The following is a 72,089-nucleotide window of genomic DNA, read 5'->3' on the forward strand; positions in this document are numbered from 1 at the left end:
TTATCTGTAATTGGCCGCTGACCCCCATCTGAAAATATGTAGTTCCAGGGGGACCCCCCCCCCCCCCCCCCAGAAGCAAAGATATGAGTTAAAAACGTTCGCTCTGAAAGAATATATATTCAAAGATTTGTGCCACATTTTCACGATTTTTCCAAAAATAGCAGACCTACAAGCTTGTAGCGTGCCACTCGGTGTCGCGCTATGAGCTTGTAGATCTGCTATTTTTCAATAGCTAAATTATAACATAATGTTTTAAAACACCAAAAGGGGTTCCCGCCCAAAATGGGTTAAACCCTAGAAAATGAGAAATTACCAAAATATGCCGCCGTATAGCAGCCGTTTTTAGAAGGCGCTTTGTCCACCTGCCCAGAATGACAGAGTCCGTACCGGATACGGTATTGTCCTCAGAATCGATGTTACTCCAGACGTATCGACGTAGATTCTCCATCCATCCATCTTCAACCGCTTTTCCGTAGCCAGGTTGCGGGGGGCAACAGCTCCACCAGTAGAGCTCCAGCTCCTTCCCTCTCCAGAGCAACATTAGTGACTTCCTCCTGGGGGGATCCTGAGACGTTCCAAGGCCAGTGAGTCGATGTGTTTCGTCCAACTGCGCCTTGGTCTGCCCCCGGGGTCTCCTGGACGTGCCTCGAGGACCGCCCTAGGGAGACACTCCCGAGAGGCATCCTAGCCAGATGCCCCGAACCACCTAAGCTGGCTCCTTTCCAGGCGAAGGAGCAGCGACTCGACTCCGAGTCTCTCTCGTGTGACTGAACTTCTCACCCTATCTCTCCATAGTGATATTCGGTTGCCGTGTACATAAACTGACCACGAGCAGCCGTGGAAAAAAGTACTCAATTGTTTTACTTAAGTAAAAGTACCAATACTGTAGAACTTTACTTTAGAACTACTTCGTTACAAGTAAAAGTACGGAATTGAAAATGTACTTGAGTAAAAGTACAAAAGTATCGGCATCAAAATGTACTTAAAGTACTAAAAGTAAAAGTACTCATTAGTACTCATCTACTCAGTAGATCGGCTATTTTCAAATGGCCGAAATGTATAGGGTTGAAGTGGGTTATGTATGTTTTCTAATCAAAATTTAAATCTCCAAAGTAACTAGTAACTAAAGTTTTCAAATAAATGTAGTGAAGTAGAAGTAGAAGTAAAAGTAAGTAGAAGTAAAATAATTGGTAATGGGAAATACTCAAGTAAAGTACAAATACCTCAAAATTGTACTTAAGTACAGTACTTAAGTAAAAGTATTTGGTTACTTTCCACCACTGACCACGAGTGGCCTAACAATAGCTGGCATGACGCAGAGCAAAGCCCAACAACTTGCCAAGTACTGAGCTCTGTTTGGGCTGTTCTAGGCAGTGTGTCTGTGGAGGAGAAGGAGTCATGTGTATCCTTATAGGTGTGTGTGTGGAGGAGGAGTCATGTGTATCCTTATAGGTGTGTGTGTGTGGAGGAGGAGAAGGTGTCATGTGTATCCTTATAGGTATGTGTGTGGAGGAGGAGTCATGTGTATCCTTATAGGTATGTGTGTGGAGGAGGAGTCATGTGTATCCTTATAGGTGTGTGTGTGGAGGAGGAGAAGGAGTCATGTGTATCCTTATAGGTGTGTGTGTGGAGGAGGAGGAGTCATGTGTATCCTTATAGGTGTGTGTGTGGAGGAGGAGAAGGAGTCATGTGTATCCTTATAGGTGTGTGTGTGGAGGAGGAGAAGGAGTCATGTGTATCCTTATAGGTGTGTGTGTGTGTGGAGGAGGAGAAGGAGTCATGTGTATCCTTATAGGTGTGTGTGTGGAGGAGGAGAAGGTGTCATGTGTGTTCTTAGGTGCCCATGAACTGTCAACCCCGTTATATTTGTTCTCCCTGTACAAATGCATCGTAATTTTGCAGATTCAACTGAAGAACTAAAACGTGTTGTGTTTTCCAGGAGTCCAGGGTCTCAGAGGATGGACAACCTGAGGTGTCTCCATATGGGCGTCTGTCCTACTGAGGAGAGCAAGTCCTGTACCAGGTATCTGTCTGTCTGTCTGTCTGTCTGTCTGTCTGTCTGTCTGTCTGTCTGCCTGCCTGCCTGCCTGCCTGCCTGCCTGTCTGTCTGTCTGTCTGCCTGCCTACCTGCCTGCCTGCCTGTCTGTCTGTCTGTCTGCCTGCCTGCCTGCCTGCCTGCCTGCCTGCCTGCCTGCCTGTCTGTCTGTCTGCCTGTCTCTGTCTGCCTGTCTGTCTGTCTGTCCAAAATTAAACTTCCAACTGTTTTGTTATTGTATTTTGATGTATTATCGGCTACGCTATAAGCTCATTGTCTAAGCTCCGTAACTCTGTAACTCAACATACCCGGCTGGTCGTCCTAATACTTATGATACTGATAATAAAACGGTAAAATAAGATCAAAGAGCCCAGGCGGTGGCGTAACCGTCTGGGCACCCAACTGGTAATCCAGTCGCAGTGTGCCGCGGGTTCGACTCCCGAGCCCGACACGGCCTTTACTGCATGTCTTCCCCCATCTCTCTCCCGTTTCCTGTCAGCCTACTGTCTGTCCCTTCAAAAACCAATAAAAGGCGTAAGCCGCAAAAATAAATAAATAAGATCAAAGAAAGACAGAACATCAAAGAAAGAAAGAGTGCAAAAAAGATCACATTCCATTGCATTTTGTCTCTTTGTTGTGTTTGATCCTGGCGTGGTGTAAATCCATGTTTATGTGTATTTATTTGATATGGACATGACATAATTACATTGCTCATTGCACAGTTGTACAATGTGTAGATATATTGTTTACAGTGTGCTAGTTTTCACCACTTGTCCACAGGAGACTTTTCTAAAAAAAAATCTGTGACACTATAGTTTAACCCATTTTGTGCGGGAACCCCTTTTGGTGTTAGCATTATGTTATGCTTTATCTATTGAAAAATAGCAGATCTACGAGCTTGTAGGTCTGCTATTTTTGAAAAATCGAAGAACGACTGACATAGAAACATAGCTTTTTCAGAAAACTGTCAGGATGTAGAAGACTTTTAGAATCTGATCTCAGGTCAAAATGGGTTAAAAAAAAAAACACCCAATCAAATACAAAAAATTATACATTCTAATAATAATTTACAGCAAAATTACAATACCGATTACATAATCTCCAATACAAAAGTAAACGTATTCACTCTGGTAACCAGTCAGAAGCTAAGCTATGCATGAAGCTATACATGTGAACACAGTTGGTTTGATTCTAAGGCCTCACTCACACTGTTGCAACATGCATACAACATTTGTCTTGTGTCTTGTCCGTGTGTAATGGCCGCCCCCAATGCATTTCCAATGGAAGTCACATGGTTTGACAAAACATTTTTGTTTGATGGCTGTGTTGTGCCCCCCTCCCCCGCATCAAATAAAAATGTTTGCTAGTTTTTATTTAGTTTTTATTTTGGTGAAATGCTTAGTTTTAGTTTAGTTTTAGTTTAGTTTAGTTATAGTTTAGTTTTAGTTTTTTAAACTAAAAAACTAACTAAAACTATACAAACAATAACTATAACTAAGGGTATTTTTTCTATAATTTCAGTTAGTTTTGTGAACACACAATACAGTTTCAGTTTAGTTATCGTTTTTAATTTATTTTTATTTTTTATTTAGTTTCAGTTAACTAAAATGTTTTTTTAATTCTAGTTTTCGTTTTTTAGTTAGTTTTATTTAACTATTATAACCTTGATCGGCACAGTGTAACTGAGTGTGTGTGTGTGCGTGTACTTAGGTGTGGCTGTGTCACTATGCTCATATCTCCTAATAAAAGCAACGCCATGAATCAGTATCTCACTCTGTGTGCGTGTGCGTGTGTGTGTGTGTGTGTGTGTGTGTGTGTGTGTGTGTGTGCGCGCGTGTGCGTGCACATAGGTGTGGCTGCGTCACCATGCTCAGATCTCCTAATAAAAGCAACGCCATGAAGCAGTGGGAACAACGATGGATCAAGAACTGTCTGTGTGGAGGACTGTGGAGGAGGATCCCCCCCACCATGGCCTAGGGGTCACCCAGAGGTCATCCAGAGGTCACCTAGAGGTCATCCAGAGGTCACCTAGAGGTCATCCAGAGGTCACCTACTGCAGAGCGCTGGTTCCCAAACTTTTTCACGTCAAGGACCCCCCAAATTGACACTAATCAGCCTGCGGACCCCCATTTGAAGAGATATGCCAGGGACCCCCATAAGAGAAGATCTTTACGGCTCTAGCAGTGATTCTCAAATCTTAATTTCAACGACCCTCAGTTTGACATGCATTAGTCTACGGACCCCCCATTTAATGGCATTTCTATCTCTGGGACCCCCAAATTATATTGTAAAATCAATGTTAATTTAACTCTGAGAGTGTACAAATGGAACCAAACGGACCCTAAAACAGGTCAATTTGGTTCCATTTGGAGTTACAGCCCCATAAGGGTCCATTTGGTTCCTAACTATCATTTATCTGGGGACTCCCTCGATGGACCCCTGGGGGTCCCCGGACCCCACTTTGGGAACCACTGCAATAGAACACCGAAGTCTGACGTCATCCACACATCGTACCTGCGTCTCGTATACTTCCGCCGCCGGATTAAGTAAGCGGACACAGAGCCACCTCCCCGACATGGAGAAAAACCTCCGCGGTCGACCGAGGGGACGAGTGAGTGGTGTCAGGACTTCTGGACTCTCGATATAGAGTCTTACATCGGACACAAGCCCCCCCACCCCCATGCACACACAGTCTTCATCTTAAAGAAGTGGTTCACCCAAAGAAATGGGTGGCTGTCATCTCCCTTAGAGATGGGGTGAGAAGTTCAGTCACGCGAGAGAGACTCGGAGTAGAGCCGCTGCTTCTTCTTCGCCTGGAAAGGAGCCAGCTTATGTGGTTCGGGGCATCTGGTCAGGACGCCTCTCGAGAGTCTCTCGAGGGAGGGCACGTCCCACTGGGAGGAGACCCCCCCAGGGGGCAGACCAAAGGCAACACATGGACTCACTGGCCTTGGAACGCGCCTCTCGGGTCACTAATGTTGCTCTGGAGAGGGGAAGTCTGGAGGAGCTGTTGCTCCCGCGACCCGACTACGGATATGCGGTTGAAGATGGTCCACCCCAAACAAAATGACTTATTGTCTATCAACTCCATCAACACCATGGAGCCTTGAATTGACAGAGATGTTGTTGTTTTTGATTCCTGAGCCGAAGATATGAGACACTAGCATGCATGCATTACCTCCGGTCATCACATTGAATCAATTCAAGGCTCCATGAAGTGTAATAAGTAATGTTATGATTCTGGGAAGCATGTACACTTTTGTTCAACCCCGCACACACGCACACACACACCTCTTTTTCTTTTCTATGTTTTGTATTAAAATGAATGTCAACACAAGGAAATGGAGTTGTGATTATTACTGTGTGTGTGTGTGTGTGTGTGTGTGTGTGTGTGTGTGTGTGTGTGTGACACTGTGTGTGTGTGATTGTATGTGTTATCCAGGCTTGTGATGCCCCCCACACCCTGGGGCCCTAGTAAGTGTGTCCCGCTTTCCCTCCCATTCCGGGGAGAGCGAATGTTTTTAACTCCAATCTTTGCTTCTGAGGGGTTCCTGGAACAACATATTTTCAGACGGGGGTCGGTGGCCAGTTTAAATTTTGGGGTCCTTGACATGAAATATTGAGCACCATGCATTGATACAGAAACATGAGGTATTTCAGAAAACTGTCAGAATTTAGAAGACATTTTTTAAATTTCGACGTCAGGCCTTGACACTAATTAGACCGCGGACCCCCATTTTAAAAGATGTGCCAGGGACCCCCATAAGAGAATATTTTTACATCTCTAGCAAGTTTAATTTCAAGGACCCCCAGTTTGACATGCATTAGTCTACGGACCCCCATTTAATGGCATTTCTATCTCTGGTACCCCAATTTATATTGTAAAATCAATGTTAATTTAACTCTTGAGAGTGTACAAATGGAACCAAATGGACCCGTTATGGTCCATTTGTACACTCAGAGCTACAGACCCCATAAGGGTTCATTTCGTTCCAAACTATCATTTAGCTGGGGACCCCCTGGAACTTCCTCAAGGACCCCTGGGGGTCCCCGGACCCCACTTTGGGAACCACTGTCTCCTGTTTCGATGTTCTCTGTTCCAAGCAGTTGAGCAGTGGTCTCTCCAACTGACGTCCTGCATGATAAGCAGTGAGTTCTTAAAAATGGTTTCTCTGGCAACCAATTTCTGCCCCTATACGACTCACTCCAGTGACAGAATTCCCCTATGAGCCTTGGCTAGGAATCAATTTCCCATAACCCATTTAGACCTGAGATCGATTCTACAAATGCCTTCTAAATCCTGACAGTTTTCTGAAAAACCTATGTTTCCATATCGGTGGTTCTCAAACATTTTCATGTCAAGGACCCCCAAAAATGATATGTAATCGGCCACCCCCCCCCCCTCCCAGAAGCAAAGATCTGAGTTAAAAACGTTCGCTCTGAAAGATTTGGGCAACATTTTCATGATTTTTCAAAAATAGCAGATCTACAAGCTTGAGCAAGCTCACGCTATGAGCTTGTAGATCTGCTATTTTTCAACAGCTAAAGCATAACATAATGCTTAAAACACCAAAAGGGGTTCCCGTCCTGAATGGATTTTAATGTATGTCACACTGTCAGCCAAACTGACTAGAGATCAGTGTCATGGGACACGCCTGAACTAACCTGACTTGTCCCTGGTGTTGCTGCCACCACAGTAACACAACTGTATAACAGGCAGGGACTAATTTAAACTAATTTGTTTATGAAAGGGGGCTTCAGCCCCTGCCCTTTTACCCATCTGTAAAACAACTGCCCTCTCCAGACCACGAATGCATCATTTACTACATGGTGAAAGAAATGCAAAATGCCACTCCTCTCCTTTCCATGCCATGCCGGAAGGAAGGCAGCATTCAGGAGAATTGGGTTTTTATTCCTCCGAAGTCTCCTGAACTAATTTGTTTCGAAATCCATGTCGTTACACAGCATCTCCAGTAGATATAGTAGATGCAGGGTTGCGCCCGAAAATAGCTGAAAATAGCTGTCTACAAGCTCTCAACGCGTCGCAGCTTGTAGATCTGCTATTTTGGGCAAAAAGTGCCCATATGGGATTTCAGCCCCTGCCTCTCTCACACTCTCTGCACGTGCCTGGTAGTAACAGGTGTTGACACTAAGGGTTGCCCACCTGCCCCTGGCAGGTACATACAACGTTGCCTAACGCCTAGCCGCCAATGCCTAACCCCTAACCTCAGAATAAACCATTTACAAGATCACGCAGATTGTGATGTTTACATTAATTATATAGTCCTTTCCTCTTGGTTTAAAAACAAGGGGGGAAATGGTAACACCTCAGCCAAGTATGACATAAGAGCAAAATGTCTGTATTCACGTGATGTCATCCTTGCCTACAGATGACTATGCCCTCACATGACATTAGGTATATATTAGTCTTCCCTGCTAGGACTGCCGCACCTCGAAAAGGTGCCCATGGTGGACTATGCATGGCAGTGGCATCCTCTTCCCTGAGCCAGGCCAAAAACCATGATCACATAGCATACTGTGTGTGTGTGTGTGTGTGTGTAAATCTGATTAGGTTACTAATTAGGTGTCTGCCTGGCTGATTTCATTTCATGGTGTCACACTAAGTTGCTCAAGAATGAGATGCAAGTCTAAGTCTTTATTTTTCGTTGACTTAATATAAAAACGATATAGTTCAGAATTGAAGCTTTGCAGTAGCATGCCACAAACTTAACAATGCCACTGTCATTAATTAATGTATCACACTGAAATGCCAGGGCTACTCTCGAGTACAGGAATGCTGCCTTTCTGCCTGTCCTTACGTGTTCATTTTTACCATAGCCTATAAAACAGAGTATACTGCAAATGTTATGGAACAATTGTTTTACAACACAAATGTTTGACAATAAGTACCGTAGTACATTTGCCGTAAAAGAGGAATTCAGAAAACTGCATTGGAAATAACAAGCCCCGTGTGCTGTGTGAAAGCTGGATGTCCTTTAAAATATAATAGAACCACCGCCTCCCCACCCCAGGTATAACATTATGCTCCTAAACCTAAAATCTGTGAAAAGATATGTTGTTCCAGGAACCAAAGATTTGAGTTAAAAACGTTCGCTCTGAAAGAATATACATTCAAAGATTTGAATGTACCTCAATTTCTATGCCAAATACCTACATAGTAGCTATGAATGACTATGGGTTCACACTTTATAATGTTAAGTGTAGCAACGGTGAAAACAGTGATTATTTTCATTTCACAGACCAGAAGGCAGAGCGCGCTCTGACTCTAGCCTATGGCTAATAAGCCAGACCGAATCAGCCGTTGGCAAAAAAAAAATTGCCTGCCGGCGGATTACGGTCTGGAGAGGCTCAATTGTACACCCATTTCCTACACCAGAGAACGGGTGTGGCCAATCGGGACACGGTATGCAATATGGGCGGGCTTTGGTACAGTGTCGTTCAATGCTTGAGACCTTTGACTGACAGTAGCTCTGACCAATTGCGTCAAAGAGAACATGTTTGAACCCGCCCCCCGGGAAACAAGATCCATACACAGCATCTCCAGACTCAAATACCACACGACAGTGTGATTTGAGTCTGGCTTATTAGCCAGGCTACTCTGACTCCACCTGCCCCAACATATTTTCAGATGGGGGTCGGTGGCCAATTACATATCATTTTTGGGGTACTTGACATGAAAAAACACCACTGATACAGTAGCCTATTTCAGAAAACTGTCAGGATTTAGAAGACATTTTTTAAATTTCGACGTCAGGCCTAAATGGGCTAGGGATGCTGATATTGAAATGTTGGCCCATATCCCAACATAAACGGTGTGAGAATGTAGTATTTTTTTAATTAAAAAATATTCCAACTTGTTGACGCTTTTGAAAGCTTCCCCAGAGAACACTGATAGAATCTGCACCACAAAAACGTTTTCCAGGGAGAAAAGAATATATACATACAAAATATCGGCTAAAACAGATATTTTGATATCGGCTGATACTGATAGGCCTATGAAACAAGACAATTAGCAGACAACAGTGAACACTATACATTTTAAGGTGATGAATGTGTTCTCTTTCCTGATTGGATGAAATCGACAGCCCACCTGAAACAAGTTCCGAGCTATAGAGACAGGGATACCTCTGTTACTGAACAAACTCGTAAAGGGCCACTTCACCCCTTTTGCAACCAGCTTATTGTAATGATGTTTAGGACACAAGGAACACTTTCTTGGGGTTTTTATGTGTATAATTTTTTCTTTTAGATATTTTAGTTATGAAGCCATGTTCATGAGGTCATGAACTTCCTTCCTGGACTACAAAGTCACACCTCCATGCAGCCTCCTCCCTCTCCACAAGGAGGGGAAGTGCACTGAAGCATTATGGGCATTGTAGGAATTCAGCAATCCGGTCAAACACACAGACTTCATTGTTTTTCTGGCCATAGGGTGCAAATTTAAATGTGTGCTACTGTTATCTACTACAAATACTGTTAACATTGAGTGACTGCAGTTTCCTCCAGCGGTGAAATGTCCCTTTATATTTGTTCCTCACTAATGTTATCGTACAATTATTACAATAATTATTACTATACCATTTCTTTTTAATACTCGATCTGTGTCTCATAGGAAGCTTGTGGGCAGTTCAGTTTGTTAGGCAGATTTCTTTCTTTTTTTTAAACAAGAAAACATTAACACGATGATGTCACTGGTGGACAGGTTTCTGAACTGAGCCCTCCTATGAGACACAAGACTGCGTAGGGAAAAAAGGTGCCATTTTATCACAAAACAAATAAATAACTAGAAAAAGTTCCCCTCGGGGCACAGGTCTCCACCAGGGCAGGTCAGGTTGTGGCCTCCTGGTGGCGCTATAATAGGCCAATGTGAAAAGGGTGCCATTTCTTCATACTCCTTTGATGGCAATTGGATGATTTGAGGCATTTTGTTCCAAAAATGTGTTTTGCAAAAATCAACCTGTTGGTAGTGCTATAACAGGCCAATGTGAAAAGGGTGGGATATATTCCTCAGCCTAGTAAGAAAATGTGTGAAAGATTTCAGGTAAATTGCACGCTGCGTTCATGATTTGAGGCTTTTGTTCAAAACGGGGCAATCTTGCAAACTGTGAAAGCCAATTATAGCCAATTAGGATGGAATATGAAATATGGGACAGATCCGACTTGCGCACATGACCATAGAGATACTGTGTAACGATTTGTGAGATTTTTGGACAGAATCTGGAGGAGTAATACAAAAGTCTGCCTCCTGGTGGCGCTATAAAAGGCAGATGCGGAAAATGCAGGTCAAAGGTTTGTCCTTGGCCTCTAGGGAGTGTGCATGCAACGTTTCACGCAGATCGGTGCAGTTTTAGGTAAAACATGTGAAAAGCTGCCTCATGGTGGCGCTATAACAGGCCGTTCTGGAAAATGTGGGGCAGAGGTTCATCGTTGGCATCCAGGGAGTGTGTGTGTAAAGTTTGGCATCGACCGGGTTAACGGTGCCGGAGATTAGCTGGTAACGGACGGACGGAAGGACGGACACACACTGACACACACACACACACGGACGGAGTGCAAAACATACTCTCTCCCCATGCCTTTGGCCTGGTGGAGACAATAAAATGATCGGGGCTCGGCGATTGGCAGGCAGCCATGGCAGAGAGCCCTCCTCACACCCATGGCATGCCGAATGCCATGCCCCTCCCTGGTAGTGGAAGGTGGGTGCTGTGTGTGTGTGTGTGTGTGTGTGTGTGTGTGTGTGTGTGTGTGTGGGGGGGGGGGGGGGGGGGGGGTTCAAGAGAGCATAGGCCCCCTTGGGGGATGTGCAGGGCGGCGTTACTCAGCACCTTCAACAGATTTTACATAGATTTGTCACAACGGTGAATGAAAAAACACAGATTTAAATAAACCCAAAATATAGGCATTGTTGAATACAATTTTTTTTTTTTACAAACTTTGAACATGAGAACTCTCAACAACTCTCCTCAACAGCGTCTTTTCTGTGGTGATTCTTTCCCCGTGGCAGGACAACTGGGGCAGACGGGGCGTCTCGGTCTCGCTCGGCCGGGGTCGGCACGGAGGAGCCCGGAGAAAGGGAGCGGGTCAGCACTCAAAACTCCTCCACGCCGCGCCAGCTGGAGGTCTTTGGTCATCAGCGTGACTCTCTTGGCGTGGATGGTGCAGAGGTTGGCGTCGGCCATCAGTCGGACCAAGAAGGCCTCGGCCGCCTGGGACAAGAGGAGAGAGAACTCTGGGTTATAATAACCCATTTAGACCTGAGGACGATTCTACTAATGTCTTCTAAATCATGACGGTTTTCTGAAGAAAAAAAAACATGTTTCTGTATGTCGTTCTCAAACATTTTCATGTCAACGACCCCCAGAATTATATGTAATTGTAATTGTTCCAATATATGTAATTGGCCGCCGACCCCCCATCTGACAGTTAAAAACGTTGAATATATATATATATATATATTTTTTTTTCTTTAAAAAAAAAATATATATATATATATATATTATATCAAAGATTTGAGCCACATTTTCATGATTTTTTTTAAAATAGCAGACCTACAAGCTCGTCGCGCTATGAGCTTGTAGATCTGCTATTTTTCAATAGCTAAAGCATAACATAATGCTTAATCCTGCCCAGAAAAGTAAGAATTGTGAGTACTTTTAGCACCACTGATCATTGGAAAGGAGCTAAACATATACTGTAAATCCACCACAATGGGCCTCATGCGCCAACGGTTCTTAATCACAATGTTTTTCTTCATGTTTTTCCGCTCCTATGCCACCAAAATGTGGAACGCCCTACCAACAGTCATTAAGACATGTGAATCCCTTGACTCGCTCTCAAAGGGCACCTACGGACGGCTGCAATTCGAAACTGGCCCCGTAGAATCTGAATCCCCTCCCCCCACCACCCACCCCTTTATATGTATGTTTCTTTTCCCTTTTTTACCTCCTTTATGATGAATTCCTGTTCTGTTCTTTGGCTATATAGAAGTGTCTATTTGTACGTCTCTAAATGTTTTGATGATTTGAACATGGTGGACCCTCTTGTAAACAAGTGTAATGCTTTATTGGGTCGTCCACTCACAGTTAACAGTCTTTGTATTGAGTTGTGCTTGAAATGTACTGTAATTCTGCAGACTGTTAATAAATATTTCAATCAATCAATCACTCGTGGTTTGGCCTTATAGATGGAAATTTGGCGCTTGAAATGTACTGTAATTCTGCAAACTGTTAATAAATATTTCAATCAATCAATCAATCAATCAATCAATCGTGGTTTGGCCTTATAGATGGAAATTTGGCTTTTTACTGTTCCTTAGGCCTTAATTGTTAGATTAGTTGTGTAGTCTGTTACATAATAAATTAGTACATTTTCAAAAGTAATAGGCCTACTGACATTTTTTGCTTGCGGGACTTTGACTTTGGAATTTAGCTGAGTGGGCCCTGAGCCATGTGAAGTTGAGTAGCCCTGTGTGAATAGATGGGCCCATAGTATTACACTGTACCATGGCTCCCCCTATTGACCGTTTATGGTATGTGCACGCTCGAGCAGCAGCGCTAGTGCGCATGTGCACAACCGAGGCTGAGGCTGCCGCCATAGGAGGAAGCTGCTGCTGCTGCCTGCTATCCACAACAATAAGAAGATTATTGCGTCTGACTGTTGACACTTTAATATGCAGAGAAAACTAAAAGGTGTGGTTTGAAAACAGTGTGGTCGTTAAGCAGCAGGAGGACGTTTGTTTGTTAGCAGCTCAACCACTGAAAGAAGCAGCTACTGTACAGGTAAAAAGATGAACTGATTCACGTTGTGTTTTTACTCTATGTATCTTTTATATTATTAACTCATCTTTTGAGTGTTATGAGCTACTGTTATGAGGTTATTTTTGAAGGAGCTATATGTGTCTGTCTGTCCCTGGCTGGCTGGCTGGCTGTGTCCCTGGCTGGGTCTGTCCGAGCATAACAATTGCGTTTGGTTGGATTTCACCATAAGAAAGCTAGATGGCTCACCCGCGCTCTGGCCAGTGGAGAGCGACGTTGCTACGTGGCGGCCATCTTACTTCGGGGCAGAATAACATTGTCTCAGAATAACAAGTCACATGCCCCAAAGTATGGGGCATGTGCTTTTAAATAACCATAACTTGCTAATTCTCAGCCGATTTTCAAACGGTTTGGTTTGTTATAAATCCGTCAAGATTTGAGCGAGTTATGACTGTTTTTGTTTGAGCTCTAGAACCGTGAATTCCGTTTGTGTCCGAGCATAGGCATGGTAACGCCCCGCCTGCCTGTGATTGGCCTACCGACACTGCCCGTCTTGACTGTCCTCCGAGGTGGATATAATGCTGGATAGTCAGATGCGAGGTTACTCTCCGTGGTGGTAAATACGGTATGATACAAGAGAACTATAACTTTAACTTTTATTTTTGTAGAAGAGGCAAACTAATATTGTTTATACCGTTTGCTTTTATGGAATAATTGATTGAACTGATTTGGGTGTATTCTAAAATAAAGTGTTTGTGTTGATTGTGTAATTTGTTTGTATGTGTAAACTTGAAACATTATTGTACTATAAAAAAGTATATTTTCCCTTCATCTTTATCCTTTTTAGTGTAATAGTATTAGTTTACTACAATTAGATTAATACACGATAATCAACACTAACACTTTATTTAGAACACACCCAAATCATATTATGGAGTGCCTCTTCTACAAAAATAAAACGTACAAGTTAAAGTTACAAGGCTGCATTCTGTTGCGTGTGCCAAGCTGTCATTCTCTTTATTTCTCAATCTCACCACGGAGTAACCTCGCGTCTCGGAGGGCAGTCAAGACGGGCAGTGTCGGTAGGCCAATCACAGGCAGACGCTCCAAATTGTTGTGAAAGGAATGGGACAGCACTTTGAAGATGAGTCCGACACTTTGCATCACTTTATAAAAACTGTCCTTATTCACAGCCAGTGCCTACATGCTTGGCCTATTTATGTATGTCTATCATGTCTAATTTAGTATTTAAGCTGATCGTTTTATTATTAGTTTCATAAATACACTTTCCTGTGTGATAGGGGTTGTAATATTCATATATACCGGTAATAATATTCATTATACATTGCATTTCCATATTCTTTTACTTTTCTCATTAGTCATTTCTCATCATGTTTCCCTAATTGTTATTAAATATAGCCTATCCTTCCATTCAGTCTCCCTTTGAGAACAGTGAGAAAGCACTATTGTGTTTGTTGACATTCTAACCACGATACATAACTAATTTTCATACTTAAATAATTGACGTTCGGAGGATCCCCCTCATTCCCCTGGTAACGCTATGAACTGTGGGTAATTTCTTTGCCAAAGTCATAGGGCACATAAAGGGGAGGGGCTGAACCCTCACTGACTCACCGATTTCAAATGGGACATCCCTCAAGCCCTCGCAGACTTCACATGAACGCGCAGCTAAGGTGACATTCACACCAGAAAGCTTTGCTGCGATTAAAACGAATCCTGCTGCGCATTGTCAGAAAGTGCACTTCGTTTGGCAGGTGTGAAGGCTCATTCGAAATCTAATGCGTATCAAAGAACCGCATTCTACTCCGAGCAAAAACGGGGGTTTCGCTTCGCTTCCAATCGCACTAGATTACTATTATGTGCAGGTGTGAATGCAATCCGCAGTAAATAAAGGAAATGAAGCAAACAATGTGGCGGGTGAGGAGCTGAACACAGTTGGAGACGGAGAAGGCATATTTTACGCAGCGCAAAGATGTCCCGTTACCGTGGATATAGACGTGGTCGAATGAGCAGACTGAAGCCCTGATCGAAATGAGGACGAGTACATTAATCAATTGCTTAAGGAAACACATAAAAACACTGCAGTGTATTATAGCCTAGAGAATATTCTGTCTGTCTGTCTGTGCGTGCGGTAAACATGGAGTGCTGTCACTGTGTGGGACTTACATCGCGATAAACTTGTAAACATTTTGCGCTGCTGTCTGTTAACAGTGCGTGGCTGCAGAGAGAGAGAGAGAGAGAGAGAGAGAGAGAGAGAGAGAGAGAGAGAGAGAGAGAGAGAGAGAGAGAGAGAGAGAGAGAGAGAGAGAGAGAGAGAGAGAGAGAGAGAGAGAGAGAGAGAGAGAGAGAGAGAGAGAGAGAGAGAGAGAGAGAGAGAGAGAGAGAGAGAGAGAGAGAGAGAGAGAGGAGAGAGAGAGAGGAGAGAGAGAGAGAGAGAAGAGAGAGAGCGGGGGTCCAGTCCCAGACGGCACGAAACATGCACGTTATGAGTATAATTGTATCACCATAGATTTCACTGTGTAGGCTAGTTTATGAATGGAACACATTGATAAAGGTCCCCCCTGCTGCGTTTCCAATTGCTGCGGATGACAGTGTGAAGGCAAACCGCAGCAAATTAAATATGCAAGAAGTCCCAATTCTCCTCCCCATTCGCATCGAGTCTACCGAAGTATTAGGTGAGAATGTGACCTAAGTCAGTGAGGGCTCATTGAGTCAGCAAGGGAGTGGATTGGGATTGGGCCCAAGTGTCACTACACACACACACACACACACACACACACACACACACTGTAATTAGTGTTAAGCCAGTTCAGTTGTGGTCGATCAGCTCAATTGATGTCCATCATACATGAAACTCTGTTACTCTCTTGCCTGTTAACACTGTCCGTGCGGGGAATCGGTTTTCTCCGTGGTTCGAATCCCAACGGTTGATTACTTTCAATCGCCTTTTGGGCTTGTTTTCTTAGACCTGGCTGCTTATCTCACCCAAACTGGCAACATCCCAATCAAAGACCTTGTAAAAAAACCTTATAGGCCTATGTGTGTGTTTGTTTTAAACCCCTCCTCCTCCATATTTCGAGGATGCTGAATCTAATGGTCTAGGTCTCGATTTTCTACGACCTTTAGAAATGTGAAATGTGAGAAAGTAGACAAAGTAGGGGCGTTGCTTATATCGATTATGGGAATGAGGGTGTCCACGGGTTCGTATCGGCAGGTTGACTAACATATATGAGAATTGGAAAGCTTCGTCATAACGACAAAAAAGAACAACAGATTCATGATCAGCTCGTCGGTGCGCACTAGGGCTGGGTGCAATAACCGCAATATCGCCGCGGTATCGGGTTCGTTAGTTTTTTTTTGTCCGTGCTGTTCTGGCGCCCTAGGTTCTAACCCTAACCCTAACTCTAACCCTAACCCTGGGTTCTAGGCCTAAGTGCATATGGTTGATATGAAATAAAGTGTATCATAATAAACAGTGAGGCTCAGTCAGTCTAATCATATGCCAGCAACACCAGAGGGAGTTCAACAAACCATGTGCAACCCAGATTCGGCACAAACAAGTATTGATTGATTGATTGATTGAACTATTTATTAACAGTTTGCAGAATTACAGTAGCCTACATTTCAAGCACAACTCAATACAAAGACTGTTAACTGCGAGTGGACGACCCAATAAAGCATTACACTTTGTGACAAAATGCACATTATGCCAATATGTATCTGCTTGCCTATGCATGTTTTTGTATACGAGTGATATAAGTACATGTGAATCCCTGTGAAGTGACTTTGAAGTCGATATGAACATTTCTATTTCATGTGGGAGGTACTGGGTCTGATTGTGCAGGTTAATTGGGTGATTGATGCCACACTCTACTCTACAAATAGAGGGTGTGGTGCACGGGGGAGGGGCAGAACAAACACCCTGTGTACTAGTGAACAGGTGAAAGAAGAGATCTCCCTGGTGCCAGCGTTGCTTTAGTGACAAAGTGAAATACTAAAGAGTAGCTGCAGCCAGAAACAAGAACTATTTGACCCCTGTGGAAGAGGACTGCATCCTCTACTGCTGCAGGGTTTCAAGCGCTGGATGTTTTCATGAGTTGCCGGTTAAAGTGTGTGGAATCCATTGGAGTCGCTGCTGCCGGTGAGACACATCCAAGTGACCTGTTCTTGTGGATTACAATTAAGGGGTACCCCGAATGTTCTTTGGACCGTTGTCGTTTGGACCAAAGGAACTATGCTACAGACATTGGGACTGGGTTGGGTGAGAGGGGATTATTGAGATAACAGTTTGATTCGTTTTGTTTATATAGGGAAAGATAGGGACAGCCCGTTTGTGCATCAATTGTATTTTGTTTTCCATTTGCCTTAACAATAATTACCTTTGTGGGGCTTCAAAATAAAGTTTCACTAAGCTGAGCACCTGTCGATCCTGTTGATTTTCCTTTAGCTAATTATTTACCTTTGAAAGTAAAGGCTGATTGTTACAACTTGTTTACAAGAGGGTCCACCTAAATTAATTTCACTCCTATGCCACAAAAATGTGGAACGCCCTACCAACTGTCATTAAGACATGTAAATCCCTTGACTCCACCCACCCCCACCCACCCCTTTCCCCCCCACTGTATATGTTTTCCCCCCTTTTTACCTCCTTTATGATGATTTCCTGTTTTTGGCTTTATAGAAGTGTATAGTGTACAAAATGTTATGATGAATTGAACAAGGTGGACCCTCTTGTAAACAAGTGTAATGCTTTATGGTGTCGTCCACTCACAGAGTAACAGTTAACAGTTTTTGTATTGAGTTGTGCAAATGTACTGTAAACTGTTAATACAAACTTAAATCAATCAATCAAGCAATAATGTTAACTCATGGCTTGGGGACTGGGGAGGCGCGCAGTTGCTGCGTGGTGTGGAGCGGCTGGAAGTTGAACCTTTCAATTCATCATATATTAAATCTATCAGTTAAGTAATTATCGCCATACCGGCGGTATGGGGGCCGACAATAACCGCGGTAATAAAAATCCCATACCGCCCCAGCCCTAGTGCGCACGCGTGGATATTAGGCATTTGAATCTCAGCACTGAGGCCGATTCGATATGCATCTCGATGCACTGCCAGCGATACGATACTTTAGCGATACATGGAATCTCCTGGCGATACGATGCGATGCGATTCACCCCTCTTCCCGATACGATGCGATTTGATGGCGATTCAATTCTGGACATTGCGATACGATGCGATACCATGGCGATTCAACACAATAGAAAGGATTTATATTAAAGCTCTATTAATTTCCCAAAACATGAAAAAATGCATTACATTTAAATTCAAAGCAATTTATTGTTTTACTGTTAGGACAGCAGAGTTACTGCCCATATTTCGCCGCAGGTTGAAAACCCACCTCTTCAGGAAACACTACCCTTCCTCTCTGCCTGACCTACTTGTTGTTAACTAGTTGTACGAACGCTTGTTTTCTATTGTTGTATTGTTTATTGGATCTTGTTTAGTCGATACACTTAATTGTTTTAGCTCATGCTCATTTGATTTAGCTATTTTGTCTCATCTGTTTAAGGAAATAGGTAGCTGATATATTGCACTTTTACCTTTAGCGCTAGGTATACTCTTGGTTGCTTGTTTTTGCAGAAAATGCACTAAAGACTTCTGGTGATTAGTAGTTTTTGTTCCCTACCTATGTTGAATACACTTATTGTAAGTCGCTTTGGATAAAAGCGTCTGCTAAACGACTGTAATGTAATGTAATGTAATGTACTGTTGTAGTATAGTGTATTATAGCTCTGCATCTCAAACAACCCAACTTATAGAATTCTGTAAGTAAACAAAGGGTCTGCTCTCTGCTGGTTATTGTGGAATTGTTAGATTACTAATCATAGGCTATAGTATAATTATTGTCTCCACCAGGCCGAAGGCATGGGGAGAGAGTATGTTTTGCACTCCGTCCGTGTGTGTGTGTGTCCTTCCGTCCGTCCGTTATCAGCTAATCTCCGGCACCGTTGGCCGGATCCATGCCAAACTTTGCACACACACTCCCTGGATGCCAACGACGAACCTCTGCCCAAAATATTCCTCAACGGCCTGTTATAGCGCCACCATGAGGCCGATTTAGGCAAAACACATTTATGTAGATAACTCGTACACATTTTATCCATACATCACACAATTCGGTATAGACTATCTCCATAGTCATGTGATCAACACAGATCTGCACAATTTCCCATCTTCCATCCTGATTGGCTAAGATTGGCTTCCAAAGCTCACATTGGTCCATTTCGAACAAAATGCCACAAATCACAAACAGTGTCTAATTTCTATGAAATTATACACGCACATTTCCACTAGGCCGAGGACGACATGCCACTATTTTCTTTCTCCCAAATCAGCCTCACGGTGGCGTTTTAACAGGCCAATTCCTGTTTTTACCTATAACTGCATCGACAACTTATGTATGCGCACTCCCTAGAGGCCATGGAAAAACATTTTCCCTGCATCCCTCCACATCTGCCGGTTATAGCGCCACCATGAGGCCGATTTCTGCAAAACACATTGTTTATGTTAGTCGGACAGATTTCATCCAAATCTCACGCAAATCGGTACACATGATCTCTGTAGTCATGTGATCAAGACAAGCCTGTTGGATTTCTCAGATTCTACACTGATTAGCTAAGATTGCCTTCCAAAGATTTCAGGAGTAGCCCGTTTTGTACAAAATGCTGCACATGTCCTGCTCATCCAGAATTCTATCCTCAGAGATGCTATGAGTGATCTGGCTCTGCATTTCCTCAACAAAATGAAGAAAATTGTTGCAAGAAACAAACAAACAAAAAAACATGTTTATATTACTCCTAAACATTTTGCCAAACATCACACACACTCCTATCCTCCTGGTGGAGACCTGTGCCCAGAAGGGCACTTTTTCTAGTTATACCTCAAAAGTCAATTTGAGGTTTTGAGTATAGGGTTCAAGAGATTAAAATGTAATAGCCTATCGTTCATCAATTAATGTTACTAAAATATAAATAGAAAAATAAATAAAAGAATTACAGGTCACACTGGTAGTGCTGTCAAACAAGTCTGTCTAGTTTAATCTATGTATAGTGGGGGTCCCTGCTTGATCTCTCTCTCACTCTCAGCTAAGGGGCCCTTGGCTTGACCTGAAAAAGATTGAAGACCCTGGCCTGCATGTATTATTAACGTTTTAAATACATAGCAGATGTACAAGCTCACAACGCGTCGCATCCACGCCCCGCTGTGAGCTTGTGGATCTGCAATTGTAGGCGTGCGACACCGTCGTGCTGCAGTATGAGGCTTCTATCCCAGAGAACAGCAGGGGAAAGCTGGACAGTGGAAAGTTGTGAAACAGTTGTAAACAACTTTAAACGCAAGCAGTACACCCGGCTGTGGCGTTGTTGTTGTTGTTGTACACGTGTGTGCAGACTGCAGAAGCTTTCTTTAATTAAGAATTGATGATCGCGACTAAGGCTGAACGATTTTGAGAAAAAAATCTAATTGCGATTTTTCGGACCAATATTGCGATTTTGATTTGCCTCGCGATATATATTTGAGTTAATTGAGTAGTGGTTCGCCGGAACCGGGCCGGCACCCTGGCCGCATTCCTGTGGGTCTGGAACTTCCGGGGACCCCCCCAGGGACCCCCACACGGAGTTGCACCACTCACTTCACATGGGTGTGATTATTTAGGTCAACCTCCTTCAGTTTAGTATACACTGTCCATTTAAAAAGTAATGGAACATTACAAAATGGCATAACATTAATTTACTAATGAAAACAAAAAGATATGACTTGCTTCCAGTTCCAGCATGTATCATATTTATTGTTTCCAAGTACATTTTCTCCAGCACACCGGATATTGGAAATCAATTATACAGTGTGGACATGGACAATATTATCAAGAAATGTCACCATCAGATAGATGCTACACATTATGGTGCAACAAAAGAAAATCAGGGCTATGAAAGCTCTTCTATAAACCCAGTAAGACCTGAGGCCCATTCTACAAGGTGGGTGTCTGAACTCTGAACAGTCAAGTGCATGTCTGTCTGACTGACCTGGCCCTGTGCTGGACAGGCCTGTCTGTCCTGTGCTGGACAGGACTGTCTGTCCTGTGCTGGACAGGACTGTCTGTCCTGTGCTGCACAGGACTGTCTGCCCTGTGCTGGACAGGACTGTCTGTCCTGTGCTGGACAGGCCTGTCCTGTGCTGGACAGGACTGTCTGTCCTGTGCTGGACAGGACTGCCTGTCCTGTGCTGGACAGGACTGTCTGTCCTGTGCTGGACAAGCCTGTCCTGTGCTGGACAGGACTGCCTGTCCTGTGCTGGACAGGACTGTCTGTCCTGTGCTGGACAGGACTGTCTGTCCTGTGCTGGACAGGCCTGTCTGTCCTGTGCTGGACAGGCCTGTCCTGTGCTGGACAGGACTGTCTGTCCTGTGCTGGACAGGACTGTCTGTCCTGTGCTGGACAGGACTGTCTGCCCTGTGCTGGACAGGACTGTCTGTCCTGTGCTGGACAGGACTGTCTGTCCTGTGCTGGACAGGCCTGTCTGTCCTGTGCTGGACAGGACTGACAGACAGATGCAGGACAGTTGCTACTTGCTACAGTTACTACTGTAGATTAACATTGAACTAAATCCCTTTTTTTTTGCTCACACGGCAAAGTGCAAAATGTTCTTGGTAAACAGTTTTCTGAAAAGCCTATGCTGCTTCCAAGTAACATGTACTTAATGAAGTTTAAGTAATAGAAATAAAAGAAAAATAATGACCATTTTGTGTAAACAATTCACAACAGTGAAATAAGTAGGTCATTCACTTATGGCTCCAGAAGCACATTGCACATCAACAGAACATTTACCTTTAGGCTATAGCCAGTATTTAATTTGTAGTTTGGCATAAGACACATACTATACTATGAACATTGAACTAAAACACTTTCTGCGTACACCCATATTTTGGCGTACGCACGGTTGATAAATGAGGGCCACTGTGTCCATTTAAAAAGTAATGGAACATTAATTTACTAATGAAAACAAAAAGATATGACTTGCTTCCAGTTCCAGCATGTATCATATTTATTGTTTCCAAGTACATTTTCTCCAGCACACGGGATATTGGAAATCAATTATACAGTGTGGACATGGACAATATTATCAAGAAATGTCACCATCAGATAGATGCTACACATTATGGTGCAACAAAAGAAAATCAGGGCTATGAAAGCTCTTCTATAAACCCAGTAAGACCTGAGGCCCATTCTACAAGGTGGGTGTCTGAACTCTGAACAGTCAAGTGCATGTCTGTCTGACTGACCTGGCCCTGTGCTGGACAGGACTGTCTGTCCTGTGCTGGACAGGACTGTCTGTCCTGTGCTGGACAGGACTGTCTGTCCTGTGCTGGACAGGACTGTCTGTCCTGTGCTGGACAGGACTGTCTGCCCTGTGCTGGACAGGCCTGTCTGTCCTGTGCTGGACAGGCCTGTCCTGTGCTGGACAGGACTGTCTGTGCTGTGCTGGACAGGACTGTCTGTCCTGTGCTGGACAGGACTGTCTGTCCTGTGCTGGACAGGACTGTCTGTCCTGTGCTGGACAGGCCTGTCTGTCCTGTGCTGGACAGGACTGTCTGTCCTGTGCTGGATAGGACTGTCTGTCCTGTGCTGGACAGGACTGTCTGTCCTGTGCTGGACAGGACTGTCTGTCCTGTGCTGGACAGGACTGTCTGCCCTGTGCTGGACAGGACTGTCTGCCCTGTGCTGGACAGGACTGTCTGTCCTGTGCTGGACAGGACTGTCTGTCCTGTGCTGGACAGGACTGACAGACAGATGCAGGACAGTTGCTACTTGCTACAGTTACTACTGTAGATGAACATTGAACTAAATCCCTTTTTTTTTGCTAACACGGCAAAGTGCAAAATGTTCTTGGTAAACAGTTTTCTGAAAAGCCTATGCTGCTTCCAAGTAACATGTACTTAATGAAGTTTAAGTAATAGAAATAAAAGAAAAATAATGAACATTTTGTGTAAACAATTCACAACAGTGAAATAAGTAGGTCATTCACTTATGGCTCCAGAAGCACATTGCACATCAACAGAACATTTACCTTTAGGCTATAGCCAGTATTTAATTTGTAGTTTGGCATAAGACACATACTATACTATGAACATTGAACTAAAACACTTTTGGTTTTTTTCACAAGGCAAAGTGCAAAATGTACTTCTTTGCTTACAAAGGCTTGGTGCAAAATTTGACTCAAAGGCTAAGTCAACACACAAATAAAACTTAAATAAAATACGCTAAGGCAAAGTGCAAAATGTTCTCTTTTCTCAAAGTTTAAGTCAAAACAAACACAAAAACTTAAATAAAATGCACTAAAGAAGCCTTACATAACAAACACCACTTCCCTGTTCCCTTACTTAGTTCTCAACACACACATTTTTGGCCAAGAAAACCAACATGTCAACCTTTGCTGGTTTCAGACATGAACGATCGCATGTGACCACATTGCCTGCTGTACTGAAAAGTCTCTCTGATGGTGAACTTGTGGCTGGTATGCACAGGTATTCGCGAGCCAGTTGGCTCAGCATCGGAAAGTGTACCTTACGTTCCTTCCACCAGGAGAGGGGATCTTTCTCTTCATCAAGCAATGGTCTGTCTGACAGAACTGCCGAACAGGCCCACCTCTGTTCAACAAGTCTTGCAAACATTTCATAGATCGAATTCCATCTGGTGCGGCAGTACTGTATTAGCTTATGCGTGTCCTGGTGGCTGCTGCCCTCCTCCTCCTCCTCCCGGGCCGGGACACGCATGGCCTCTTGCTTTCCTTTCAGAGCCTGGCTAGCCTTGGTGCTGTGGTGGAAGCGGCTTACCAGTCTACTGGCTGCTGCGACAACATGATTTATGGAATTGATTTTAAAGCCATCATTTATTGCCAGCTGCAATGTGTGTGCAAAGCACGGGCTCGAATCCCAGGTCGACAGTTGCCGTGTAGCGAGTGTGATATTACTGGCATTATCGTGGACACACGCTATTATTTTGTTTTTCAAGCCCCACTCTTGAGCTGCTGTTTTCAGCCCGTCTGCGAGATTCTGAGCCGTGTGACTTTCGGGCATGGCGCGTGTTTGTAACACAACAGCTTTCATTTCCCACTCTGCATCTACGAAGTGACACGTTATTGTAACATATGATTCAACTGTGAGTGAAGTCCATGCATCTGTCGTAATGGCCACTTGGTCTGTGTTGGCTAGAGCAGTTTGAAGACTCTCCTTGCGCTTTTCATACCACTTTTCCAGACGTAGAGTGACGGTTTTCCTAGTGGGAACGCTGTACTCGGGCTCAACGAATGACATTAATTCCCGAAATCCCTTCCCCTCTACGAAGCTTATAGGGAGCATATCTTTGGCCACCATCCTGGTGATGCCATTTTTGCATCACATATGTCACACTTGACTTGTTTATCATTTATTTTTGTAAAGTACTGCCAGGCAGAACTGTTTTTGCTGCGTGCCTTCGACATCATTACTTCCTTAACACCTAGCAGCACAGGTTGCATGCATTACCCTTGATTGAGAGTGACGTGAAGGCTACCACCCCCCATCCTGGCCCAGGATGTTTAATATTGTTTACATATGTATCCTCTAAATGCAGTTAGGCCTAATATATTGGCAGGGTTTGTATGACAATATAGCCTTTGCAAAATATTATTTTTATTAAAAAAAGTGTTCAAGAGCCAATTGATCACCATAGCAACCCCAGCCTAGGCCTGATTAGGTAAATTCCCAACACCTGCTAAATCCTCCAAACATGTATCTTGATTGGAATCAATCTCCACTCACACTCAATGACTCACACTCCTCATGCAGCTACACAGACAAATCCCAGGCACACTTTGGTAGGCCTATAGCCCTGTCCTGTTTGGATGACAGTATTGCCTGTCCAACAGATTTTCATTTAAAAAAAAATCCCGATTATCGATTATTAATTTTCATAATCGATTTCGGGTCCCGTTAACGATAATCGATTTGTCGACAAATCGGACCCATCCCTAGGAGAAACTGCCAACCATCTCTTTACAGACTCCTGTTGCCCGCTTTATTCTGTTGTCATTTTTCACAGCATTTTCTGGAGGGAGAAAAAAAAAACAAACGTGGAGAAAGAGATGAGTGAGAGAGCTGTTAACTTTTACAAGATGTACATTTAACAATTTATGCAAATGCTTATAAAAGTATTAGTAAGTATTGCATTTTTCAAACTGATAATGTATAGAGAAAAATACAGTCAGAGCCCTATCTTGCACCAACCCTTACCCTCTATCCCTAAACTTATTTGCCATGGTTTACTATTTTGAAACATTTTAATATCATTCAACTAGCCAATCGACATGTTGTGAGCTTGTAGATCAGCTATTTTAAAATGTTAAACGTTTTAAAAAAATCACACCCGTGTGAACTGAGTGGTGTAAGGTTTTATATAGCATGATCAGCTGTGGTCTGACGTAATGTCTGACGTAATGAAATAAGGTAAGGTATTATGTAGCCTGATCAGCTCTGATCTGACGTAATTAAATCACACCCGGATGTGATTTCACAACTGGCTTTTTCTGTGCAGAGAAAATGACCACGGTTGCTACGGTCATCCAGTTCACCCGGGTGTGATTTAATTACGTCAGAAATTATTTTGAACATAGCAACCATGGTCATTTTTTTCTGCACACAAAAGCCAGTTGTAGGAGTGGTTTACACCACTCAAAAAAGAGTGAACTGAGAAGTTGTGCTTGGGGTGGTGCAATATATAGCTCTTAGCTACAACTCTGTAGCTAAGAAATACATTGAACAAAATACTTCATTAGTCCATTTAATTTAATAATGCACAGGATTTAAAGCACTTTTCTAGAAAATGCACTAAACAAATACATCGGAAAGCTAGTTATTGAATACATACAAATATTTTTATAGAACTTATACAGAAGGGGACTACACTTACCAATCGCCAAATGTGCAGTCTGTGACCAAAACATTGCAGCCTGGTCCACTCCAACTCCGTTTCAATGGCTTTGATCACGTTTGATCCGTTATCAGTAGTAAAGCACGTCAGGCCCTCTTCTTTGAGCCCCCAGCCAGCTAGACTCTCCTTAAGTCCAGCAGCAATATTCTCTCCCGTATGGTCTTCGGGAAAGTACATAGTTTGCAGGCAGCGACTCTTCAACTCAAACTTGTCATCTATGAAGTGTACAGTAAGACTTAGGTATGGCTCGATCGTTCTGCTTGACAACAGATCGGTGGTTGCTGCGTAGTAGTCCACATCGCGCAGCTCCAGTTCAACATCTTTTTTGCACTGCGTGTACATTTCAGGAATGCCAACTTGACTGAAGTATGTGCGAGATATCTTCTATCCATCGTTCGGAGTAGTTTGTTGAATCCCGGTTTGGTCACTGTATTAATGGCCGCGCTGTCTTTAGCGAGGTGGTACGTTACGGCGTTGGTTATATCACGGTGCCTCCGTGAAGTCCTTTCATACGGAGTGACACTTTCAAACGACTGTTTCAGAGTTGTCTGTTTATTACTAGACTGGGCTTCATCAGTGCTACTGTTTTGTTTTTCACCTGTTTTAATCGTGTTCTCGTCGTAGAGGTGCCTGTGGTGTTTGTACAAGTGCTGGCGGAGGTTTGTAGTGTTGTCGCGGGACGTTTTGACTGTACCACGACATGTCTTACACAAAACTCGCTCCTGTTGGACGTCTGTGGGGTCAAAACCAAAATAATTCCATAACAGCGAAGTGCCTGCCCTCATTGAGATTAAATTGTGCCTAGTTTGAGTTTCTTCAGGCTCTGCTGCGTCTGGCTCTGCAGACGCCATTGTTTCCTTCTTCTGCTGCAGTAAACAACACCAACATGTGTAGACGACTAAACGTAAATCATTCCTTTGGGCACTGGGCGCGTGCGTGCACTGCAGTCACATGCACTGCAGGGACACTTCTGATTGGTTAGAATAGAGAGCACAGTAAGCAGTGTCGTAAACACTCGAGCAAACTCGCTCCGGTTGAAATAAATAAATAGATAAAAAACGCATCCTTTGCGATTCGCTAATCACGTGGTTTCACATCGCAATTTCGGTTTGAAAACGATTAATCGTTCAGCCTTAATCGCGACGCAGATTCGCATGATTTGCGTTGGAGAATCAGCAAGAACAGCTGTGGAGTGTGGATCATTACCAGCACGCAGCGCTACAGTGAAAAGTCAACTGATCGACGGACAAAGCTCATCGGACAGCTATTTTATAAAGCTAAAGGTGGTGCTTCTCTTGTTTAAGGTTTTTGACTGGGATGTTGCCAGATTGGGTGAGATAAGCAGCCAGGTCTATGAAAACAAGCCCAAAAGAAGCGACTAGGGCAGCTATTTAGCCGATCTACAAGCTCACAGTGAGCTTGTACATCTGCTATTATTATACAAATAACAATCTTGGGGGGAAAAACAAGTGACAAATGTGGAATTTGTTTGAATGAAACATTTTAACAACACAAATCTGATATGGGGGTCCCAGTCCCTGGCACAAAATACTTTTAGATGTAGGGTTCTTGGACAATACATAATTCTGGGGGTCCTTGACATGGAAATGTGTGAATCACTGGAAACTTTAGAAACAAGCCCCCAAAAACGCAACCTTCAAGGCTGCAGCTACCAATAGCCTTTACAGACAGACAAGCCACTCACCAGACCTGGATTCTGTTTAGCTTTTTTTATGCTTGCGTTGTTGCGCCCCTCTTCAGCAGACCTGGAGGAGACCTGTGTTGATCCAGGCCCTCTTCAGCAGACCTGGAGGAGACCTGTGTTGATCCAGGCCCTCTTCAGCAGACCTGGAGGAGACCTGTGTTGATCCAGGCAACAAGGCCTGCGTTCCTCGCGTCACGTTTAATAAACGTCAGAGCATGACCTTTTTACATGTTAGTCACGCCATGACGTAATATGTATACCATATTATGTCTATGTGAAGTAATTTGAGGTAAAATTCATGAGACTGTGTTGCAACGTCAGAAAGAGAAGATGGGTCTGTTGCCACATTCATTCACCCCATAATAGTGGAAATCGGGGAATATGTTGTGAAATAAAAAGTCAGATTCGAAAACTGGAATTTGGGAAAAAGCCTTATTTTTACATTTTCTTAGTTCAAACCATTCCATGATTTCCCCATGCCCACACACTTGTGGGCTATCTCTCTCTCTCTCTGTCTCTCAATATCATGTATACGTTTCATCCTAATCAAGGCAATAGAAAAGCATGTAATCTTGCACCATTAATGACCTACCACCTGTTGAATCAGAATTCAGTCAGAAGATGTCATGATTGTCATATCCAGTCATAAGACATGATGAGCACTGGCTTTTGTTAAATACATAACGTTTACACTACATTATTATTATTATTATAACAGTACGCATACAGTACATGCAACTTTTGAAACCACCAACAGTTAAAAAAGGCATGGACAAGTCAATGACAATTGTTTATTGAAATGCATATTACGATGACGATAACTGCGAAGCTTTGCTTGGTACATCATGGTCTGCATGGGACCGTTGGGACGTCCTGGAAGAGAATAAAAAGGCACAACATACAGACAGTGAGGAGTTTGAATTTTAAGGGACCAGTCGAAATTTAGAAAAGGGGGCCCTGGAGGAAAATCTTTTTTTTTAAATTTTAGTCAGAGGGAGCATAGATATATATAAAGTCTAGATGGCTTAAGGCGGAGTTTCTGACATCGTTCACCCGGCGGCCATCTTACTTCGGGGCTACAGTACAGTATGTTCAATGGCAGCTCAAACAAAAACAGTCATAACTCGCTCAAATCTTGACTGATTTACAAATGGGTTGGTTTATTACAAACGTCAACGTGGCTATGATTCAGGACGCTTAGCTGCTTAATTTTTTAGTTTTTTTATACGAACATCGTATAAAAGCATATAAGTATGCGGACATCTCTGGCGTTTATAACAAACCAAACCGTTTGACAATCGGTTGAAAATTGAGCAAGTTGTGGTTATTTAAGAGTACATGCCCCATAGACACAATGTTATGTGGCCCCGAGGTAAGATGGCCGCCACGTAGCGACGTCGCTCTCCATTGGCCAGAGCACGGGTGAGCCATCTAGCTTTCTTATATATATCTATGAGAGGGAGGGTGAGCTAATTTTACTTCGAGTCCAAGGGAGGGTGATCCAATTTTGATAATAAAATAGTCCAGGTTTTATATATATATATATCTAATACTACAGCTTTTCTGAATTAAAGTACAACTTTGGTCAACGATTACTAATGTTGCTTTCACTTGGTTCTTCCCAACAGGACCGGTTTTCATTGTTCCCCCTATGTGTCAATCATTGTGCTTGGCCTATCCAAGTGTGTAAGTACACACTACAACCCCCACTTTTCAATAGCTTGCATAGCTTGCTGTGTTAGGCGTTAGACTACGAGACCATTGTCCGCGTTGGGCGTGAGTTCAAACCTCACAGCGGACAGTGATTTTTCGCGATTCACTTTATTTTCTCACATTAAAAACGCTATCAGATTAAAGTTAGGAATAAATAATACTCGGGTAAATGTGATATTAATTAATAGGAAAGGGTGATTCCTTTTTGTTTAATCACCTGGGGAGGGGACTGGATTTTTATTTTCATTCACAGGGAGGGTGACACATCAATTTCCTCCAGGGGTACCCCTATTTAAATTTCGACCTGTCCCTAAGTGAAAAGAACGATTACTTGTAACAGAGTATTTCTCCTTAATAAAGATGGCTAGCCAAAGCTAGATGGCTAACTAGCCATATCTGCTGTCACCATAGAGCATAGTTATACATAATATACTCTAAAGCAGTGGTTCTCAACCTTTTTACCACCTCAGATTTTATTTGTCACTCCAAGTACCACCACCGCCAAACCGCGCGCGTGCACGTTTGGCGGGACTTAGCGGTTATTGATGCTTTTTTGGCGGGTTTATGATGGATGTATTATTGCTCTTGTATTGCTATTGGAGACACTGGGGGGACCTGGGGAGGCACTGGGGAGACACTGGGGAGGCACTGGGGAGACACTGGGGAGGCACTGGGAAGACACTGGGGAGACACTGGGGAGGCACTGGGGGGACACTGGGAAGGCACTGGGGGGACACTGGGGAGACACTGGGGAGGCACTGGGGAGACACTGGGGAGGCACTAGGGAGGCACTGGGGAGGCACTCAGGGGGACACTGGGGGGATACTGGGGAGGCACTGGGCAGGCACTGGGGAGGCACTGGGGGGACACTGGGGAGGCACTAGGGAGACACTGGGGGGGCACTGGGCAGGCACTGGGGAGGCACTGGGAAGACACTGCCTGGGGAGGCACTGGGAAGACACTGGGGAGGCACTGGGAAGACACTGGGAAGACACTGCCTGGGGAGGCACTGGGAAGACACTGGGGAGGCACTGGGGAGGCACTGGGAAGACACAGCGATTTATTTCAAGCATGGTGCAGCGCCATGCCAACAACATTGTGCAGGAAACCCTGTATATATACACTGTTATCAAAATGATAATGACAATATGACCACCATTATAATGACATAATGACGACCATATGTTAAAATATATATATATATATATATATATATATATATATGCACAGTTCACACAGGAGGCAAATTTACATTTTCACACATTCTCTCACACACACACACACACACACACACACACACACACACACACACACAGCCTCTTTCAGTGTCTGTCTGTCTGTCTGTCCCTCTCTATCTCTCGCTCGCTCGCTCACATGATGTGCGCGCGCACACACGCACGCACGCGCGCGACCGACACAAACAAACAAACAAACAAACAAACAAACAAACAAACAAACAAACAAACAAACAAACAAACAAACAAACAAACAAACAAACAAACACGCACGCATGCAAAAGAAAGTTGAATCCCGTCGCAGTGCCAGCAGGCAGAGAAGGGGAGGAGCGGTGGGATCATAATCTGGGACTCAACAACTTACTTTGACTGTTCTTTGTGCTGCATTGGAGCAGACGAGCAGTTGAAGGAAATAAGTAATATATCCATTTGAAACGCGATATGGGCTCCGCCATGACACTACACACTAGTCACTAGTAAACAAACTCTGCGCGTCACCACGTGTACACACACACACACAGACACAAACGCACACACACACTTTGCTGCAGCGGGGACCGCACCGGCGCATTAAAAGTAACAGCCAGGAAATGCGCTGTTCCCACGCTGTTGAAAGTGTTCAACAAAACATTTTTTAAATTCAATTTGAGTGATATTATGGTAATGTTATTTCCATTCAAAGTAGTATTTCAATAGTTTTATTATGTTTTTATTATATATATATATATATATATTTTTTCACCCCTCCCTTTTTTGGGGGGGGAGGGAGATTCTTCCGCGTACCACCTGGGGGGGCTCAAGTACCACCGGTGGTACGCGTACCACAGGTTGAGAACCACTGCTCTAAAGGTTGTCACCTGTCTTAATGATTGTTGTTGGTGCTTCTGCTTGATCTTCTTCCTCGGGAGTTCTCCATCACAGTTTATGATGGCATAAATACTGGTGTAGTTTTGACAACCAACCATGCCATCAGCCCTTGCAAGTGGGTGCATGTGTTTGGTCCGACATACCATTGGTCCGATAAACGACAACCCACCTCAAACCCTAACCTAACCATAACCGAAAGCACGGGAGCAGGCGCTAGTCCGAGGTGCGGACGCATGTCGAACCAATGCTCCGTCGGACCATAGTATGCCTCCCCTTGCAAGTTGCAACAACAACAACAACAGGGGGGAAAAAGACCAGATCTATTCACTTCCTGAAAATGCAGCGTTGCTTTCTGGGACAGCTTCATAGTGTCACAGCTGCCATCTAGTGGACGAGTAGATGCTTGCACATTACAGTGATTTATAATACGACGCAAGCAAGGCAAGGACTATGCATGTATAAAATAACCTTGCGTTTTTGTGTCTGTTTGACTCCCCCACGCAAGGAACAAAACGGACTATGTACTGGCCTTAACGAGTCGCGATGCAGCCCCTCCCCCTTCACACACACACACACACACACACACACACACACACACACACACACACACACACACACACACACAGAGGACTTTGTCCCTATAATGTGCGTACTGGCACTGTTCCTCATCTCGCGCAAGAGACGCCACACACGAGTATAATGTATAGAAGAGAGATAGTCACTTGTTGTGGAGGCTATATTGTCTTCCATGAAAAATATTTTGAAGCGATGTTACTACTCTGCATGGCTCATTTCCCTGCGTCACAGTCAGGGACCCTGCTGACGATTTGGTGGTCCACTGGTTACCCTACTACTGCATATAACAGGACGCACACATGGGGGTGCGTTATTACGCGGCAGAGCCGCGGAGTAAATTGTTATTATGAGAGCCGGCTTGGCTTTTTTGGCACATTATATGCCCCCCTCGAAATTCCGCAATCGCGGATTCCTCTGGGGACGACCTAATGCATGAATCCCATAATTTCCATATTCACATGTTGGAGAGTTGGGCTAACACCACTAGGTCTCCAGTTATTAAAGTCCTTCCTTATTCACTTGATTTCAGAGCAGTGTGTGGAGTCCAGACTGCAGGTGAAGATCAACTCTCCAGACTCGTATGAACTACAATACCCATGATGCATCACTCCCAGGTGAAGATGAACTCTCCAGACTCAGCCAGGGACGTTTCTATTAAACAGGAAGCTGAAGACATTTCTATTAAACAGGAAGCTGAAGACATTTCTATTAAACAGGAAGCTGAAGACCAGCCACACCTCAGTAAGTTTCATGTGCTCTTCCTTCCTTTAATATGTTCTGTTATGTAGGGCTGCCACAATAGAGCAAAGGGTCGCCAAATTATTTTGGGGAGAACTTGCAACTGAATGGTTGGAAAATGGAAATGAAGAGTTTACATAGTACACAGATAGTGCATGCATAAACTGTCCTTAAAGGACCACTTCACCGCTCAACCTATCTTCACTAATAATCATGAAAAAATGGCACGATTTGTTTCTACTCAGTCTGTCTCATAGGACGGCTGTGGGCAGTTTAGAAACCGTCTTCCAGTGACATCATTATTAGGCCGATTATTTTTTATCGTGAGAACGATGGCTTCCATTTTCGCATTGCAACTTTTCAGGACTAGAAAGCCTGCAGTTTTTATTAGCTTGTATTCCCCATCGATGATGTCACTGGAAGACGGTTTCTGAACTGCCCACAGCCCACACGCAGACCGAGTAGAAAAATATTGCACCATTTTTTTCATGATTATTAGTGAGGACCTATTATATGAAGATAGGTTGAAAAGTGGTGAAGTGGTCCTTTAATTATTATATCTGGTTTATCTGGTTTCAGGACAATTTTTATTGGGGGTGGGGAGGGGGGCTGGGCGGGGGTCGCGAGACATGGCCAAAGCATTTCCGAGGGTCCCCAGCCAAAAACATTGAGAACCTGCAGGGGTTAGATAGATAGAGCACCGAAGTCTGACGTCAATATCGGTAGAGAGCGTAAAGTCCACAGGTTCTTTTGTACTTTGTTCTTGCATATAAGAACTGTGTTTGAAAAATAAACAAATCATCCCGGCCGTTTCACTCATATGAATATGAAGAATAAACTGACTGAGAGAAAACGCAAACGTTACTGCTGCCAAATTAGTAAAACTTTCGCTAGAAACAGGCTGACTGTCGTAAAACGATACAGAGACACCTCCCTGACAATATCTTCAGGACAGTTTGTACCACAATTCTGGTTAATAGTGAACTAACTCGTACAGACGGTTAGTTCACTAATTATAGTGTTTAAGTGTTTAACAACTTTCAGATGACATTACCATTATGTGCAACAACATTTCTATCAGGTGTGGACAAATAGGTACTTGCTTGGCCAACTGGCAGCGTGAACAAGACATTTGGTGCTGATCACTACAGTAGTTTGTAAGATTTGCCCCAGACACACAGACAGACAGATTCGGTCCACATTGCAGGCTTTCATTGTCAGAAGTGCTTCTGTTTCATAACGTCATGCACTGAGTTGCATGACTAATTTACTACCAAATCAGAGCTGCAGGTGTGAAATATCATGTTTATAAATTGTTTCAGGATTTCCTGATTCAAATAAATAATTTGCTGTAACCATTATTCATTTTGGAGTTAAATTAACTACATTTGGGCGCCGGGTGGTGCAGGCGCATGCCACACAGGCTTTAGACTCTGGTCTGGTCTGGGTATGCGTTGCGTGTTCGCGTCCCGTTCATGACGACATTTGCTGCATGTCTCTCCCCTTCTCTCTCCCCCTTTCCTGTCTATATTCACTTGCCAAAAAGTAAATCTTATCTTGGTAGGTAATAGCTCATTTTGTAAATGGAACATGGAAGAATGGATTTACATTTTAGGAATCCAGTGTTGACCATCATGTTATGTTTCTGCTCCTAGACATCCTGCACATGGTTGTGTGTAAAGAGGATGTTTCTCCTGAACATGATAGGAGCCCCAGTCTGCTCCAGGAGGAACCACAGCCACCACACATTAAAGATGAACAGGAGGAACTACTTCAAATACCAGAGGAACCTGTTGGGTCAATGTTGACATTACTAGCAGTGAAAGGTGAAGAAGAAAATTATGACACCTCTTCACACTGCTCTGAAGTTGAAGTTGAACTTGAATCTGACACTGAAGTCACTGAAGACAGTGATGATTGGGAGGAGACCAGTGACTCAAGTTCCCTGAAAACACACCAGCGTGTCCACACAGGAGAAAAACCTTTCCAATGTATGCATTGTGACAAGAGTTTCAAGTATTCAAGTACTTTGAAGTCACACCTTTGTGTCCACACTAGAGAAAAACCTTACCAATGCAAACATTGTGACAAGAGTTTTACTGCATCATCTAACCTGATAAAACACCAGCGTATCCACACTGGAGAAAAACCATTCCAATGTAAACATTGTGACAAGAGTTTCAGGCAGTCCGTTCAACTGAAGATACACCAGTATGTCCACACTGGAACTGGAGAAAAACCTTTTCACTGTAAACATTGTAACAATAGTTTTACTTCATCATCTTCCCTGAAAAGACACCAGCGTGTCCACACTGGAGAAAGACCATTTCAATGTAAACATTGTACCAAGAGTTTCAGATATTCAGGTACCCTGAAGACACACCAGTATGACCACGCAGGAGAAAAACCTTTCCAATGTAAACATTGTGACAAGAGTTTCATTAAGTCATCTAACCTGAACACACACCAGCATGTCCACACTGGAGAAAGACCATTCCAATGTAAACATTGTAACATGAGTTTCAGTAGTTCAGGTACCCTGAAGACACACCAGTATGACCACGCAGGAGAAAAACCTTTCCAATGTGAACATTGTGACAAGAGTTTCTGGCAGTCAGTTCAACTGAAGACCCACCAGTATGTCCACACTGGAGAAAAACCTTTTCACTGTAAACATTGTAACAAAAGTTTTACTGCATCATCTTCCCTGAAAAGACACCAGCATGTCCACACTGGAGAAAGACAATTCCAATGTAAACATTGTGACAAGAGTTTTACACAATCATCTTCCCTGAAAAAACACCAGCTGGTCCACACAGGAGAAAAACCTTTCCAATGTAAACATTGTGACAAGAGTTTTACCTCATCATCTTCCCTGAAAAAACACCAGCTGGTCCACACAGGAGAAAAACCTTTCCAATGTGAATACTGTGGCAAGAGTTTCAGTGACTCATCAACCCTGAAGACACACCAACGTGTCCACACTGGAGAAAAACCTTTTCAATGTAAACATTGTAACAAGAGTTTCTATGACTCAGGTTCCCTGAAGATTCACCAGCGTGTCTACACTGGAGAAAAACCATTCCAATGTAAACATTGTAACAAGAGTTTCGTTACTTCATTTTACCTGAAGACACACCACCGTGTCCACACTGGAGAAAGACCTTTTCACTGTAAACAGTGTAACAAGAGTTTCAAAGTGTCATCTCACCTGAAGACACACCAGCGTATCCACACTGGAGGAAAACCTTTCCACTGTAAACAATGTGACAAGAGTTTCAGACAGTCACGTCACCTGAAGGCACACCAGCTTGTCCATACTGGAGAAAAACCTTTCCAATGTAAACATTGTGACAAGAGTTTTACTACTCCACATTACCTTAAAATACACAAGCATGTCCACACTGGAGAAAAACCTTTCCAATGTACACATTGTGACAAGAGTTTTACCTTATCATCTTTCCTGAAAACACACCAGCTGGTCCACACAGGAGGAAAACCTTTCCAATGTAAACATTGTGACAAGAGTTTCAGATATTCAGGTACCCTGAAGACACACCAGCGTGCCCACACAGGAGAAAAACCTTTCCAATGTAAACATTGTGACAAGAGTTTTACTGTATCATCTTCCCTGAAAACACACCAGCGTGTCCACACAGGAGAAAAACCTTTCCAATGTATGCATTGTGACAAGAGTTTCAAGTATTCAAGTACTTTGAAGTCACACCTTTGTGTCCACACTGGAGAAAAACCTTTCCAATGCAAACATTGTGACAAGAGTTTTACTGCATCATCTAACCTGAAAACACACCAGCGTATCCACACTGGAGAAAAACCATTCCAATGTAAACATTGTGACAAGAGTTTCAAGTATTCAATTAATCTTCGTTACCACCTTCATGTCCACACTGGAGTAAAACCTTTCCAATGTAAACATTGTGACAAGAGTTTTACTGCATCATCTAACCTGAAAACACACCAGCGTATCCACACTGGAGAAAAACCTTTCCAATGTAAACATTGTGACAAGAGTTTTACTGCATCATTTTCCCTGAAAGTACACCAGAATGTCCACACTGGAGAAAAACCTTTCCAATGTAAACATTGTGACAAGAGTTTCAGGTCTTCAAGTAATCTGAAGAGCCACCTTCGTGTCCACAGTTCTCACAGGACAATAAAAAAGATGTCCAATTTAAACGGTGTGACCTAAGTTTAAATAACTCGGGTCACTTGCTAAGACACCATTGCATTCACACCATGGGTTAAAAAAAAGAGTTTCCACTATGTGTTCCTGTCTGTCTTGGATTATAGAGACATAATCTATAGACATGCACCAGCATCCACCCTTAAATCCCTAGACTCTGTTTATCACTCATCGATTCGATTGTATCTTATATAACAAGGTTGGATGGTCCTCCCTGACAGAGAGACGAAAACTGCATTGGCACCTGTTCTTGTATAAAGTTATGCTTGGAGATTGTCCTAAATACATCTCATCTTTTCTGAAGTACACCCGCACCCGGTCAAGTAGTTTCCCCAAATTCAAGGTACCAAAAGTTAGCTTTGAACTTGCTTATAGTTTATGTGACCCTAATACATGGAATGACCTGCAAATTACATTGAAACTGACCACATTGTTACCCTTAAGTCGTTTTAAAACCTTGGTGAGCATACAGACCCCCACAATAATAATTATGTAACTGTTTTTAGATTGTTTTGAAATTTGTCTTGTCTTTTTATTTGTAAACCTATGTAATTCACATCTATATCTTTTGTTTTTCTTTTCCTGATCTTCTGATGTATTGTCATGTTTTTTCTATATGATATTGTATTACTCGACGACACTCAGTGTAATTTCGAGAATAAACAACTTGAATGAATGAAAAATGAGCTCACTGGGAGGATCAAATTAAACAGCTGTATGTTCGTAGGGAGGTCGATAGACATAGGACAATATTATGGATTATTATACTGCTCCTATATTTCAAAACGAATATGGATAAATTCTCCTTCAACAGCACGGCCACCCAGGCGTGGAATGCCCTGACCCCTTCCCTCAAAACATGCAGATCACTTACATAATTAATTAAAACAGAACTGAAAGTCCACCTTTCAGCAGGCCCAAGGGAGAGGAAATGATCACTTCTCCTTAAACAGGTGATCACCCCCCTCCTAATCACCCCATAGCGATGATTTGATTGGCTGATGTACATTTTAAAAAGTGAGGGTAGAAGAATGAAGACGCCGGACTGGCATTTGATTGACTGATCATGGAATGTGATGTATGATGTGATAAAAGTGCCCCTCACTTCACACAAGTGTGATTGTTGTTCTGCTATTATGAATTGATTGCATAGGGCCTGAATGGAAACAAGACCGCAAGGACTTTGTTTTTGTGCTATCCCTTTTGGAATCAGTGTTTGACTGAACTCTGTTGCTGTTTTACATTTGTCTAATAAACTATTCAATCAATCAATCAATCCTGTCAATAGAGGCCTCCATTCTCCTGATCTTTTGTTTTTTTCCTCATGTTAAACCCTTAACACTCCCAACGCGGATCGCGTATCAATACGTTATCAATTAATCAAACGTCGGGTGCGGATCACGTATCAATACGTTTCAATCACTTTTTTATAGCATACTTTCATTCATCTTTTTACCCACCCGGACAATGAAGAACCATCGCCCTATCATTGCTGCTTAGTCCCGCTCACGTGATCAGAAAAAAAAACCAAAAAAAAAAAAACCCCTCCCCTCCTGAAAACAGGAGGGCGGACCGCTTTACGTGTATAAACCAGTGTAGAATGGCTGCGCCCATGCCGATGTAGCCCGTGTATGAAAAGAATCAAATTTCACCTAACCTCGCCTCACCAGGCTTTCCTCCACCTATTGGCTTTTATACTCGATTCCCCCCTCCCCTCCTGTTTCTCCTGCAGGAGGAGAGGTCTACCGTTGGTGGATCACGTATCGCCATGCAGAGCCGTCATAATCGGAGATCGCTCAGACGTGTGATTGTAACGCTTTTTTATTCATTATAATTGTAGTGATAAGACCGCAATGAACGCGTCGGGGACGTAATCGACCCGGGTGTAATGTATAACGAACTTTTCCGCGACCTAAACCGTGGTGTTGTCATCTGTGGAAGTCATTTTTTCCTTCTCGTCGACATCACAGCCGGGTGACGCTTTTTTTCCCCTCCATCGCCCCCAAGCTGCATGCCCATAGCCTGGCTTGGCCAGCCTCATAGCGGGGATTCACTGAAGATTCTTCCCCGGAGGAAACATCAGTGAACCCTCGCTATGAGTCTGGCCGTGCCAGGCTAGCATGCCCAGGCATGTTCCCCTACACTAGCTTGAAAAACAAAATCAGCTGATGACAACGCGTCTCACCGTGTTATACTATAGTTCTGAACCGAACGGTGGAATGGGACTTTTTATAGCCGTACGGATCAAGACTTTTGCTGCCCAATGTGCCCATGACCCCCCCCCAATGTTACTGCGATCAAAACAATGAAAGCAGTGAGATAGATTAGGCGAGGCGGCAATCATCATCAAAAAGAAAGCATAGTTATGAAGGTTTATAGTCAGACATTGACAGGCAGATATAACAATAAACACAATAAATATGCTATACATCCTATACATCGAATGAAAGCCCTGAATGTGTACTTTTACGAGGAAAAGAGTAAACATTGATCCCATGTACAGTTTGTCATATACTGGGTGGATGCACATTGCGCCCACCAGATATAACTGCAGAGAAGACATGGACCCGAACTCAATATTCACAAAATAAGGCCTATAGCGACATATAAATACTATATACCGTATGAAACAGAAGACTCTCTGCTTTCATAAGGAAAAAAATTGTACTGTAATAATAAAAAAATCACACCCCTGTGAAGTGAGCAGTGCAACTCTACTTCTCTACTTATTCACTACAGCTCGCTATATACGGACTGAGGCAGAAAGTCATGTAAACCTTTTATTTACAGTTTGGTCTGTAAACTTCTACTGTAATAATAAAAATCACACCCCTGTGAAGTGAGCGTTGCAACTGTTCTGTACTTATTCACTACAGCTCGCTATATACGGACTGAGACAGAAAGTCATGTAAACCTTTTATTTACAGTTTGGTCTGTAAACTTCTACTGTAATAATAAAAATCACACCCCTGTGAAGTGAGCGGTGCAACTGTTCTCTACAGTTGCACCGCGCAACTATAAAGAACAGTTGCACCGCTCACTTCACAGGGGTGTGATTTTTATTATTACAGTAGAAGTTTACAGACCAAACTGTAAATAAAAGGTTTACATGACTTTCTGTCTCAGTCCGTATATAGCGAGCTGTAGTGAATAAGTACAGAACAGTTGCAACGCTCACTTCACAGGGGTGTGATTTTTATTATTACAGTAGAAGTTTACAGACCAAACTGTAAATAAAAGGTTTACATGACTTTCTGCCTCAGTCCGTATATAGCGAGCTGTAGTGAATAAGTAGAGTTGCACTGCTCACTTCACAGGGGTGTGATTTTTTTATTATTACAGTACAATTTTTTTCCTTATGAAAGCAGAGAGTCTTCTGTTTCATACGGTATATAGTATTTATATGTCGCTATAGGCCTTATTTTGTGAATATTGAGGAGTTCACGTCCATGTCTTCTCTGAAGTTATCTGGTGGGCACAAGCTGCATTCAATAACCAATTACTGTCTAACTGTAGATGGGATCAATGTTTACTGTTTTCCTCGTAAAAGTACACATTCAGGGCTTTCATTCGGTGTATAGGATGTATAGGATATTTATTGGGTTCAATTTTATATCTGCCTGTCAATGTCTCTGACTTTAAACCATCCATAACTCTGCTCGCTGTTCAAGATAACCACTTCCAGGCAAATGCAGGTGTTGCAAAAAGGTCAATATCTCCAGAATGGAACATGGTAAAATCAAAATGTATTTTTTTAATTGAAGTGGACAAGTTCAGCTTTCTTTTGATGTAGGCGTGTGATTCTCGCTATAAGAGAACATTTTACTGTGGGCCCCCGAACAAGGCCTTTGTGCAATGTTAAATGGCAGCAACATCCAAATAGGCCTGTTGAGATCTTCCAGCAATCAAAGTGTTAAAGGACAACTTTGGTTGTTTTTCAACCAAGGTTCATGTTTTAGGTTATTAGAGAAAGTAAAAGATGAGTGTTATATATTTTTTTCTTCATTTGCTGTATATTCTTTATATATATATATATTATTATGATTTGGAATTAATTTGCCTTTTGTGTGGTGCCTAGCCGAATAGGACTGTACTTTAACATTAATCATAATGGTGGTACTTGAGAGCCAAATATTTTCTGAGGTGGTTCTGAGAACCACTGATTTAACCATATTTATGTTGTCCTTTTCTTAATTCCATAGGCTCAACATTCGTGTCTGGTTATCAAAACGTGTTTCATCTAATTAAATAGAGTTTTGCTTAAAAGTAATCCAAAAGTAACCCGTTACTTTTTAAATTGTGGTACTCGGATTACGTTACTGACTACAATTTTTAGCAAGTAACTTGTAACTGTAGGGGATTACTTTTAATGACGATCACATTATTATTGTGTCATCGATATCTGTGAAAATAAATCTGGAAGTTCTCCATCCTGTCGACGGACTCCATCTCGACGATTCCATAGAGGCTAATTATGAGATCAATGCAGAAAAAAACTAACAAGGGGGGTGGGGGTGTAGCGATGGGCATGTTGTGAATGACACGACCGCAGCAGCATCGCTAGTCAAGTGATCTGATTTGATGATTAATTGATTAATTGCCCAACCCTAGATAAAGTACTATGGAAGTTGAAAATGAAATTTGTATTAATTCAAGTTGTTAGTAAAATGTCTTGAATTAAAAAATAAAGTAAGTAAAACAATGTTGAGTGTTCAACAGTCTGGCTGAACCTCTACCTAACCCATACTATACTATATGTATATAGTATAGTATAGTATATTGTATTGTTTACTGTGTGTGTGTGTGTATATATATATATATATATATATATATATATATATATATATATATATATATATGTTTCTATATTGCACTTGTTTTAATTATTTGACTTTTTTGTCTAATTTTATCATGTTAGGAATAAAGTTTTTCATTCATTCATTCATTTATTCAAATTGCTCTGGATTAAGAGCGTCTGATAAATGCCTTAAATGTAAATTGTAAACCCAACTCCTGTCACATCTACAACACTTTGTTTGAAATCAAAGCCCAAGACGTTTCTGTTTACTGCGGTTTATGGGTCTGTATTCAGTTTGCTTTTTATTTTATTCTTATTTTTTCTATTCTAAACCAATAGTTTTGTATTCAAATGTCCTTTTATTGTGAATGCATCACACTTTACATTGCTCTTAATGTTGTGTGTGCCTTCCTTGTTGAAATGTACAAATAAGCAGTGCTGTAACTTCATTACTAAATCAATTCATGAATCAAAATATTAGACAATGAATCAATCAGTATATTTATTCAAGAGTACATTCGCCTTTTTGATCATTAGAATAAAAGAAAATCACACCCGTGTGAAGTGAGGGGCAATCTTGTCGTCATATGTCATCACAATCTGGCCAATCAGAATAGGTATGCTTCCTCACTTTTGTCTACAATGTTTGTTCTTCCAGGTGGTCCCCAGCTAAATAATGGGAAGTTGGTAACCAAATAATAATAATAATAATAATGGATTTTATTTATAACGCACTTTATATTCCAAGGAATCTCAAAGTGCTACAGAAAATAAAAGCAGAAGAAACAACACACCATTAAAAACATCTAATAAAACAGGAACATTTAAAACATAAGGAACATTTAAAATATAAGGGCAAGGCTATAAAAATGCTTTGCTAAAAAGGAAAGTTTTTAGTCCTCTCTTAAAACTGTCAACCGACTGTGGGGCTCTCAGGTGGGCGGGAAGAGCGTTCCACAGTTCGGGGGCGACCGAGCAGAAGGCCCGGTCACCCATGTAGACCCTTATTAGGTTTAAATATTTTAAATAAATATTTTACTCTCCATGTTATGCTGGAAGACATTTTGAACTGTTAGATTTGATTCATAAGTGGTTTCTATCAGTTTATATTTAAAATTATTTAGTTTAGTTAGACTTTGATGAGATCACAGTAGCCTATAGCTGTTCTACTGTATTACACTGTACCATGGCTCACCCTAGTGGCCGTCTATGGTACGTGCACAGTGCACGCTTCCAGCACCAGCGATAGACTGCGCATGTGCACTGTTTGTTTACACAACGTTTCGTTGGAAAACAGTGTCGTTGTTCAGGTTATTGATGAAAAAAAGAATCCAGGGACAAAAGATAATTCACATGTACATTGTTTTCTGATTAATTGAAAATAGAGGACCATGATGCAAACAAGTCTTAGTGCTTTTTATGGTTTTATCCTCGTAGCAGTATGTAGAATTAGAATATGCACACATTCTACATCATGTGAATACAGTTTCCAATCAATGTTGTAAATTAAATGCATATATATAAATCCTATAAAATTATGTGAAACCAGTGTGTGAGTCCCATGAAAGAGTTTAAAACATCTTTAGGCTACAAGCACCTCAAAGGCCCTTAAAACCAGGCTCCAGACTTCCCAAAACAAACTGGTCAGGCTCCTACTTGACCTAGCCCCCCGAACCCACCTCACCCCTGCCCACTTCGACAGGCTGGAATGGCTTAGGGTCGACGACAGAGTACAGCATCTTGCAATGGGTCTGGTCCACAAGATTCGATACACCACCAAGATACCCATGTACCTGTCTAGATACTTCCTTAATGTTAACGAAGTCCACACCCACAACACCAGAGGGAGTGCAACGAACCATGTACAACCCAGATTCGGCACAAACAAGGGACTAAATTATTTTCGCTCCTATGCCACCAAAATGTGGAACGCCCTACCAACTGTCATTAAGACATGCGAATCCCTTGACTCTTTCAAAACCGCTCTCAAAGGGCACCTACGGACGGCTGCAATTCGAAACTGGCCCCTGTAAAATCTGAATCCCTCAAACACGAACGCAAGGACAACACAAGAGACGGTTGCGGCCACACAGCCAACTCAAGGTATGGCCACTGAGCCAACTTGGGGACCCAACGCAAGGACAACACAAGAGACGGTCACGGCCACACAGCCAACGCAAGGTACGGCCACGGAGCCGACTTGGGGACCCAACGCAGCTCCTCCAAGGAAAACAAACAAATTAACGGAGCTGAACGTGAATCCCCCCCACCGCCCACCCCTTTTTTCCCCTCACTGTATATGTTTCTTTTCCCTTTTTACCCTTTTTACCTCCTTTATGATGAATTCCTGTTCTGTCTATAGAAGTGTCTATTTGTACGTCTCTAAATGTTTTGATGATTTGAACATGGTGGACCCTATTGGAAACAAGTGTAATGCTTAATTGGGTCGTCCACTCACAGTTAACAGCCTTTGTATTGAGTTTGTGCTTGAAATGTACTGTAATTCTGCAAACTGTTAATACATTCTTCAATCAATCAATCAAAGGATTGACGGAGAGAAATATCAGTGAATCTGTGATCTGCTCGTTAGGTCTTGTTGATCCAATCGGTTGGAGAGTGGGGCAGGGGCGCCGGAGGGATTTTTTTTCCCCCGCACGGCGTGCGCCAATGCCAGTTGGTACCACAAGGTGGAGCACTGCTCCCTCCCTTTCTTTGTCAGGCTGTGATCAACTGTCTGCCAGTGAGTGTCTATGCTAATGATTTGAATTGACTTCTAAACAAGTGATGGTGGGTTTAGGCTACTATGCTAAGCATTCAAATGACTCTCTCACTCACTGCTGCCAGGCCAACCAGCTCAGAAGAAGCCTCGCTTTCTGAGACACAAACACAAATGCAAATGAACTTTTAATATGAAAACAATCTTCTTTGTCTTTGGTGTATATTACAAATTACTATGTACTATGCACTACTATGTAACTAACTGTCCACTGTTCCGTTTATTTGGGCTTGTTTCTAAAGTGTATTTATGGAGAGTTGGTAACCAAGTGGACCCTTATCAGAGCTTTAATTTACAATTTACAATGTAGGCATTTAGCAGACGCTTTTAATCCACACTTACAATAATCAAAAACAAAAAGCATGGCAACCCATCACCTACATAAAAAGTAGCTATCATGAAACATGCGTAAGCTAAGAGCGTAACAGTGGAATAATCTATATAATGAAACTATACATATAAACTATACATACTATACTATAAAGTGCTATGAGAGTGTAAAATGAAACCCTACGGATCATTTGGTTTCATTTTACACTCTCAGGAGATACATTATTGGTAAACATCTGCATTACAAGAAGTCTACACAATTAGAGAATGTAGAATAATTGTTACTTTGATAGTTTGCCTCTCCTCTTCCTGTATTTATTGGGCATTTTTTTCATCAGAATATAGGCCTAACCAACAAATAAACAGTACAAAATTAAAAAAACAGTGACAGATACATTATGTGAATGTTCCAGATGAGTACAAATACAAAAGGTAGCTATAAAAAACTCAAACCTCAAACTCTGCTAGCACTAATTGTGCTTAATTCCTCTGTTTCATTGGCCTGTTATCTCTCCTAATGGTACCAACATTAATACAGCATGGGATTGTGTAAAAATGTTCTCTTTGTCTTTGGTGTATAATACAAATTATATTGCAACGTAATGTAACTCAATTTCTAACTGTGACCTACTAAAACCTCCAAAGCCATGAAGGGGCATCTTTTATCTTTGAAACAAATACATTTGTCAGTGTGTCCTAAGTTAAAACCTTAGAAGTTAGACTTAATATAGGACTGTCTCCAGTAACCTTGATAATGCAAGAGGATGGTAGACCTACATGATATTTAGCCGCAATTTGCAACTCTAGATTTTTTTATAATGGGATGAATCTAGAGTTGCAATACCCTCCATTGACTCCCCACTCATCCAATTTGGTTTGCTTGTCTTAAACGACGTTAAACTCACCAACATTGCAGCTGTAGTCCATGCTTGAATTATCCACTTTCAATCTGCCGAGCTTGTTTTTCATAAAACTCCACCGTAGACATGTTATGAGTTACTTTCTGTCAAGAAATTCTGTGCAGGTGATTCTTTTTCTAAGTGCTGAAGTTTGGAAGCACTCGTCGTATGTCACTGAACGGCCCTGCGTACCACCTGTTTCGAATTTACACATAATGCGGGAGGCAGCAGCGTGGCCCGTTAACAAAAACGAGTGCTTCAAAACTGCAACACTTAGAAAAAGAATCACCTGCTGAGGATGTCTTGACAGAAAGTAGCTCATAACATCTCTACGGTGGATTTGTATGAAAAACAAGCTCGGCAGATTGAAAGAGGATAATTCAAGCTTGGACTACAGCTGCAAAGTTGGTGAGTTTAACGTTGTTTAAGACAAGCAGATCACAAACCAAATTGGATGAGTGGGGAGTCAATGTAGGGTATTGCAACTCTAGATTCATCCCATTATAAAACTAGAAAAAGTGCCCTTCTGGGCACAGGTCTCCACCAGGAGGATAGGAGTGTGTGTGTGATGTTTGGCAAAATGTTTAGGAGCAATATAAACGTGTGTGTGTGTGTGTGTGTGTGTGTGTGTGTGTGTGTGTGTGTGTGTGTGTGTGTGTGACGCGGCTTGGCCTGTTGTAGCGCCACCATGAGGCTGATTTGAAAACTGTCAAGTGGCATTTCTTCCAAAGCCTAGTGGGAATATGCATGCACAGTTTCACCAATCGGACGCTGCGTTGAGTAGTTGTGGTGATTTGTACAAAACGGGTACAAAGCGGGCTACTCCTGATAAGTTTAGAAGCCAATCGTAGCCAATGAGGGTGGATTATGAGAAATAAAACAAACCCATCTTGATCATGAAGAAGATGTGTACCGATTTGCGTGAAATTTGGATAAAATGTGAAGGAGTAATATTAGAAAATGTGTTTTACATATGTCGGCCTCCTGGTGGCGCTATAAAGAGCAAATGTGAAAAATTCCAGGCAAAGGTTTTTCCTTGGCCTCTAGGGAGTTGGCATACAAAGTTATCCACAGATCCGTGCAGTTAGAGGTAAAAACCCTTTTTGGCCAGTTATAGCGCCACCATGAGGCTGAGTTGAAAATGTTCATGTGGCATTTCTTCCTCGGCCTAGTGGGAATGTGCGTGCACAATTTCACGGAAATCACACGATGTGTTCATGATTTGCAGCATTTTGTTTGAAACTAAGCACTCCTGCGAACTTTGGAAGCCAATCTTAGCCAATCAGGATGGAGTCTGAGAAATCTGAAAGACCTGTTTCGTTGAATGGCTCTAGAGAGACTGTGTACACATTTGCGTGATGTTTGGACAAAATCTGTAGGTGTACTGTCCAAAAACTTGTTTTGCACAAAGCAGCCTCCTGGTGGCGCTATAACAGGCCGTTCTTGAAATTTTGGGGCAGAGGTTCATCGTTGGCATCCAGGGAGTGTGTGTGCAAATTTGGCATCGACCGGGTTAACGGTGCCGGAGATTAGCTGTTCACAGACGGAAGGACGGACGGACACACACGGACACCCGGACGGACGGACGGAGTGCAAAACATACTCTCTCCCCATGCCTTCGGCCTGGTGGAGACAAAAATCTAGCGTTGCAAATGAAATTAAATGATTACTATATTTACCCAGGGTATCTGGGCTAAGCTCAAGAACTTGTTTCCAGCCAGGCCCTGCTCATAGAACATTTCATCGTAGTGGTTCAATGCCTGGTTCAAGGGCACTTCAGCGGTGGTAATTTTAACGTGTCGGACCGCTGATTCGAACTGGTGACCTTCCGGTATCAAGACCGCTCCGCAATCCGTTCGGCCACCGCTGCCACTATTGCGGCTACATGACATTTGCATTCTGTAGGCTACATTCCAGGCCATTATGAATGAAGACAATGAAGTGGAATGCTAAAATGTACCATCTCCTCTGCATGTTTTTCCAGCATCAGTTCAAATGTTTTGGTAGGACATAATTGTGTGGACAAACTGCAAATCTGCAATAATTATTGTATTGTATCCGTTTTTTGTCAAGTGCCCACTATTTGTCCATTTGGTTGATTTAGATCATTTGTTAATGTTGTTAACTGTGTAAATGTTAATACAAAATACACAGAAACATAATTTGTGTTGTATATTTTCGTTTAAATACTTTATTTGTTGTTTTAATGTGCAAATTCATCGTTTTGGTTTACTTTAGTGGGTACTTTTATTCTGAAGAACTCGGCCACCGGAAGTCTTATCCTAGCTGACTCGACACTGGTGATTGGACCTTCCCGCAGAGAGAGGTGGTACGGTGAAATTGGTGACCTGACGAAATATGTGACCGTCTTGTGGACTTCACATAAATAACTCACGTCTTTAAATACGAGTCTGCCTAAATACCGCTAGGTTGAACTCTGCTAATAAACAAACCGCAGTGTCGTTTGGACACTGACGTCGTCATGTGACGTCTAGAGACGATGGTCACACATTTCAGCAGGTCACCAATGTCACCGTGACAACGCTATGCAGCTGGACTGACCGAGTGCCTTTGGAATTCAGCTCTAAGAGACAGTGTTCCAGAAGCTTCATTGAAATCTACACTTTCCAGGTACACCATGAGTATTTATGCTCCTGAATGGTTGAACACATTGTTATGATGTCTTGTTTGTGTTCAGATTAACATTCTGACCGAATATGGAGTGGGTTGGAAATGCTACGTTAGCTAGCGGCTAGCTAACAAGGGACTTGATGTGTAGTCAGCTAGCATTAAGCTACCGAGATGCTTTTGATTGGTTGAAGTGTGTATTAACTGTATGCAGAATAGGTACATTTCAAGCACAATAACTCAATACAAAAACTGTTAACTGTGGACGACCTCATAATAAAGCATTACACGTTTACAATGGGGTCCACCGTTTTCAATTCATCATATAATTGTGTGTGTGTGTTTTGATTGATTGATTGGAAATTTTATTAACAGTTTTACAGTACATTTCAAGCACAAACTCAATACAAAGGCTGTTAACTGTGAGTGGACGACCCAATTAAGCATTACACTTGTTTACCACAGGTTCCACCATGTTCAATTCATCAAAACATTTAGAGACGTACAAATAGACACTTCTATATATGATATATATGAATTCCTGTTCTGTTCTTTGTCTATAATATAGACAAAGAACAGAACAGGAATTCATCATAATGGAGGTAAAAAGGGAAAATAAATACATACAGTGAGGGGAAAGGGGGGGGATTCCGATTTTACGGGGGCCAGTTTCGAATTGCAGCTGTGTGCGTGCGTGCGTGCCCGTCCGTCCGTCACCAGCTGATCTCTGGCACCGTTAATCCGGCCGATGCCAAATTTTGCACACACACACTCCCTGGATGAACCTCTGCCCCAAAATTTCCAGAACGGCCTGTTATAGCGCCACCAGGAAGCCGATTTTTGAAAATTTCATTTTTTTATATTACTCCTCCAGATTCTGTCCAAAAATCCCGCAAATTGTTACACACTATCTCTATAGTCATGTGTTCAAAATGGATCTGTCCGATATTTCATATTCCATCCTAATTGGCTAACATTGGCTTTCAAAGTTTGCAGGATTGGCCCGTTTTGAACAAAAAGCCTCAAATCATGAACGCAGCGTGCAATTTACGTGAAATCTTTCACATACTCTCCTACTAGGCTGAGGATTATATCCCACCCTTTTCACATTGGCCTGTTATAGCGCCACAAACAGGTGGATTTTTGCAAAACCCATGTTTTGAACAAATTGCCATCCAAGGCTTAAAGGGTAAGACCACTTTTGTAGAGGTTTGGGTTGTTTTCTTACCTTATTATGGGCAAACTATTCCATTCCATGAGTTATTTCGCTCCGTTGTGTTCTTTATTAGCAATTTAAAAAAAAAAAATAGTCGCTCATTGACTTCCATTGTAACGGGGAAACAGCTCTCAAAGTCACTCATTGGCACATGAACCAACGCAACAAAAGCTGTTTCTGACAGTTTCTGACATCAGGAAAACTCATGCGGTTTTATTTTCGTCTTTTAAGATAGATTTATAAAGTTACTATTTTAGTCGGAGATAGACTGGAGCAGTACTACGGCGTTCCCAACTCTCGCGGTGACGTCTTGCGAGGTTTCGTTTGTAAACAGAAGTCTCCACGCTGTTTGAGATTCACCCAGCTGCAGTCTCGCATATGAGCAGTCCCAGACACAGACACTTTACACACTTCTTCTAAAGTGTCTTCTAAAGTGTCTCCCTCAAACACGTCCATTGTGTATGTTTTTAGTGACAAGCGGTTGAGTTCAAATCCTTTTGTTTACATCTCCGTCGTTTCCAATAAGGAAGTGGTGTACAGTTTTGGTCCAATCAGATCGTTTTTTACAGCAGTGATTCGGTCGGCGTAGGCATACCTACCGGATGTTCTTTCTACACAAATTAGTCAAAACAAGACAAAGTTGAAATTTATTATTAAAAATAAAACCGCATGAGTTTTCCTGATGTCATAAACTGTCAGAATCAACTTTTGTTGCGTTGGTTCATGTGCCAAATGAGTGACTTTGAGAGCTGTTTCCCCGTTACAATGGAAGTCAATGAGCGACTATTTTTATTTCTTAAATTGCTAATAAACAACACAACGGAGCGAAATAACTCATGGGATGGAATAGTTTGCCCATAATAAGGTAAGAAAACAACCCAAACCTCTAAAAAAGTGGTCTTACCCTTTTTTTTTTTTAAAGAAATGGCACCCTTTTCACATTGGCCTATTATAGCGCCACCATGAGGCCACAACCGGACCTGCCCTGGTAGAGACCTGTGCCCCGAGGGGCACTTTATCTAGTTCAGGGTTCCCCAATAGCGCCCCCTTGTGGCCCATGGATTTTTTTTTTGTTTTTTTTAGGGGGTCCCAGATATAAATGGCATTAAATGGGGGTCAGTAGCCTATGCATGTCAAACTGGGCATCCTTTTCAAATGGGGTCTTGCCCTGAAAATGAATTTTCAGGGCAAGACCTCGACCTCGTGCGTGCGGACTCGGCCCCCAGCCTGGTACCCTAGTCAAAATATATGGCCCTTGAGGAAAATTAATTGGGGAACCCTGATCTAGTTAATTCATACTATGAAAGCTAAGATAGCATTTATAGCATCTATGTTTAGGTCGACAACATTGCCTCCCAGCAATACGGGACCGGCTAGGGATGCACAATTCTTGCTCAAATGTGAACCTCCATTTTCCTCCACAAGAATTAAAGCTGCTATAAGCAATAATATGTCAACATTTGAATTACTTTTTTTGGGGGGGGGAGGGTATTCAGACTTTCAGCCAGCAATGGGTAAAACATATTGCTTATAGCAGCTTTAAGATCTCGATTCTCATTTTTCCAATGAATATATTTATTGTTTTTAGCCTGTAAAATATTTAAAATGTGGCCCCTGGAGCCAACTACTGTGGCTTTAAACACTAAACAGGACAATTGAGACAACATCAAAGTGCTTGACTTCTCTCTTAAAATCTCTCTTGTTGCAAAAACGTAAGACTAAAATGAAAGAATTGGACAGCGAACTGCTGTGGCTTTAAACAAATGTCTTGATTTAAACCCATTAAAGTCTCTTGTAGCAAAAACACAATACAATGAATTGGACACTGGGCAGCCAAACTGTGCCTCTAAACAAAGTGCTTAAATTCAAGTCTCTCTTCTGTCACATACAGTAAAATAATTGTATTGCTGCTACCTGAGTGCTGATTGCTGAATATTAAAACAATTCAATGTAAAGTAGCGTACTAAAGTTGTAGCTTTATAACAATGTAAACATAGCAGTAGCACCTGTCCACTAGGCATCGGCAAATCGATAGACGACAACAACACAGCTGGGTGTATACTGCTTGCGTTTTTAAGTCGTTTTCAACCGTTTCACAACTTTTCACTGTCCAGCTCTCTCTCTCTCTCTCTCTGTCTGCTGCTGTTCTCTGGGATGGATAGAAGCCTCATTTATATTCTGCAGCACGATTTATATTCCAGATCCACAAGCTCACAGCGCAGCGTGGATGCAACACGTTGTGAGCTTGTAGATCTGCATCTGCTATGTATTTAAAACGTTTTGGCTAATAATTGCATAATGCTGGATTATATTCATAACAACACTTTGAGACACTTTGAGCCCCCCACCACACGTATAAATGCACTTTTTGGCCAGAAAAGGATTTTTTTTCACCCGAAGGAAAAATGTTCTCTATGAGGGTTTTCTCTTGGCACTAAAGGTAGAAAACAAAATCCCTTTCTGCCCAAAATGTGCATTCATAGGCTATGTGTGGTGGGGGAATCAAAGCGTGTCCACTAAGGAAAGTAGGCTTTCGAATTACACAACGCGTCTTTGTATTGGTGAGTAGGTAAAACATTTGTATATTCGCTACGGAGGAGAGGCTGGTCTGCATTTCATGCGAGGCAGGAACCCAATCGGTTCCATAGCCTTAATGCAACGGCAGCAAGAGCATGAAGGACCAGAGCTAATACTAGCAGCAGTAATAATATTGCAACTTGCTTTAAGGCCACCTACGGATGGTAAGGCTATACCCTAGCCCTGTTTTTAGGACTCGAACCGTCGGCAGGAACTTTCGAGCGAACCTTCGAACCATTCTTTTCTAATGGGGGGGGGGGGGGGGGGGGGGAGACATTTGAGTTCCTTTTGAATGCCTGTCAGATTTCTCTACATAACTGTATCAGCTGTTGATCTGCCTTTGATCTACTCGCAGAAAACATTTTGACGACGTATACACACTGGCGCATCGGTTGCCCCCCTGATTATTAATAACATCTAAACATGTAAACACAACATGAACATAGTACTCTTATTATGCATATCGCATTCTTGCCGAGAATTTTTTTTGAGTTAAAGAAAAAAACTAAAAAAAAAAACTAAACTAAAAACAAAAACGAATGGTTCAAGCCCATTAATTAAGATTCGAATGCCAACCCTAACGAGCGAAGGTTCGAACCCCGAATGTTCGGGGCCAGCCGTAATTGCTGTAATTCGAAACTGGCCCCCGTAAAGTCTTAATCCCCCCCCCACCCCTTTTCTCCTCACTATATGTTTTTCCCCTTTTTACCTCCTTTTATGATGATTTCCTGTTTTTGGTTACTATATAGAAGTGTATCTCTGTACGTCTCTACATGTTCTGATGAATTGAAAAGGGTTGACCCGATTGTAAACAAGTAATGCTTTCTGGTGTCGTCCACAGTCAACAGTTTTTGAGTTGTACTTGAAATGTACTGTAATTCTGCAAACTGTTAATAAATACTTCAATCAATCAGTTTGTTATAAATGTGATCCTAAACAACCAGTAGTTAATACCATAGAGTATATAAAAGGATTAGAGCTGCCAACGAATATTCCATATTCGAACGAATTTTCAAATCAAAAAAATAAATGAATAACTGAATATATAAAATTAAGATTCGAATAAAAAAAAAAAAAAATGCTGTGCAAGTTTTCGCGAGACGGTTCCGTGGGTAAGCGTTGTGAGCTTGTAGATTAGTTATATTTGCCACGCGACACGCCGACACGGCATACGTTGAAGAATAAATCAGCTGCCTCGCACTCTTCCTAAACGCAGACTACGCAGGCTGCGTAGTTCAGATTCACAAAAGGCCCCCGCCCGCCCTGCGCAAAGTCGGCAAAGAGCGCACTACGTTATTTGCGTACGGACGGTGCGCAAATAACGGTGAGCACAAGGCGGGCGGGGCCTTTTACGTTATTTGCGTAGTGAGTGTACGCTGCTCAGAAGTGTGAAATCTTCCGTCAACAGCGTACCTAGTGATCAGAATCAGAGACAGGCCTGGCCTACACCGAAACTTATTTTGCTGTGCTGTGTTGTGTTGTGTTGTTTCGGACGGACTGGAGAGTATATTTTTAGACAACAACACACAGATCTATCACTCATCAATCTTCAATCATGAAGTGACTTTATCCTTCAGGAAATTATAAAAAGATAAATAAAATGCGTAAGGATGAACTGCGGCGCCGGTCCGGCAGCAGCAATGCAGTGTTCTGTTCTGTGAATTAATACTGCCTCCGTGCCGTGAAGTTTTATGGGAGAAGGGAGAATGCATGCGTTGTGTTCCAACTCGGTTTTCAGCAGCGCCAATGCGCGGAGAGAGAGTTGCGCCAGCAATGCGATCTTAAATGTTATGTCTCAGGTTGTATTGGTGTAAATATAATTATTAAAAAATCCGAATGGCCCCGAATGGCTCCGAATCGGAATCGAAATCCGAATGGGTCGAATTGGTCGAATCCACGTGGGTTTTTAAAACGAATGTCCGAATGTAATTTTTGGACAATTCCTGCAGCACTAAAAAGGATAGAAACTGAACTGGCGCCCCCCAGCTATTCATGTCAGTGGAAGTTGCTCAGTGGCGTTTTGAAGCACCCGGAAGACTGCCGGAAGTACCGTCTCAGAACGTCTACTTCCGCATTTGACCACCAAATTTTGGTGGTCAAATGCGGAAGTAGCGGAGCACTTTTACCGACGGACCGGATGTTATCCCGGATGTGGCTGTAGCAGCTAAATGTAGCCAAAACACTCTAGTGCCGATCGACAACAACGGGAGGTATGATTAAATCTACCGCGACTAGCGACGGGACCGTGTGGGCCATCTAAGACATGATCCTTTCTTAGAATTGGACGGGATGATTTAGATCAAGAGTTATTAACGTTTTAAGATTTTCGGTCGTGTTTGAAAAACAGGGGGAACATTTTCGATGACGTCCCACTGTCACGCAACATCGAATGTTGCGCAACAGTCACTCCCAGGCTGTGGAGTGATGCGATCGGTTTTGATATCAATAACCTCCGTCTTTTTGATCAAACTTCGTCCTGGCCGCTGGGTGTTACTAATTGAAAGGGCAGTAAACTTCGTCCTGGGCGATCGGGGTGCTTACATCTTAGTCAATCTGATTTGTTTCTTTTGGACTTCTTTTGGTGGGAGTTGACTTTGGTTACTGTCCTATTGTGTTGTGGTGCACACACCATTGAAATGTAACCCTAACACACACCATTGAAATGTAACCCTAACACACACCATTGTAACACATCTTAACACTGTATTGGTTTGTTGTTCCTCACCACACTCCTTGAAACAAGTGTTTCCAAATAGATTCATTGGTAGTACTTTTCTGGTTGACCAAAGGGTTTCTCTCATCTGGGCTAGATCTGAACTAAACATTTCACTGAGCTTTTAGGGAGCGGCAAAGAGGGTGTTAACATGTTACATGGAATGTAACAATGGAAAAACGATTTAACAAATGACTATAGATCTCCAGCTAATAAAGTCCTTCCTTATTCACTTGATTTCAGACCGGAGTCCAGACTGCAGGTGAAGACCAACTATCCAGACTCATAAGAACTACAATACCCATGATGCATCTCTCCCAGGTGAAGATGAACTCTCCAAACTCAGCCAGGGACATTTCTATTAAACAGGAAGCTGAAGACGTTTCTATTAAACAGGAAGCTGAAGACATTTCTATTAAACAGGAAGCTGAAGACGTTTCTATTAAACAGGAAGCTGAAGACGTTTCTATTAAACAGGAAGCTGAAGACCAGCATCACCTCAGTAAGTTTCATGTTCTCTTCCTTTATTTAATATGTCCTGTTCTGTAGGGTTTAGAGTTTTTAGGTTAGGTTAGGGTGCATTTTGAGAACCTACACATTTTCAGCGTGCGCACAAATGGCACAAAGTGTGCATGCTGTGTGGCCCCGCCCCCACACAATCATTCTACAGCTGTGGCCCCCGGCCTAATCTAGCTGAATACCCCTGGCTTAGAATGTGCACTTTCTTACTTTTTACACAACTGAAACATTACCATTATGTGCGACACAATTTCTACCAGGTGTGGAGAAACACTTGCTCGGCCGACTGGCAGCATGAACAAGACAAGTAGTTTGTGAGATTTGATTGCTACAGCAGTTTGTGAGATTTGCCCCAGACACACAGAAAGACAGATTCACAGACTCACAGACACATTTACAGACGTACAGAGCTACTCAGTGGAAATCTTTTACATGGATTGTTAAGCTACCACATTTCAAGCTTTCATTGTCAGAAGTGCTTCTGTTTCATAACGTCATGCACTGAGTGGCATGACTAATTTACTCCCAAATCAGAGCTCAGGTGTGAATTATCATGTTTTTTTTTTAATTGTTTCAGAATTTCACGATTCAAATGGAATATTTGCTGTAACATCATTATTCATTTTTGTGTTAAAGTAACTTCACATGACTTTTTTTTTTTTAGTATTTTGCTAAAAGCTTCCAGAACAGTAATAACCTGTAGTTAGTAACGTTTTAGTCAATCTTATCTTGGTAGGTAATAGCTAATTTTGTACACGGAACATGGAAGAAGAATGGATTTACATTTTAGGAATCCAGTGTTGACCATCATGTTATGTTTCTGCTCCTAGACATCCTGCACATGGTTGTGTGTAAAGAGGAGGTTTCTCCTGAACAGGAGAGGAGCACCAGTCTGCTCCAGGAGGAACCAGAGCCTCCACACATTAAAGAAGAACAGGAGGAACTACTTCAAAGACAAGAGGAACCTGTTGGGTTGACAGTGAAAGGTGAAGAAGAAAATGATGATGAAGAAGAAGACATATCTTCCCACTGCTCTGAGGTTGAAGTTGAACTTGAATCTGACACTGAAGTCACTGAAGACAGTGATGATTGGGAGGAGACCAGTGAAGACGATGATGACGAACGGCGTGACAAGAGTTTCAGTGACTCAGTTTCCCTGAAGAAGCACCAGCGTATCCACACTGGAGAAAAACCTTTCCACTGTAAACATTGTAACAAGAGTTTCAATCAGTCAGGTAACCTAAAGCAACACCTTCGTGTCCACACTGGAGAAAAACCTTTCCACTGTAAACATTGTGACAAGAAATTCAGTCAATCAAGTGCCCTAAAGACACACCTTCGTTTCCATACTGGAGAAAAACCTTTCCAATGTGAACATTGTGACAAGAGTTTCAGAGTGTCAGGTGACCTGAAGTCACACCTCCATATCCACAGTGGAGAAAGACCTTTCCAATGTAAACATTGTGACAAGAGTTTCAACAATTCATGTCATCTGAAGTCACACCTTCGTGTCCACACTGGAGAAAAACCTTTCCAATGTAAACGTTGTGACAAGAGTTTCAAGGATTCAAGTAATCTTCGTTACCACCAGTATGTCCACACTGGAGAAAAACCTTTCCACTGTAAACATTGTGACAAGAGTTTCATAATATCAGGTCACCTGAAGGTACACCAGCATGTGCACACAGGAGTTAAACCTTTCCAATGTAAACATTGTGACAAGAGGTTTACTGCATCATCTTCCCTGAAAACACACCAGAGTCTCCACACAGGAGTTAAACCTTTCCAATGTAAACATTGTGACAAGAGTTTCATAATGTCAGGTCACCTGAAGGTACACCAGCGTGTGCACACTGGAGAAAAACCTTTCCACTGTAAACACTGTGACAAGAGTTTCACACATTCAAGTAATCTGAAGAGACACCTTCGTCTCCACACAGGAGTTAAACCTTTCCAATGTAACCATTGTGACAAGAGTTTTACTGCATCATCTTCCTTGAAAACACACCAGAGTATCCACACAGGAGTTAAACCTTTCCAATGTAAACATTGTGACAAGAGTTTCATATTGTCAGGTCACCTGAAGGTACACAAGTAAGACGCGCGAACGCGGGAAGCGAACGCAGCTCGTAAATTGCAAAAACAACAATTAGAATAAATTACGTAATTTTGTAAGGTTTTTTTTAAGTTCTCTTTTTGTGTTTAAGTTTTTTTCTTAAGTTAAGTTTTTTTTAAGTTTTATTTTCCTTTTAAAGTTTTTCCTTTTTAAGTTTTTTTTTTAAGTTAAGTTTTTTTCTTAAGTTAAGTTTTTTTTAAGTTTTTCTTTCCTTTTAAAGTTTTTCCTTTTTAAGTTTTTTTTTTAAGTTAAGTTTTTTTTTAAGTTAAGTTTTTTTTAAGTTTTTCTTTCCTTTTAAAGTTTTTCCTTTTTAAGTTTTTTTTAAGTTAAGTTTTTTTTTAAGTTAAGTTTTTTTAAAGTTCTTTCCTTTAAAGTTTTTCCTTTTTAAGTTTTTTTTTAAGTTAAAGTTTTTTTTAAGTTAAGTTTTTTTTAAGTTTCTTTCCTTTTTAAGTTTTTTTTTTAAGTTAAGTTTTTTTTTAAGTTAAGTTTTGTGTGTGTGCGTTTTTCCTTTTAAGTTGTTTTTTTAAGTTAAGTTTTTTTTTAAGTTAAGTTTTTTGTGTGTGCGTGCGTGCGTGCGTGCGTGCGTGTGTGCGTGCATGTGTGTGTGTGTGTGTGTTTTTGTGTGTGATACAGCTGCGCCCTCTGGTGGTGGGCGGGTGGTGTTACAGCGTGACACACACACACACAGACAGACACACACACACACAGACGTGATCTGCTGGGTCTCATAGTAAATGCTCACTGCGTTCGCAACCAGCGTGTGCACACTGGAGAAAAACTTTTCCACTGTAAACACTGTGACAAGAGTTTCACATATTCAAGAAATCTGAAGAGACACCTTCGTCTCTACACAGGAGTTAAACCTTTCCAATGTAACCATTGTGACAAGAGTTTTACTGCATTATCTTCCTTGAAAACACACCAGAGTATCCACACAGGAGTTAAACCTTTCCAATGTAAACATTGTGACAAGAGTTTCATAATGTCAGGTCACCTGAAGGTACACCAGCGTGTGCACACTGGAGAAAAACCTTTCCACTGTAAACACTGTGACAAGAGTTTCACATATTCAAGTAATCTGAAGAGACACCTTCGTCTCCACACAGGAGTTAAACCTTTCCAATGTAACCATTGTGACAAGAGTTTTACTGCATCATCTTCCTTGAAAACACACCAGAGTATCCACACATGAGTTAAACCTTTCCAATGTAAATATTGTGACAAGAGTTTCAATATGTCAGGTCACCTGAAGACACACCTTCGTCTCCACACAGGAGAAAAACCATTCCAATGTAAACATTGTAACAAGAGTTTCAGTAATCTGTAATCTGAAGAGCCAACTTCGTGTCCACAGTTCTCACAGGACAATAAAAAAGATTTCCACTGTAAACGGTGGGACCAAAGTTTAAATAACTCAAGTCACATGCTAAGACACCATTGCATTCACACCATGGGGTAAAAATAAATAAAGTTTCCACAATGAATGAGCCCCCTGGGAGGGAGGGCGATAGACGAGGACAATTTTATGGATTATTATACTGCTCCTATATTTCAAAACAAATATGGGTAATATCTCCTTCTACAGCACGGCCACCCAGGCGTGGAATGCCCTGACCCCTTCCCCAAAAAATGCAGATCACTTACATATTTTAAAACAGGCCTGAAAGTCCACCTTTCAGCAGGCCCAAATGGAGAGGAAATGATCACTTCTCCTTTAAACAGGTGATCACCCCCCTCCTAACTTTCTCCCACTCTGTACATATAGTGTTTTATTATTTCCTGTAATGATATATTTTGTTGTTGTTATGGATGATATTGATTTTTTGTTGAGGGGCGCTAGCTCCTCCTATTGGACAGTAACTTTTATTTTTTAAGTACGATATAATACAAGAGAATGACAGCTTGGCACGCGCGACAGTAACTTTTATTTTTTGTAGAAGAGGCAAACTAATATTGTTTATGTTGCTGGCCTGTTTATTTGCATACATGTGTAAACTTGAAACATTGTACTGTAAAAAGGTCTCTTTTCCCTCTGAAACAATCTCTGTAGAAAGTTTCCTGGGAGCTGATATACAGTGTGCGGACAACCCTTCTTTCTCATTGTGACAATAATGTAACTCTTGAGAGCGTAAAATGAAACCAAATGGATTGATTGAATGATTGAAGTATTTATTAACAGTTTGCAGTACATTTCAAGCACAACTCAATACAAAAACTGTTAACTGTGACTGTGGACCACCCAATAAAGCACTACACTTGTTTACAAGAGGGTCCACCTTGTTCAATTCATCATAACATTTAGAGAGATACACTTCTATATAGCCAAAAACAGGAAATGATCATAAAGGTAAAAATGGAAAAATAAAACATACAGTGAGGGGGAAAAGGGGTGGGTCCAGATTTTACAGGGGCCAGTTTCGAATTGCAGATGTCCATAGGTGCCCTTTGAGAGCGGTTTTGAAGGAGTCAAGAGATTGTCTTAATGACCGTTGGAAGGGCGTTCCACATTTTGGTGGCATAAGGGTCCAAGTTATATAAGGGTTAAATATGTAGGGTCCATTTGGTTACCAACTCTCCATCATTGAGCTGGGGACCATGGAACCCCCTCAAGGACCACTGGTTGAAAACCACTGCAGTAGAGCATATATTTCTATACTGCAGGAAGTATACAGAATAAATGAGGGAATGGAAAGAGCTGGATTGGCTGGAGTTTAGAATTTAGGAAATAGGCCTACTGGTGTAATGTATTCACTATCATACAATTCTTATGCTGCATAGATTATTTTATTGATTATTTTCACATTTAAAAACAACCCATTTGGAACAACAACATATTGTAGGGTTGTGCAGGTGAGATTTAGAATTATAAGGTTAATCTTACCACAACAATACAAATGTAAGGAGGTGCATTGACTGGTGCTGCCACCAGAGAGCACTGTGGTATTTTCCATTGTTTCTGTGCTGTGCAGCTGGTGACCTCATTGGTGGGGGTGGCCATTTTAGTTCACAATGTTGTTTCTCTGCGAGGTAGTGTAGTGGCAGAAAATACTACACTGCCTGGAGCAAGGCTCCCACCTGTTGATTGTCTGTCAAGATGACCTATTCTTACCCAAGACCCATGTTTAGTCTTGTCCACTGACCACACCTCCAATGTATTTGTGCTTCTTCATTTTGTATAAGAGAGACTCATTTGAACAGCTCCGGAGGCTTGCATCCATGCACCTCCCTGGGCTGGTACAGACCACTCCTTGTAATAAACGTGACATTGTTTCAGTCCACTCTCTACCTCGATTATTTCTTAAAGTCTCTGTTTATGAGTATTAATAATCCCACAACAATTATGGCGCATGTGAGCAGCGTGTTTCTACTGTCCGTCAGCATTCTCTTTTTCAGATGATAGCGCTGTGCATATGGATCTGAGATGCTGGTCCGACAGGGACAACACCTAAACGAACTTTGGGGTAAGAGTGTTTTGACTCAATGTACAACATTTTGTATTTTGAGGCTGTGTTGTTAGAGATGCAGCCGTACAAAGTACTAGTTCATCGTATTTAAAAGGAGCTGGTTAAAGTCCCTCCTCATCGTGTTCATCGTATTTAAAAGGAGCTGGTTAAAGTCCCTCCTCATCGTATTCATCGTATTTAAAAGGAGCTGGTGACAGTCCCTCCTCATCGTATTTCATCGTTGCCGAGTGGTAACAGTCTTTCATAGACATTTATATAGTATTTAAAGGAGCTGGTGACAGTCCCTCCTCATCGTATTTCATCGTTGCCGAGTGGTAACAGTCTTTCATAGACATTTATATAGAAAAACTATAGCCTATATCAGTAGGATAGGGAATAGCATAGGAAATCATACAGACAGCGTCCACCGTTATTTTCTTTCTTTTCTCTCCTGTTGGGACCAAACAGCCCACAGGGAAGATTAAAAGAGAATGGTGAAACAGCAACTTGTATAACGCGTAAGACTCGAGCAGCAGGTATGAATGTGGAATGTGGAATGTTGAGTATGGAATGGAAGTGTGTGGGACGTACGTGTGGATGAACGGAAAATACTATTTTTGTGAAAAGTCAAATGGTGATTTCCTAGTATAAATGTGGCGTTGTGAACAAGTAAGTATGAAGAATGTAGTCCTGGTATTTTAGTTAAGTGTCACCACCCATGGTTAGTAGGACAGCAGTTAGCAGTTGTCAGCGGCAGACTCAAAATAGCAGGTCTACCCAGTAAGTGCTGTCTTGTATTTAAAGTAAATAATGACAATATAACAATTTCCCAGAGTCACGGCAAGTTGAGTGTAATTGGGCTTTGTCACTCTCTATATTTGGACTAAATAGATAGGCAAAATTATACTCAAAGCATGAAATGTATAGGTAGTAAGTAACTCCTTACAATAGGCAATATTTGTAACTGTCATCACATTTTTTCCCAGTCAAGACAGGAACCCCTGTTTTTGTTTTTCCTAGGAACCTTTCGTTTTTGTCGCTATACAGAATATATCGGTATGGCATTTTTTGTGGAAAGATTAGAGAGGTCCTCAGGGAACTTAAGATCAGATTCAAGTAAGGGACATTTTCCAGGACAGGCAGTTCAGAAAGTAGCCCCGTTTTTCTCCCCTACCATTGACAGCAGCTGCTCTGAGTGGACACACTTGGGACGGGTCGAGCTGGGAAGTCTGGTGAGTGTAATGTTACTTATACATACACGATATAGGAATACTCTGTAGCAAGTAAATGTCCAGAATTCAAATGTAGGCTTAATAGTAAATTAGTGTTGGCTGTGGCTGTATTTAAGAAACTATAAAACTAAAACAATTTAGCAGAATGTCTCATTTTTAATTATAAAATAACTGTAACATAAGCAGATCTACGAGCTCACAATGTGTTGTTCTTGTAAATTAGTTATTTGCAACATGGAAAAAATGTATATGGGGCTGGAGTGGTTAATGTATGATTTGTAATAACCATACTCTACACAGTAACCAGTAATTACAGTATTCAACTACATGCGTATGAGTATTACGGTCCCATATACGGACAGGTCATCCATTAGGGAAGACATGGTTTGGAGTTGTGTTGAGTTGATCATATGGACAAGCGCAATTCCCTCATGAGAGAACTTGCATTACCACGTAGGAGCATTTGAGTAATAGTATTGTGTGAACCTAAAAAGTGAGACACAGAACTCATACGTTAGTGTGAGTGACGTGCAATTAGATATGTAAAGGGTATTATTGGCAAAGTTGATTCACCAGACATAGAAATCAGTAGTACTGTGTTTTACGGAACCTGATTACTATGGGACCATTAGATGGATCGCCTATCGCATCGCACGGCAAGTCACATGTACAGTCAGACTGTTTCCGCACTTTGATGTCTGAACAGTATGCGTGTGTTGGTTTGGGGCCCAACACAGGCGGGAATTGACTATTTCCCGAATTACATTTTGGGAACATGGACATGCAGGCACTTGGACAGAGGCATGAGCAATGGAGGACTATATGTGAGGAAAGGGAACATTCCAGGGATGAACTAATGACTGTCTTTTTCCTTTCATGTGATGGAACACTGTACGTCCACTCTGTGGCGAGGTACGTGCGATTGCGATGGTGGGCCATTGGTGATGTCATAGTGAGTGGGTGAGTAGAGAGTACTGCTTTTTGGGGTCAATCTGATTCAACTTTACTACAGTGTCTCAAGACATTTTACGTGTTGAGCAGCGACCCCTGCTACATGCCTAAATGAAGCAGTTTTACGACGGGGGTAACAAGACACTGTCCTTTAAGCGGGGGGAATCGTCAAGCTTGATGAGATATTTTTTTTGGCTTGTCAATATGATCATACAATTTTCCTATAGTCAATAGTCTATCAGACAACTGAATTAAGGGAGTTTTAGGACTCACAAATCTTGTAGTAAATTGGTCTTAATTCAAACGTAATATTAATGAACAAATAGGTCAAATCAGACAAACCCACAGCCAAATAGGGGGTGGTTCCCTATGTAATGTTTAATGCAGAGTGTTCAATGGCCACTCAGAGACATCATGCAAATAGGGATAAAGAATTGGCATGAGCACACAAGGTTCGACTTTATACATTGACTAATTATGTAGATTTAAAATGCGTAAATACTACTGTAGCACCCTTAAACAAAATAGGTTCAGTTGAGACATAGATATGGAACAGTAAAGTAAGAAATAAGTTGTTGTCACCAACAGTGGATGGCATGACGTCATGTCTCCCTCCCATGCGTGCCCAGGAGCACTGAAGAATACATATAACACAGGCAGATAGATACCGTATACTACTGAGTATCTCATATTGTAAGTAAGACTCACATATCAAGGGGTACCTAAATCATTGGGCTTGACTAGTTCACCAGCCCCCCCAACGCCTAAGGCAAGGTAGCATAGGCATTTTCACACGCAAAATGTAAACTTGTCCGCAGAAATAGCCTGATCACAGCTGTTTAAAATAACAGTGGGGGCTCATATTGTTCAGTTTTCAGTTCAGTTTAGTTTCTCTAATTTAAGGAGAGTTTCACAGCATGACATGTCACTTACGCCAACCAGGTGTCCATTTGCACCCCTCCTTTCAGAGTAGCAGTGTGAGTGACAGGCATCAGTGTTTGGGGGGGGGGGGCAAGAGAAGGTCCCCTAATAGTTGGATAATTCACACTCATGGCAAATGCCCTGTTGACTCATTTTTGTTGTCAACATTTAACTAATAGGCCTGTACTCCTATCTGCTTTAATCAGCTAGAGAACGGGGTCAGGCATTTCACTTTTTGATTCCAAGCAGTGATGTAAATAGATTCTCAATGCTCTATCTTCCTAAAATTTCTTCCTGAATTTAACTAGATGTGTTTACTATCTTCTAATTTAACTATAGATGTGTTTTTTATTGATTCTAGTGTGTCCAGTAATTTTTTAATTTCTTAGAAGAGTGCGAGCTTCATCTTTGTACATAGAATATGGCTTGTAATATCCCAAAAGGGGCGTAAACAGTTGTCGCTTCCAGCCGGCATCCTTGTTTCAGACAGGGACTTGTCCAGGCAATTATGTGCCGGAGGAGGACTTTAGAAGGAAGGATTTTTATTAACTGGACTTTCCATCAAACAATCAAGCAGCAAGCATACTGGTCAATTAATTAAGACGCATACACATTTGTATGATAAGCTATGAGGTTCAATTTGAATGTCTGGTTGATCATGGTGTTTATTTATATATCAATAAATATATCAATAATAGTGTAAACCATATACAGCAGAGTCATGTACATACTAAATACTATTTTAAGCAGAGTCATGTACATACTAAATACTATTTTAAGTTACGAGTCATGTAAATACTAGCATTTTATTTTAAGAAATCAGTTGAGTGAACCCGTGGATCAGCTATTTTCAATGAACAAGATTTAACAGTTAAAAAACCATTTAACCAAGTCGGCTTTTCTACTTACCGGAGAAAGTTTATTGTTAGTGTGTGTTTTTCAAAATGTATTCCTAGATGTGTTTATCCTTAGTTTATTTCTTTATAGATGTGAGATCATTTTATTTGAAGTTAGGGAAAAAAAAAATGTACCGAAAGATAGAAAAGGATTTTAAAAATAGCAGATCTGCGTGCACAAAACATACCTAGCACGTTGTTTCAATTATAGATAGACTGGCAGGAGGAAGTGACGAATAGGGTAAAATAGCTTAGTGTTAATAGGATGTTGATGCTGTTAAATAGCTTAGGTAATATTAAAAATGTTTAAAGTAAAGCGATGGTTCTAGCAATTATGAGCAATTCTATGGATAAATTCTATCTATATCCGACAGAAGTGCTCAGAGGGGGGACATGTATAGTTTAAGAAGTGTATAGGTTATGAAGTATAGTTTAAGTTGAACATAATTTAATTCAAATTCATTTTAAGCATTGGAACATAATTTATTCTTGAGTCTATGGCGACATATTGTCAAACCTCTAAAACTACATTCAGTAGGCTGCTGAAACAATAAACAAACAAAACCTCTACGGCATTTTAGATTGCATGTCAAATTGTAGATGTACCGAGTAGAATTGCGGGCACACATTGTCTGAAAGATCTGATGAGTAAATTAATGTTATTTCAAAGGACCTGGCCTCATGTCGCCTATTTTGCTGTTTACAGTAACAGAACACGTACTGCTTGTGAAGAGTTGGTTCCACTCAAACCAGTAGTAATAGCAGTAATTCAGGTACAGGTACAGGGGAGACTAGACTACACATGGGGAAGTTTTTTCACTCAAGTACTACACTATATTTAAATATTTATAAAATACTGCAAAACCATACACACACACATAGTGCAAACTGACATATGAGGAAAGTACCCAGTCCACATATTCTATACAGTATAAGGTCCAGCGACCACATTATAAACGTAGGTAGTCACAGCAGCAGATTACATGTAAAATCTCATTCCCCATTGACCATTCAAATAATTTGGCCAAGAGCTTTTTGAAAAACAAAAGGTAAAAGGAAAAAAAAGGTAAGATGTTAGTGTATGTAAAATAGTTTGTTTTCATGTTCTCGGTCAAAACCGGTTTTAAGTCACTCTTAGTGCACGTCTGTGAACGTATTATTGTTAGAAGGAAACTTTATGCGTAGGTTCCCCCAGTGATGAGTAGTTCGTAGGCGGGGTCTCGGCTCCACCTGCAGAGTACCACACATGCACACAGCATCCCCAGCATCTGAATTGCAGCAAATGTTAGTGCAGCCCAGATGACATACATCATGATCTTTTTTAGTTTCTTCACAACTAGAACTTCACATCCCTCCGGGTAGAGGTCTTCAGTATGAGCAAGAGATCCAGTGCAGGCTTCTGTATTACTTTTGCAGCAGCTAATGGGGACGCTGTTGTTTTTAGTTTCATTAAACCAGCGAGTGTTCATCCAATCCGAGTAATTGTGGATTCCGCAGCACTGAAGCTGTCTCTGCACATAGTCGATGGCACGGCTCGGGGCATCACTGTTGGTGCCACTGTACTCGTCATACACGTTCCGGATGGAACCGTTAACCTCATCTTCAACCTTTGCTCTGTAAATATATCCAAGAACCACCACAGCCACTTCCGTCATGAACACCAGCAGAAGGATGATTGGCAAGTCCACAGTAGCTCTCTCGTACTGTAGCACAGCATCCAATGAGTCCAATAATGAACAAGAGGGCTCCGACAGCAATGATGGTCACAGCAGGGATAAAGGTATACACATCCTCAAAGAAGTGGTCATAGTCATCATATGTGATGAACACATAGGCTCCAACATAGCATAAAATACCAGCTGCTGCCCAAAATATCAGATTTAGAAAGACCAACACCGTCTTTGACAACGTTATGCCGCACTGCCCCATGCCTGATACTGAGAAGGAATCCAGTATTGCTATAAAAGTTAAAAGGCTTTTCTTCTATTCAGACATATTGTCCTGGCCCGCTGACATCCCGATACCCCGACCGACCGACTGAACCCCTCAAAAACAATCAAGGACAGGGGGGAGCAGTTGTCACAGAGACTTTGTCCAAGGAAGCTATTTCCATTCATTCCATATCCAGAACCTCATCCTCATCGGGGGACTGGGGCACAGCACTCAGAAATAGACACATATTCTTCAACAGTACATGTGCAGCGACGCTGGACACCTGATGAACTGAAAGACATCATGAAGGACCTTCCAGACCACAAAGTCAACATGGAGCGCTGGTGTGCAGCTGTGTTAGACTTGATTGAGATGTATGAGCCATCGGCAAGAATGCTCGAATCTGTATTTCGCAAAGTCTTTGGATTAAAATGGCTACATCTCAGGGAACATTTTGATGTGAATGGAGCACAAAATCACATTGTCACTGGACAGCTGCTGAATCACGGTGGTCTTTTTGACAGCATCAAAGCAGCATTTCCAGTACCCACTGATTGGAAAAAAATTCACAGCACTAAGCAATGGCCTGATGAAACCTGTGACACCTACAGAAATAGACTGGAGAACTGCTTTCAGAAGCACTGTGGTGTGCCACTAGACAACCCCGCTTTCAATGACTTGTTAAAAGCGCAGACAGGTGGGGCCCAGCCGGGGGTCAAGTGGCGACCTATGGGTTAGGCCACTACACAGATTTGGTGTGATATGGAGCGAAGTAGAAGACCTACGCAGTGGCAAGTGTGGAGAATGAATGGCCCGGGTATGTGTGGAATGTGATGTTTATGGAGTAGGCCTATAAGTAAGTAAAATGTTTTAAGGTATCACTGTGTACAACAGTGTTATTTTTAGGTGAAATCATTCTAATGAAAATTGTTCTTTCCTACTTTCCAGGACTGGATGGTGAATCAATGAGATGGTCTAAATGTGTTGACAATTTAATGAATATCTTCCTTTCCCAGTGTGCATGGCATGGTTAATATGGCGATATTGACTAACTCACTAAAAACTTAGAATAACTCGTCTAGGAAGAGTGTTGTGATACAATGCAATTACAGGAGGAAGGACAAAGGGAAAAATTAGTATCTATAGACATTGCATCGACAAGGTAAGAACTCCCACACGATCTCATACATTATTGAAATATTTATATTGACAGGAGGATACTAGTAGTGATGAAATACAGTGTAAAGATGCAATAATGTGTAACCTGTCAATGTAGCTAATAACCATAAGAGAGGGAGTTAACCATAAATCAGACTGTGAAAGATTGTGATCAACTGTGATCAAGATAGATCTTAATAAATTCCTAATTATGTATTATCATCTGGGGAAAAGTATAGAACAAATGTTTTAGAATAGGGGTAGTGTGTTGTTTTGTTTTTTTTTCCAGCTCTGAAATCCAATAAATTAAGAGAAACATATCAGGAGATGTGTTTGAACAAGGAAAAAACAAACAAACAAATGAAGACAACCAGAGAAAGCACTGAAAGGATTTGGGTTTGTATGATGGGTAAATATACACACATACAGTGACGTCAGTCTAGTGTTATATGAATTACAATTTAGGCATTTAGCAGACGCTCTTAATCCAGAGCGACTTACATTAAGCAATAACAAAAAGCATGGCATACATCACATGTATAAAAAGTAGTTATCATGAATCATGCGTAAACTAAGAACGTAACATTGGAGTATCTATGTAAACTATACATACTATACTATATAATATATTATACATGTGTACTATAAAGTGCTATGACTACATAAAGTGCAATTCTAGAGCTGTCTACATAACAAGCTGAAGCTGAAGACAATTAATGTAAAATAATAATAATAATAATAATAATAATATTGAAATGAATTTTGTATAACCACCTTTTTAACCACGGTGGAAATAATTCAAGTGAACAAAATTACCTGCAAGTTGTTCTCCCTCTAAGAAAACCTGACAGACATATAAATATGTCACATGGGCCAGTGACACCAATGAGAGCCAAGCCACATCATCATGTCCGTCCAGAGACTCCAGACGTCCCTACAAGGCCCACACGCATTCCATCCACGCAGTCACCCCCCAGTGACAGCGATGGGAGCCGGATAAAGACGAAATACTGGGCCCACCATGGGGAAAAAAGACTAAAATGCCATGCCACAACTTGTGACAGAAACATAAGGAGAGGAGAACATTTGCGTGGAGGAGAAAACCACGAAAAAAAGACTACACCTGATGCTGGCTTATGAGTGATCGCTCAAGACAAATCGAGGGTCGTAGGTTGGAATTTCCCAATAAGAAGGAAAAGGGTTTTCGCCCCTACCAGCCATCAGAAGTTGTGTGTAATAAAAAGAAAATTATCATGTGGGTGGACATTGAATACACTTAAATGTAAACCTTTCTTACTCTAGGAGATAGTCCATATATAAGTCATCTTTTTGTAGTAAATTTGCAGACAGTATAGTATCTCATGTTCCTTGGTATAAATTAATATGAGACATTTAATTTACATATTTGAAATGGTGGAATGTAGTGGCAGAAAATACTACACTGCCTGGAGCAAGGCTCCCACCTGTTGATTGTCTGTCAAGATGACCTATTCTTACCCAAGACCCATGTTTAGTCTTGTCCACTGACCACACCTCCAATGTATTTGTGCTTCTTCATTTTGTATAAGAGAGACTCATTTGAACAGCTCCGGAGGCTTGCATCCATGCACCTCCCTGGGCTGGTACAGACCACTCCTTGTAATAAACGTGACATTGTTTCAGTCCACTCTCTACCTCGATTATTTCTTAAAGTCTCTGTTTATGAGTATTAATAATCCCACAACAGTAGGAGTGAAATCCATAGATATATATAAAGTCTAGATGGCTTAAGGCGGAGTTTCTGACGTCGTTCACCCGGCGGCCATCTTACTTCGGGGCTACAGTATAGTATGTGGCAGCGGTGGCCGAACGGATAGCGGCGCGGTCTAGATACCGGAAGGTTCCCAGTTCGAACCAGCCGTCCGACACGTTAAAATTACCACCGCTGAAATGCCCTTGAACAAGGCATCAACCACTACGATGAAATGTGTTCTATGAGCAGGGCCTGGCTGGAAACAAGTTCTTGAGCTTAGCCCAGATACCCTGGGTAAATATAGATTTCATTTCATTTCATTTCATTTCATTTCATTTCATGTTCAATGGCAGCTCAAACAAAAACAGTCATAACTCGCTCAAATCTTGACGGATTTACAAACGGGTTGGTGTTAGACAGCTGCATTACAGCGATAGGAAGAGTCTGTATACTGTGGACATTTGTCGAATGTATGGAGGAAATAAATAATGAGACGAGAAGGCAGCAGCGTCAGTTCACATCCACACTCTCAACTGTACACAACAGAACTGATGAGCGGGCAGGCATTTATTCAACCAATATATACACACAAGTTAATAGGCACTTCCTGTTACGAGCTGTTCACTTCAGAATAAGAGCATACAATAAAGATCACAACACCCTCAACAGTTGGTTTATTACAAACGTCAACGTGGCTATGATTCAGGACGCTTATCTGCTTAATTTAGTTTTTTTATATGAACGTCGTATAAAAGCATATAAGTATGCGGAAGTCTCTGACGTTTATAACAAACCAAACTGTTTGAAAATCGCTTGAAAATTGAGCAAGTTGTGGTTATTTAAGAGTACATGCCCCATAGACACAATGTTATGTGGCCCCGAGGTAAGATAGCCGCCACATGGCAACGTCGCTCTCCATTGGACAGAGAGTGGTGAGCCATCTAGCTTTCTTATATATATCTATGGTGAAATCCACCCGCTCTGAATAATCCATTTGATATAAATCACTAAATTAACCATCCATGTTAATACTGTTGGGAAGTATATTGTTGTGCTAGTTTGAAAACAGTGTGGTCGTTAAACAGCTCAACCTTGAAACACAGCAGGTAAGATGAACTGATTCACCTTTTGTTTTTACTACATTTTTGAGTGGTGCAAACCACTCCAACAACTGGCTTTGTACCCGTGTACCCGTGTTCGTACCAAAAAAACGTGCATGGTTGCTACGGTTAGTATGTGACGTCACTGACATCACAGATATCACGTCAGACGTGCACCACTCTGTTCACACGGGTGTGATTTTATTTTATATTATTGACTTATATTATTGACGAGTATTTCTCTCATGCCTCCATACAGTGACGTAGAGTCTGTGGGGGCCGGGGGGCCAGGGCCCCCATGAGGAATTGGACCAGGGATCTCGATTATAAAAACATTTTCGTCTCTGCCTCCATATCTGCTTGTTTGTTATAAATGATCCTAAACAAGCCAGTAGTTAAGCAGCAGTAATACTATTGTAACTTGTTTTAAGGGCACCTACGGACGGCCGCAATTTGAAACTGGCCCCCCCACACACACCCACCCCTTTTCCCCTCACTATAGCCCATCTATATCCCCTATCCCTAAACTGATTTGTTATTTTTTTAATAACAAATACGTTAAGGGATAAGGGTGGCGCAAGATAGAGCCCTAGATGTTTTTCTCATTTTATCTCCTTTTATGATGATTTCCTGTTTTTCCTGTTTTCTGGTGAGACGTAGGAGGGGAATGTAGACGGCACCCCGGGAGCAGTATGGGTTAGCGCCCCAGATGCAGTACTACCGTTGCCCAGCGGTGGAGCCTGCAGAACCATTGCGGCTCAAGAATCCACTTTAAACGGTGTGATCTAAGTTTAAATAACTCTGGTCACTTGCTAAGACATCATTGCATTCACACCATGGGGTAAAAAAATGAATGTTCGATCACGATTTTTGAAATCGATGCGTCAACAGAAAAAACTACCGATCTTCGGCGCTTCGATAACGGCCCGGAGTGCAGAAAATATTAACAGAGGCATTACTTATTTTCTCTTAAATTAAATAAACGAAAACAACGTGCAGGTCTGTGCTGTGCCATGACGACTCTACTCACTGCTGTTGCTGTTTTTATTCCGACTTCCATTGTGTGCCTAAATAACTAATGTGTCTACATTCTTTGGCAACAGGGAACCTCTATTTTTGTTGACAATAAATCCCGCTTTGGAGAAGATGCGCTCGATGGGGTTGAAGTGGCAGGGATGGAGAGAAACCTCTTCGCTACAGGTGCCAACAGTGGTCCGGAACGCGGTTGTAACGAAGACTCTGACTAGGACGTTGGGCTA

At 41.9% G+C, this 72,089-nt stretch overlaps 2 protein-coding genes, 1 long non-coding RNA gene and 1 pseudogene across 6 annotated transcripts in view; 3 read left to right on the forward strand and 1 right to left on the reverse strand.

Moving 5' to 3' along the window:
• The window catches only part of med16 (mediator complex subunit 16), a 52,564-nt gene extending 47,187 nt beyond the window's left edge, over positions 1-5,377 (forward strand). For all 3 annotated transcript variants that reach the window (XM_079506572.1, XM_079506571.1, XM_079506573.1), the window contains exons 16-17: positions 1,940-2,023; positions 3,886-5,377. In XM_079506572.1, coding sequence (XP_079362698.1) covers positions 1,940-2,023; positions 3,886-4,012 — 211 coding nt within the window. In that variant the 3' untranslated portion in view covers positions 4,013-5,377. The remainder of the gene's footprint in view (positions 1-1,939; positions 2,024-3,885) is intronic.
• Positions 5,378-12,662: 7,285 nt separating this feature from the next.
• Positions 12,663-34,529, forward strand: LOC306927011. Its single transcript, XR_013790472.1, has 3 exons — positions 12,663-12,834; positions 32,481-32,692; positions 34,345-34,529. It is a non-coding gene; the product is annotated as an uncharacterized lncRNA (long non-coding RNA).
• A 13,662-nt stretch (positions 34,530-48,191) lies between these two features.
• Positions 48,192-57,447, forward strand: LOC306927313 (uncharacterized protein; the record flags this gene model as incomplete). Its single annotated transcript, XM_079507026.1, has 3 exons — positions 48,192-48,327; positions 55,074-55,332; positions 56,180-57,447. Exons 2-3 carry the CDS (start codon positions 55,134-55,136, stop codon positions 57,445-57,447), a joined length of 1,467 nt encoding a protein of 488 aa, XP_079363152.1. The 5' UTR covers positions 48,192-48,327; positions 55,074-55,133.
• Positions 57,448-66,046: 8,599 nt separating this feature from the next.
• On the reverse strand, positions 66,047-66,837 carry LOC306926698 (tetraspanin-3-like; annotated as a pseudogene). Its single transcript has one exon. The product of its transcript is annotated as a tetraspanin-3-like (transcript).
• Positions 66,838-72,089: the final 5,252 nt, after the last annotated feature.

Source organism: Electrona antarctica, assembly GCF_951216825.1.
Source record: "Electrona antarctica genome assembly, chromosome: 7".
In the NCBI taxonomy this organism is placed as follows: domain Eukaryota; kingdom Metazoa; phylum Chordata; class Actinopteri; order Myctophiformes; family Myctophidae; genus Electrona; species Electrona antarctica.